Source organism: Stegastes partitus, unplaced genomic scaffold, assembly GCF_000690725.1.
Source record: "Stegastes partitus isolate 25-593 unplaced genomic scaffold, Stegastes_partitus-1.0.2 Scaffold137, whole genome shotgun sequence".
In the NCBI taxonomy this organism is placed as follows: Eukaryota; Metazoa; Chordata; class Actinopteri; family Pomacentridae; genus Stegastes; species Stegastes partitus.
Genome location: NW_007577868.1, coordinates 19,910 through 91,998, shown reverse-complemented (window position 1 = coordinate 91,998; position 72,089 = coordinate 19,910). Strand labels below are relative to the sequence as shown.

The 72,089-nt window shown below is 41.2% G+C and overlaps 3 protein-coding genes across 4 annotated transcripts in view; all 3 read left to right on the top strand.

Annotated features, from left to right (window-relative positions):
• Window positions 1-10,445, top strand: part of sypl1 (synaptophysin-like 1) — a 13,606-nt gene extending 3,161 nt beyond the window's left edge. The window contains exons 3-6 of the mRNA XM_008278891.1: window positions 4,803-4,921; window positions 5,002-5,206; window positions 6,254-6,445; window positions 8,374-10,445. Of these exons, the coding sequence (XP_008277113.1) occupies window positions 4,803-4,921; window positions 5,002-5,206; window positions 6,254-6,445; window positions 8,374-8,505 (648 nt within the window). The 3' untranslated portion in view covers window positions 8,506-10,445. The remainder of the gene's footprint in view (window positions 1-4,802; window positions 4,922-5,001; window positions 5,207-6,253; window positions 6,446-8,373) is intronic.
• Window positions 10,446-13,951: 3,506 nt separating this feature from the next.
• On the top strand, window positions 13,952-43,292 carry atxn7l1 (ataxin 7-like 1). 2 transcript variants are annotated; one of them, XM_008278889.1, is made up of 12 exons: window positions 13,952-14,109; window positions 14,585-14,653; window positions 22,548-22,652; window positions 29,971-30,169; window positions 30,321-30,736; window positions 34,170-34,252; window positions 36,463-36,731; window positions 37,477-37,684; window positions 39,279-39,400; window positions 40,047-40,577; window positions 40,957-41,209; window positions 42,996-43,292. In XM_008278889.1, exons 1-12 carry the CDS (start codon window positions 14,013-14,015, stop codon window positions 43,011-43,013), a joined length of 2,370 nt encoding a protein of 789 aa, XP_008277111.1. In that variant the 5' UTR covers window positions 13,952-14,012; the 3' UTR covers window positions 43,014-43,292. The 2 variants fall into 2 exon arrangements, with proteins under 2 accessions (XP_008277111.1, XP_008277112.1); XM_008278890.1 differs by lacking the exons at window positions 13,952-14,109; window positions 14,585-14,653; window positions 22,548-22,652 and adding an exon at window positions 29,231-29,336.
• Window positions 43,293-70,841: 27,549 nt separating this feature from the next.
• LOC103355189 (zinc finger protein 800-like) overlaps window positions 70,842-72,089 on the top strand; it is a 20,897-nt gene continuing 19,649 nt past the window's right edge. Inside the window, exon 1 of the mRNA XM_008278888.1 lies at window positions 70,842-71,552. Within this exon, the coding sequence (XP_008277110.1) occupies window positions 71,496-71,552 (57 nt within the window). The 5' untranslated portion in view covers window positions 70,842-71,495. The remainder of the gene's footprint in view (window positions 71,553-72,089) is intronic.

Here is a 72,089-nt window from a genome sequence, read left to right as displayed (position 1 = left end):
AATGTCACCACATGTGAGTAAATATATTAGTCAGTTATTTATTTAGCTACCAGCAAGAACTTATCTGTAAGAAGTTTGTGAATGATGTTGTCTTTAGTGTCATTTGTCAAACAAAACTACTGATCGTTCGCTTGTTTTCGCCTGTTGGCTGTCAAGATTTACTGATTTTCTTTGTTCTCTGTTGGTGTAAAAAATGTCTTTGGGTTTTAGACAGTTGTGTGGAATAAATGAGAAATTTAAAGATCTTCCACTTGACTTTTTAGAGGTGTAACAGGTGTTTTATTGTTATTATTATTCAGATTTGTTGTATAAACCCAAACGATTAATGTATAAATCCAGGAATTTCTGGCGAGCTAGTTTGTTATGGTAGTCGCAGCCCTACTCACGCTACTGCACTTCTACAGTATAACCTGTCCCGAAAAGAGGTTTTGAACATTAAGCCGATGCTCAGCGAAGCATTCCACTAATAAACATGCAATTTTTCAAGTAATGCATGTTTGTATATAGATGGTATCGTGCTTCCTGGAAGCAGAAGTGTGTTTTTGAGAAATTTAACACAGCGCCTGGAAAAAAAACCAGCAAATGAATGAAAGAGCTCCTGAATTCTGACAAATGATTTATCACCGCCGCTGATGAAGTTTAAAGTCTCTGTGTGAAATGCAGCAGCGCTTTTGTTCCAACTCTCATCTACCTTGTAGCGTGTTGAGTATTTTAAATGAAAAAGCAGCTCTCTTGGCACATAAGCGGCACGGCACGGCCCGACGCTCATACCTCCCCCGATATTATCGTCAGTACAGTAGTAAACAGGAAGGAGGGTTTAGTGTACCAACCGCTACATTTACACAACATGTTGTGTAACGATATAACAACATTATCTCTCTTTTTGGACTCGTGGCGGTGCCACATTTAAAGACGCAGAGGCTTTGTAGTCAGACTGACCTGAACTCAGTGATTTTAGTGGAAGAACTAAAGCAAACAGTTCTGATTATTCTGTTTCCTGATCTGACTTCCAAGATTAACGATGAAATGAAATGACAGATTCCCAGTGGAAGCAGCCGCTCCCTACCGAATAACTCGAGAGTGTTTGCGCCGCATACGTAAATGTGTAACTCCTACTGCGTATTATGAGTAGCTGCTGTGTCGCCCAGTCTGTCTCGCAGCTTGATTATGAGTTTGGAATGTCCATAAATTGGTACGGAGTTGTTTGCAGATGTCTGGAATACCAGCAAAAAGAAGCCTAAGGACTGTTAAGGCAATGCTATGTGATCGCAGGCTTTGGCAGCCGTTGTGTTTGGAGAAGGTGCCACCAGTAGCCTTAATGAAGACTAAATAGTAATATTGGAAGCATGACAGAATATTCAGCTGTCCTGGCAAGCGTTTGTGCAGCTCGGTGTTTGTGCTTTGGCTACGTGAGCGTAAATCAAACAATAAAAATGTGTGTGCGTGTCGGGTCAGCGCTGCCCCGTGACCTCGTGGTCGGAGAGTGACAAAGTCGGCGAAACAAGAATGCGAGAGAAGTAGCTTATCGTGGTGTGTGTAGCCAGAAAAACAGGAAGTGGCAGCCAGTGACATCTGGAGAAACATCTGGAGAAAGGCCTCGAGGTGTGTGTGTGTGTGTGTGTGCGCACATGTGTGTCCTGCGGTGTGAAGCGAAGTCCTGTTGTAAGGACTTTTTGCAGCGCGAGCATGTGCGATGCAGTTGCGTGCTGACGGAACAGAATTTAAGAGGTCACTTCAAAGTGTCTCTTGTAAACGTTGGTGTGCGCTGCTAGATGAACAGACCGCGGCGCATGTCATTGCCTCACGCCGCGAATCAAAGGCCGCGTTCTTTTCATGATGTCATCCGCTTCCTGCTCGCTGCGTGTCGTCCGCTACAGTAGAAAAGCCTCGAAACCTTTTCAGTCGTTGATTTATTGAGACATAATTCACTGTCTTGGATTCTTTGTTTGACTTTTGGGTTCTCAGTTGTTTCTTTAATGTATTCTGGGGCTACATTTCTCAGCCTGTAAACTTCCAGGACAAAGGGGAACAGTGGATCCCTTCAGCCCCATGAAGCATCTTAGTGTCTTTCAGCTCGTTGCTTTGTTTTATGGCCGCTCTCATCAGTGTCACGTCCAAGCCGAAGCAGCAGCTGTTTGCAGCAAGAAACCGCTGAAAAAACCCTCTGTGCACCACTTGCTCTGGACCAAATGGGTTGCATTTATTGATTGATTGATTGATTGATTAAAAAAATAATAATAATAATAATAATCTGCCAGTTATCTTTTTGATTGACCAACTGATTGTTTGATCTGTGGTCTTGTCCAAAACCAAAGGATTTAAGGAAATACTATTTTTTTTTTTTTTTTTTTTAAATGTAAAAAAAAATCTTATGAGAATGTTTAAAAGTCTTGCTTAAAAGTGATTAATCAATTATTATATTCTAATAATAGTTGCCAATTTATTGATTAATCAATTAATGTTGTGTTTTAGGGATTTCTTTTTTATTTCTTTTTGGCATTTGTCCTTTATTTCAGCAGGTGACAGTGGTGAGAACAGAGAAAAAATATGCTGCAAATGCTCCCCAGCCGTGGATGTTGCATTTCTGATGAATTATTTAGTCTCCAGACACCCCCGACTAATTAATTAATTGACTACTTGTTGCAGCTTTACAGCACAGAGACCAGGTTACAGACTAGCTGGTGAGCAGATTTAGCAGCTCAGGAGTTAAAGTAAAGATAACTCTCGTGTTTGTTGCGTGGCCAGAACTACAACAAAATTGCATTTGGATAATCAAAAAAAATTTTAATTTTTTGTCTTCTCCTAAACACTTTACCTTACTTTCGATGTGCAAACGTCATGAGCTTAAGTTAAAATAAGAATTAGAACTCATGAGGACATATAAAAAGACAAGAGAATGCACTTAGACAAGGCTACGTAATCATGACACAGCAGATGTTGGTGATGTTCTCCTGCTGTGGATGGTGCAGCATCTTGACTGCTGCTGCCTCAAGGAATCTCCTTTTGCTTTGTAAAACATAGACCAAGTGTCTCCTCTGCTGAAGGAGATAGGAAAGGAAGGACCTCTTCCTTGCATTTAAAGCATGCAGCTAGCTTATCCCATAGCTGCCACTTCTATACTTCCAGGTCATTTCTCTCAAGTTAGGAACCTCCTGAAGCAAAAGTGATTCTTTGACTTCAAACCGTCTTCTTTATATCAACTTCTTAGTGTTGTACAGCTTGTTCAGCTAACAAAATGGTAAAAAAAAAAAAAAGAAAAAGAAAATAAAAACAAATACAGGTTTAACTCTCTGAGCCCCAAGCAGTTTTAGGCATTCTCTGCTTCTGTCATTTTTACTCACTGTGGGTTAATTTTTTACTGCAATATAACATCCTGCACCTTTATTTAAAAAGTACAACCATGGCTAGAAGTACACAGGACTCAAAAATATATTTTGTGCAGCATAACAGAGTGATATTGTTGTAAATCATAAGAAAAGAAAAGAAAAAAATATTGAATTTCTTTGATTATTTACTTTACAAAAAAAATGAAATCAACATGTACAATTGTGCCCTCAGGTGTAACTACTACCAATAGAGTTCTTAATTAGTATTTATTCATATGTCTCCACTCTGCTCTGTGTAAACACAGCCTGCAGCCGAAAGCCCTCTGAAGTTTTGTCACATGATTGTTGGTCACAGCCGAGTCACTGATGGCTTTGAGGTTTTCCCAAGGAGCAAAGATTTTTTTAGTTTTTTACAGAATCTAGTTAAAGCAAATGGTATATGTTGATTTTAATGAAGTAAACTTTCTGACATTGCAGCATGTCACAGATATTAAGTTAAAGGATGGTTTAAAGTCTGGCAGTTCTTCATGTTTTCAGTTTTGGGCTCTGGTCAGTGGGGTTAATGTGCCTTTTCAAACCTGTCAGTAGGTTTTGAGGGTTAAAATGTACTCCGTTTTGACTGTATAACTCCATTTCTGTTGTTTCCAATATTCCTATCGTAAATCTGTAAGTTTGTTGATGTCAATTTCTATATTATACACCTACATGACACACTTTTGTTGAGCTAAACGTCTGTTTGCTTCTATAGCTGCTGCTTTTCTGTCTTCATCGCCATGTTGAGACGTTAAATCTCAGACTTGTCCTGTAGCACAGCTGTGGAAGCCTCCGTCAGCCTGTTGTGGACCTTTGCAAGTCATAAATCCAGCAGTATATTGTGATTTATAGTCCATATTTTCACGCTGGATCATCTCTACCAGTGATGCTGTAAAGTGAGATTGAGCGAGTGTGTATAAGCTTAATACCCAGTGAATTATGTGATCATTGTTTCGCCCTCAGCAGTCGGAGAGTTGAGCTCGACGGCAGCCACCCCGACTGAAAGAATTTAGTTTGTGTTGGTTTTAAGGAGAGCATTAGTGTCACATGGTCGACACGCTGAATCAGATGCTTTTCTGCAAGAAAGAATTCGAGGGCTGAATGGCAGCTTTAGTGCAGCCTCATAAGCCACATTTTGAAGAGAGCAGTCATCGTTTCAGATTGTGTAAGTTAAGAGATAATGTTTTGAAAAGGAATCCACTTAATTAGCGTAATCAAGGTTTAGCTTGTATCTTTAACACAGTAGGAAAACTGACTAACTGGTCCACTCATTGAGTTTAGAGCTGTAGTTGATGCTTCTAAATACCTCCACCTCATTGTGTTTATTGGCAGCTTTGTTCTGTGTGTGACAGTTTGTCTCTAAAGTCGCTTTGATTTGTTATTTTTATCCATTATCTTAACAGGGTCTGAACCGTCTCTCTCTCTCTCTGTCTTTCCATGCAGCTCACAGCCATATTTGCTTTCGGAAGCTGTGGCGGATTCTCTGGGAGGAACATCATATCTCTCTTCTGTGGAGACGGCAAGAATGAAACTCTCAACGCCAACTTTAACTACCCGTTCAGGTGAGGTTTTCAATGCGTTTTTTTGTTATTTTCAGTGTCAGCGATGACGACGTTAACCTTCTCTCTCGTATCGTCGGCAGGTTGAGCGAGGTCCCGCTCATTGATGGGAACACCACGCTTTGTAACCGCTCCGTCTCCACCACACACATGGTGGGAGACTCGGCCTCCTCAGCCGAGTTCTTTGTGGGCGTCGGCATCGTCTGCTTCCTGTACAGCATGGCGGCTCTGCTGGTCTATTTAGGCTACATGCACGTCTACAAGGACTCTGATTTTGGACCCATTTTAGTAAGCATCGACTTCACCTCTAGTAGATATTAGAGCAAACTGTTTCTCTCTTGATTATTTTAAATAACTGTTTCACCCTTATGATGAATTATCCAGTCAATTTCATTTAAGTTCATTTTAACTTGATTAACTGTATGTCATTGTGTAATGCAACACTACACAATTAAAAAAAAAACAACATATTAAAGTGTAAAACAGTCATTAAACCGGCAGCTTCAATGTGATACAATTAATTTTAGAAAACCAAAGTACCAAAGCTAGGTCTGTATATTAAAGTGCAACATGGACATGGCGGATATTTTACAAGCAAATCATCATTTTTGTGTAATTGCTGTCTGACTTTGATATTAGCTTTAAATTCTATTTAAAAAATTCTGCCAAATTCACAGGACAGCTGTCATCTTTAACTTGTGGATGATGAGTTTGTTAGATGAAATTTGGGTTATAGAATCAGGGGTATGAGCTGCATTTTAGTCACTAATTTATACTCATGCTGTAGTTGGACAACAGAATAGTAAATGTGAACATTATGGCTGCATTTAAATACAGTAAAGTGAGCACAGAGAGCAGGAGAGAAGCAAACAGATGCCTCTGGGTTTCCCTTCTGGTGCTCATGTATAATGTTGTTCTGCTGTGGTCTATGTAGTATCCAAACTACCTTTCTGTTGCGGGATCCTTTCCTGAGCTCTAATACATTTGGATCTGTGGAAACTTTTACACCGACCTGAGTTGAGCTGTCACCATTTGCTAAAACTGTAGCGCTGACTGCAGCTGACCAGTTACTGGAGCCGAAAAAGACTGACGTCATATTGCAAGAATTACACAGTGATACTAAAGATATACAAATAACAAAATAGAAAAATAAATTGATGTTGACGCGTGCAGCAATAAAATCATCAACTAATTGCAGCAGTTCTAGTAGACAAAAGACAAACTTGAAGCGAAGTCTTAAATTGACAAAATCTCAGATAAGGTTTTGTGCATTTTCAGAGATGAGAGGCTTGTAGCGTCTGTTCGAAGAGCTGATGGGTTTGCTCTCTCCTCCAGGACTTTGTGATCACAGCCTTCCTGGTCTTCCTGTGGCTGGTGTGTTCGTCCGCCTGGGCAAAGGGGTTGCAGAACGTGAAGGACGCCACGGACACTGACGGCATCAGCGGCACGCTGGCGCTCTGTAAGGGCACCAACGTCACCTGCGAGGTGACGGAGTACGCCAGCATGCGGGCCCTCAACATCTCTGTGGTGAGAAAAAATACAGAGCAGACGCACAGAACATTGTGGTTCACTCTCGTCTCACTCACCTCAGCATTCATTCACTTCTATTGAAAAACAATGATGTAAACGCTGAATTTATTTCCAACCTGAGAATCTACACAGTTGATCTTATTTAATAGAATAATAATGTAATAATGCACTAACAACTGCAGTCATGAGACACTGAGCAGTAACACTTTAATTTCACTCAGACGCTGTAGCTGCGCTCTGCTCAATATGCGTCACATCCTATTAAACTTCAAAGTCCAAATCAGATTTGGTCTTCTTTAGCCACACTCGCGTCATGGCTGTAGAGAGGCCAGTTTCAGTTGGTGTCCGTCAGTCGTCCTGCCACGCTGGTCTGGATGGAAATATCGACGTCATGTGGTCGACTGAAATGTCTTGACGATTGTAATGACATTTGCTACAATCAAATTGACTGTATATTCTCCTGAGAATGAATTATAGCACTCTCATGATCTGTTAACTCTTCATTTACACGTTCATCATTACGTCATCATCTTTTAGTTTAAGTTGAGTTTGTTTTCGGTAAACTAAGATGTGAAATATCTGCAAACTAGCACCACAAACAACTACAGTATGATGGTCCCTCATTGAGTTTGGATTTTGCCTTTCAAACCTGACGACACCTTTAACAACTTTAACAACTTTAGAAATGATTCCACTCTAAATGTTACATTAATTTACAAACTAAACATCATGCTGTATTGAAGGAGATTCAACATTAGCAAGACCATGAACTTATTTGTCAGATGTGAACTGAGTTAGCAAATCAGGTGAGATTTGGACTCATTTTATAGTTGACTTTGATGCAATTTGACTTGTTTTTGCAACCAATGGAGTCGCCCCCTGCTGGTTGTTAGAAAGAACGCAGTTTGAAGTCACTTTTACATTGAGTTTCCTTTTCAGACCAATTGAGCTCGAAGCACAGCCTCAGTTGTGGCCTAAGAAAATTGAATCATACAGCAAGTTGAGGGTTCAGCTTCGTACCAACCACCCTGAAAGAATGAAATTTGTGTTGGGTCCAAGTGAAGCACCGAATCAAACACTTTTATACCTCTGAAAGAAAGAACTGAAGAGCTGAATGGCATCGGTAGTGGAGCCATATTTCATGTAAAGCCATCATTCTTTTCAGATCATGCATGTAAAATATTGACACAAAATAATGGATTTGATTAAAGAAATGAGGAAACTTTAACTTAGTACAGATGTTGATTAGTTGATCTACTTATTTCAGTTCTGAAAAATGTTACTCTTTTATGAACAAGGGCCTGTTGTTAGTGTTTGAATGTGTCATCAGCAGTGATGAAAGGGAAGTAAGTACTTTACTTTTACTCAATCATGGCAGCTAAGTACAATTTTGAGGTAAGTATTTAGATTTTATGATACTTTATGCTTCCATTTAACCCAATTTCTAAAGGAAATATTGAACTTAGTATTCCTCTACATTTATTAGACAACTTTGGTTACTTTAAAGATGAATATTTTACACAATGAATAACATAACAAGCTTTTGAAATACAGCACATTGTTAAAGATTATAGCAGGGATTTCCAAACTTTTTAGCTTTAAATACAAAACCTTGTGCATTCAGGGTCACATTTTTTTTCGATTTTTTTCCTCTAGACTTCACAGATTTTTTTTTATTTCAATAAATGATCCAATATCAACATTGCTGCTCATACCACTATGTGCTTTTTGTAATGTGCTTTTATTTAAATAGCACGACTTTCTTCCTCTATTGGAGTATGTTTACATGGCTGTATTAGTACTTTTACTGAGTTATCAGACCTGAACACTTCTTCCACCACTGATCATCCCCTAAATTTTATAGTGTGTTACAAGAAAGCATTTGCTATTATTATTAATGTGTTGTTTTTTTTTTGGTCTTCCAGGTGTTTGGCTACCTCAACATGTTTGTGTGGGCGGGCAATGCCTGGTTTGTGTACAAGGAGACTCGTTGGCACTCCCAGAAATCCTCCTCCCACCCTGGACCTGGAAGGCAACAGGTCCCTGCACCGATCTAACGAACACGCAGCGAGACAGTCGTATAAAAACAAACCGTAACGCGCACACACCGCGCATGCAACAACACACTTACGGTACACAGTCGAGTATAAATGCATGCATGCAAAATTCATGCGTAGACAAATGTGCATAAAAACATTTTTAGCACACACAAAAAAAAGTGAAGAGGATGAAGACAGATTAAATGAAGGACAGACTGATAGGTCATCTGTAGGTATTTGGACCTTATTGTTACAGCAGCTGCTGTTTAATTGGCATTTTGTAGCTTAGAATGACTTTATGTTACATCATTCTTTGCACATTTCTGAAAGAAATATACATAAAAGCAAAAATATTCCCCTAAGCAGCCCAGGAGCAGTTGGCCAGGTGGGCAGAAGATGCCGTCACACGTAAGGTTTGATGTGCCTTTATGTTTTTAACCTGCTCCACATACTATAGCAACACCAATACAGTTAGGATGCCAAATACTTCTTATGCTTTAGCAAGCACACACATTCACAGACAACCAAACGTTCAGACCAAATTTAAGCTTTATAGCAGCATCGTGCCTTGTTTTTAGGAATTATACACTTCTCTAATTCCATTTTCTGCTTGAGTTTATTACACTTAATCACATGCAGATGAGTGTGAGGTACTTTAAACCTGCTCTCGAAGATATCAAACTAAGCATATGGAGCAAAAATTACATTTTTTTGTGAGGAAAAATGTGAGTTTTTCAGGGTAACACAGAGGGGAGAACTTTTCACTGTGAGGCATCGTGTTATTTAAGAAAACCCCTTTAAGATTTTGCATTCATTGGAAGATAAATTGGTAAGTGTAGACACCTGTTTTCCCACTGTTCAATTATGTTTTTGCACATTTTATATCGTTTTAAACTTTTCCTTCCCTTTTAATTCATTGGCTCTCTCACAGTTAAACCATTTACCCTCTAGTGGCAGAAATCAGAAGCTGCAAATTTAAGCGATTAATGACCAAACTAGAGAGTTTATCATGATATGCATCTATAAAAGCTTGTATTCTTGCAGGTTTAAAGGTCAATCTACGCATGAAAGCAAATTTAGTTTTTTTTTTTAAGCTTTCAGATACTCAAGCAAAGAGGCCTCCTACTCAAATATTAGGAATGTAGTTTGTCTATTGTTGTTTTGTCGTTGTTCACACATGGTGCTTAATGTGATTCTAAAATGTCCTTCAAAGCACTGCGAGTTTCACTCCAAGAAGAACACATGAGAGTTTGCTTCTTTCTTAGCCCAGGAAATAACCTTCTACCAAGGTACCAGTTAAAAGAGGAGTCCTGTGCCTTCCTTTAGTCATCATGTTGAATGTATCAGCAACATCACATTTACTATTTAATTGTAATTTTCATCATTTTCTTTTTTCAAAAAAATATTCCACCGAATCTTCTTTTCCTTCTGCTTGTTTCATATCTCCATGTGATGTTAAATCAATTATTTTGTTGTTGTTGTTCCGTCCAGAACATCTTGTTCTCCGCCGTCTGCCTTATTATAATCCATCACAAGACACCGAACGACGAGCTGGTTTTGTGTTTTCTATGAACTGTGTCACTTTTTTTTTTTTTTTAACTGTTTTTCACTTTCAGTATATGCAAATTGTTAGGTTGAGTCGTGTGATTCTGTCTTTTTTTTTCTTGTTCGTCTGTTGTGTTTTCACATAGTAAAAAAATGTACAATGATGTAAATTCCTTTAACTTTACCCAAAGACGAAGTTAAATGAAACATCTAGTGTGTGTGTTGTTGGGTGTACTGGTTATACCTTCTGCACTCCTGCAATCATTATCCGTTTTAACTATAGCTTTTTAATGATTTGTATGCATTTAACCTGCCAAACTGTCTTATCCAAGAGAGCTATGCACTCCATGACATGCACAATTCCAGTGTACTTTTTGTTTTCCCAATAAAAATGAATGATTTTTTTTCATTGATCTCTTTAGTGAGTGTCTTTTTGATCCACACTTTCAAACACCCATAAGAAAACCAAACAAAATGTCCACTCTGCTCCACATTTTTCATTGTTTTCTCGAGTAAATGTGACAATTTGTGCGTTTGTGTGTGTAGTCGAGCCTCCGTATGGAAACAATTTCACAAAACCTAGTAGTTTCGGTACAAATGCAAGATTTCCTGATGCTGTGCAGGTGAAAACTTTACACAACACATATGAAATTCTTGCACTGTTTCGCCTCTCCTCATCGTTTTGTATAAAATCTGTTTAGTTTTACAGTAAAAGACATAAACTGCTGCATTTGAAATCATAAATCCAGCATTAGAGAGTGACAAATCATACTATTGTGTTTCCTAGTTGGGTCCGTTGAACTTGTGATTGGTCCCATGACCTCCGTGATCACTGCGTGTGGTGAAACTGCAATTGAGTCATCCCTTCTGAATATGTGTGTGCATACAAAAGACAGGAAAGATTGCATTCAGCGGCGGATTATCATATAAAGTGCGCGGAGAGACTCCGTGTGGATGTGACCTGATTGACACATCATCATAAACTAATCAGCGTCATTTCCATGTCCTCGTTTAAGGCTGTCATTTCCGTTTAACCTCCACCCTTCTCTGGGTTTTTTTCTCCCCTCACTACGCTCTCTTGATTCAGCTAAAAAAGATGAGCGTAGGTCATGTCGTGTGTGATTTAAATCCAATTGTTTGCAGCTTTCATCGCAGGAGGCAATAATCGGTTTGTAATAAAGTGGGTGAGGAAGACTTCTTGGAATCCCTAATAATTCATTGTTAACACGACAGGGAGAGTCGCACGCACCGTGACAGTGCTTTATGATCTTGTTTGATGACAGCGGGACTGGATTTGGTTGTTAAATGCATCAGCGGGGACTATTTTAGAGAGATGTTATTTAGTTCTTTAAATCAATTTTGTGCATTTTTAATCCATTTATCTTCATTTAAATGTTTTTTATTTGCTTGGCGCTTGACGTGCAGGCTCTGTTTCTGGCCACAAGAGGTCAGTGTTGTGCCATGACATTTCAGTTTTTTATTAAAATAGCTGTCTGGGAGAAGTGGAGGATTTAATTTCTCTTTTTGGTTAGAAATGTGAACTACAGATAAAATATACAGTTTTATGTGGCTCTACCTTTCTGTTTGCATCACTGCTTCAGCATCCTGTTGCTCAGTGTCAGAAAAATTGGCCTTTTTTCTCAAAAAGACAGACCAAAACTAACGGAAACTGTGCATGTTGACTCTCTGTCACACTGTCATATCTTACTGGGACATTTTAAAAGAACAGAAGTCATCATTGGTGCTATTTGTCCAATTTAAAATGTAATAAGGAACTGACAGTGTGTCATAGAGGCTCCCAAGTTGTCCTCGAAAGATCTGAAGATTTTTCTTATTACTGTATCTAAATCAAACTATAATTTTCCTGTGAACCTCTTCAAAGACCTCCAGTCGTCTCCAGTCCCCATTCTGGCCTCTACGACTCGTGCCAGGTGTCTTTATTTTGTGCCTGTGCATTCAAAGCTCACCATCATTAAGTGAAGCCGACCTCACGACGAACGCATTACCGTTCAAACAATAAAACCATTTAAATTAATCTTTTCGCCGCTACCACCTTAAAGCATCACCGGAGCCATTAACACGGTGACATTACACGCTAAATGGGGTTTTACTGGTTCTCGTAGTTCTGACCTCGCCTCTCCGACATCCATTACTTCTTTGCAACTTCCTGGCAAGCCCTTTTCAGCTCGGTCGTTTATTTTAACGGAAGGAAGATTTAACTCTGGCACTTGTGTGCTTTTAGGCCTCCAGCCTCAACTCCTGGAATACAGGAGTGAAGGAGCACGACGGTGTGGAGATCCATCACATCCAGGTTTAATGTTATACACTAGTTTTTATATTTACAACAAGTGCCATTAGATTTCAGCACAGATCGTTTCTTCATTCGGTTGGTTTGTCTGTTGTCATTAATACTAATGGCAGATTAATTGAGTCTACCAGTACAGACACTGAAAGCTTGAATAGATATATAATAAATGCATCTTAAACAGTTCACATTCAGCAGTATTGATTGGATATTGTAAGATAATTATCACTACAAACAGAGCTTGAAATCTCTGGCAAAGATTTATTGAATGAAAAATCTATACTAAATAAATATATGCAGCATGTCATATTTTATTAAATTCTAACCATCCCTTTATTACACAGGGGAATAAGTATTTGATGTTCTAATACACAGACTCTTTATGATAAAATGGACAACATGAAAGAGCCAAATACACTAAAAACAATGCTTGGGGTCACCAAAAACAAAAATTTCTAAAGTTTGCATCAATCTTATGACAACTTTTGGTGCATTTTTTTTTCAACCAAAAAACTGCATTCTGTTAAGCTAATTACTTTTTTTCTTGGAATAGAATAGAATAGAATAGAATAGAATTAAAATAGAATTTCCTTAGAATAGAATGCTTGTGTATGATGACAATAAAGCATTCTATTCTATTCTATTTAAAGGTATTTTTAATTACCCCTTATTTAATGATTGTTAGCATAAGCACAAGATTTTAAATTTATTACTCAAAAAAATGAAATTATTGTTGATGATTTTTTTTTTTTAAAGTAGTTCGTCCAATTAATTTTTCTTCTGTAGTTTTTAGTTTTTCAGTTTTGTTCTTTTTTCAACAAAATCCACTTTTTTGGTAAAATAAAATAAAATAAAATTTTGTAAAAAATTATGCACCTTCCATTTTTTTAAATTTTGCGAACAAAAACATACACTCAATATCAAGGTGATGCAAGAATATTATGACAACCCAACTCATCAGCCTTTTATAGTAACTGGTCAAAGCAGTGTGTCTGTACTGGTCATACTATCTGGTTATTGTCTCAGGGTGTGAATCTGTCACCAGTTGAACAGCTCAAAAACGTTTTGCTTCACAACTGACTAAATTTAACCCAGTAGAAATGTGATTTTTTACTTTTCCCTCAGCTGTGTTTAATTTTTACTCCGTGTATGTTGAGTTCCACCATTAGGATATATTCAGTTATTGTCAGCAGTCATTTATTTGTCTTTATAAGCAAATGGAATCCGAATCATTAAGGTTTTGTTGCCAAGTAGGTTTTTACATACAAGGAATCTGAGTTGATGTTTTAGTGCATAACAGTAAAAATACTGAAGGAAAAGATGAGTTTTCATTCATTGTATATATTTTTTTAATTGAATTTGACGACTTGTATTGCTAATAAATGTCCTATGCTTGGCTTTTAAAAAAAACACATTAATTTCTAGTTATTTATAATGCAACCTAAAGTGGTAATTTTGGTGTGTGGAGCCTTATAATATTCCCTCTGAACTTTTGAACTCCCCAGCAGCTCCCTATCTGTGGGCTCAACCTCTCAACCCTCCGGAAATAGCCGAGCGGAGCCGAAGCGCGCCGACGGCGACGTCAGCGTATCTCGTTCTTTCGTTTTTTCGGCTGCTGCGTGCGAAGGAGAGAGAGGAAAAACGGCTCTCAGCAAAGCAACAAGAACGAAGAGCAATGGCGACACTGGATCGCCAAATACCAAGTCCGGATACGTTCCTGTGCGAGCCTTGGTCTTCCTTCGTCAGTGCGGCTAAATTACGTTTTGTTGACAGTAAGTTCGCACGTCGGTAGCGGCTGTTGTTTTTGCGGGCAAACTGTCGGGAAGTGCGTGGTCCAACTGTCTGTGATTGAGTTGAGTAAAGCTCCTCCACCATGCAGGGTCTGTCAAAGCGCAGCAAAGTAACTGTCAGAAATATTACTACGAAATGCAATATTCATGGCTTTTCAGTGACAGCCGTGCACACGCCGGCGAGCGAGGCTAACCGCCGCCGTGCCGAGTTGTATTTTTTGCGAGTGCCGTCGAGGCGGCCAGTAGCCGAATACCCTCAACTGTCCAGCTGTAAGTTTGTTAGCTTTGACAGCTCCACTTGATTTAGGAAGCCAGCTCGGGCGCCGCTAGCAAGCTAATGCTAACGTGGTAGTAGCCAGCGCTGTGGCGGAGCGGCGGGGGGCTCCACGCATGGCCCCCCAAAGTTTGTTGTCGGTGTCTCTGCGTGTTTCTGAGTGGCTCCTTGTGCTCGTTTCAGACACGTCCGTGGATAACAGCGACGGGGAGCTCTGCTGCCTCGGTGAAGCCGTGAAGCTCAGCAAACAAGGTGAGGAAGTTACTCTGCTGTGTAGTTACTTAACGCTGCTGGTTTGTTATGGTTTTGTAATACGTGCTGTGCAGCATGAACGGCCACCATTCCCTTCATTTTTTCTCAGGAATCACATTTATTGGACATTTATTTCAAAGTATTAAAAAAAATGAAATTAGCAAATGAACATCTGCTTTTTAATTTAAATTGAAAAATAATGGGGTGCATCTGTGGCTGCAGCTAATTACGTTTATCCCCTTTAATCAGTTGGTCATTTGTAAATTAAAAGTCAGGAAATTGTGATTAATCATTTTAAAGGAGATGTTGCCTTAGCTGACCAAATTATCTTTAATCAAATATATATACTGTTTCCTAAATCCTAATTAATACATTAGTTGCCCCATTGGTTATATTAATATTGCTACATATGTTGTCCAAAATGAGCACATATACTATTTGTTTATGTATTTGTTGCTTAACATAATATAGAAAAAGATACTTGGGATAATCAAGAAATCGTGTCATTGCATAGTTTATCCAGCTCCAAATCCATTATTTGCATTCCTGTGTGCAGCACATGCAGCAGAGCATGCATCCTAGCTGAGCACGCAGTGGTGCGGAGTCAAGTGGTGTCTTCACAGGAAGTCCCTGTGAAATGCATTGCTGCAAAGTTAGTAAACAATGTTTCCCTAATTGTCTCCTCTCAACAATAACTCTAGCATACTATATATACCAGCCAGAATATCGATATCTGAATCTTTAAATCCTAAAAAACAGACATTACTATCGGCTACAGAAATCCAATATCATTCAGGTTCTACTGTTTGCTTTCGTAGATGACAAAATATAGCGTCAAATCTTCAAATTTGAGAAGCTAGAAAGATATTTTTTTTACTTTGAAAATGACAAGAATTATTTATTTGTAGTATTTTTAGCTGCCAGTTAATATCCTACACTGTTCTGGATCTTTTGATTTTTGACACCCATGTCTAGACAGTCCTTCAATTCAAACAGCTGTGTTTGCACAACTTGGTGACACTGTGAATAGAAAACCAGTTTTTCAATACTGCTGCATGAGTGAAAAAGAGGAGTCAGTGTCAAGTGGTATCTGGGGCTTTCGATTTTTGACACCCATGCCTAGACAAAATACAAAAAAAAAAGACAATCCTTCATTCACACAGCTGCGTTTGTACAACTTTGTGACAATGAATAGAAAACAGGTTTATAATATTGCTACGGGAGTGAAAAAGAAGAGTGGGTGTCAAGTGGTATAAATGTTAAAGTGTATATAAATATAATTTTGGGAATCGGAAATGAATGAGCAAACTGGGAAGCAGAGGTTCTCAATAGGGTTTGACTAATCATTGGCCTGGCACAATATCAGATCTCATATTCACCGTTTTTCTGAAGACGAAAAAAAATGATGTCAGATATAATGAATTAATTAAAAAATGTGCTGCAGTGACTCTGATGCAGCTGCCTCTCTGTATCTGTAATCACCACTTTCTGGTCTTGAGTAACGTCCCACCTACTACACTGTCTGATTGGTTACACATTGTGAGTAATAGCCTGAAGGATACATGTTGAGATGTTCTCTTTTAATTAGACACATGGAACACATACATAAACAAAGGTTAAGCCTTCTGTTGGAGCTTGTGTTCTAAATTTTGACACCCAAGATTACGTTTTTTTACTGCAAATGGGTTCCACATGTTCGATATTGGTCTGTTTGGTTACTAATAAGTGATATCGGCCCTTAAAAGCACATATAGGCGATCTGTAGTTCTTAAATTAGCTGTATTACCTGTAATCCAATTACTTTTTCAATGAGCAGCAGTCAGCTTTAAGTGCTGACATTGGATTGTGTTTAGCTTTGTTAGTATGTACGATCTATAATGTAAGTTTGATCATTTCAGCCTGTAATCTGTTCTAAATGGGCTCAGCTTACATAGGACTGTGTGTAGGGAGTAGTGGGGGTGCCCCTGAGAAGCTAATTCCACTTCCCAGCCTCCCCCCCCACCACCGCACCCCTCTTGGGACAGACCCAGAGGAGTTCCTGCACACCTCACCATGTATAAATACTCCACAGGGGCATGCACTGCACGCACACATACACTTGAGTCATCCCTGAAAGTTTGCCGCAGCCCTCGTAGGAACACACGCTGACGCACGCACAGAGCCGGGGAAACTCTTCTCACCATCACCGGTCAAATACCAAAAAGCCCCCTCCCACTCAACACACTCACTCACATGCCTCATCTTCCTCTTGTGAGAGCCAGACCGGAGCGGCGTTTCCAGAACCGCTGATCTGTTGGCAACACGACACCGAAGGCCCGCTGAGAGCGACGCGCACGGACACTCGCAAATTCGCAGGGAGCGTGTCGTAAATGCCTCCTTTGTGAATTTGTGTTTAGATAAAAAAAAAAAAAAGTGATTCATGCGTTACAGGTTTACTGACTTAAATCTTTATCAGCGCACACACACACACGTTTTTTGTAGGCAACAGTTGATGTGCGGCTTGGGTCATGATTGGTATCTATGTCAGCTTCTCACACATACACACAGTGGAGATGATGACAACCAACAGCAACTTGGTCTGACTAGACTGGCAGCCACTTTCATCATCGCTCTAGAAATAGGCAGTGCGGTAATGCGTTTACTACTCTCTTTCGTACAGACTTTACATGATACTTTAGTGTATATATTTGTATTTTTAGAGTGTGTTCAACATTATGAAAAGCTGTTGATTAACCATCTGAACCCCAAGTAGTTGCAAGGAGTTGTTGGCTCCTGTTATGATTTTACTCACAGTGGGCTCTCTTTTTTTTGCAATATAGAGAGCCCTGCGCCTCTATGGAAACAACATAGCTGTGGCTAAAAAAAAGATATAATAATCTGCAATCAACATGTACAAAAAGTGTTACCAATGCTTGAAAAAAAAAAAAAAGGCTCTACATGCCACGGATATTTAACTACTTAGATTTTTAATTTGTGTCTATATTTGTCTCCTGTCTCCTCTGAGTAAACACAGGATGGAGTTCCGCCAACAACAAAAAAATCCCAGAATTTTTGTCACGTGATTGTTGGTCGCAGCTGAGTCTGTAATTGTTTTCCTGTTTCGCCCAGAAGCACAGAATTTTTTGGATTTTTTTCATGTAATCTGGTTCATTTATTTTTGCTGATTTCTTTTTTTTTTTTTAATGAGAATACCAGTAATTCTAATTAAATATCATAATTTTCCAGTTTGGTTAAGTTGTCTGATGCAACCAAAATGTCACAGATAACTGATAAGAAGCTGACATCTGACTAGTTTGTTGACTTTTACAGTTTCTTGCTCTGATAAATGGTGTAATTTTGGCATTTTTTAAAAAAGATAACATGCATTTTAACCTGCAAGCAAATAAATGGGGTTCAGAGGGCTTAAATGTATGAACACAAGCGAGCGTACCACATTGTACAGGCGAAAGCACAGCACTGTTGGCAGCGTGTCTGTTGTTTCCTCTGATGTTCGACACCTTTCAGTTGAGGATTTGGAAAGTTATCTGATAGAGTCCTAATTAGTCATTAGGTAGATGGAGTACTGTTGTTTGTATTTCAGTGATGTGAGCTTGAAATTAGTCATACTATCCTGTCAATCCTGGAACACACAGTTTAAGATGTTATATGCATAAAGTTCTTCTTGCAATTGCTATGAAGTGTAATGGATTCAAGATGCATGACACATAGCCTGATCAAAATTCAAAAGTCTACCTCAAAAAACCCCAGGAGCTGCAACTTTCAGACAAAAATGTACTTGGCAACTATTCAGACGAATTGTTTGAGTCATTTCTAAAGCCAAACGTTTTCGATTTGTCTTCATCTTATGTCACCGTTAACTTGATATACTTTAGGCAACAAAAGCAATGTTAAGTACGCTGGATATTAATTTAGATTTTAAAATGCAGCTATAGTTTCCCTGTCTGTGATCTATGAGTAATGCTATTTTTATGGCAGGAGTCGGCTTTTTCAACCTGGTTTTTTTATTAAGCTGAAATCGCTGGCTAAAGATGCAATGATTCTGACCTTGAAAATATTGTAAGAAAAATTCTGAAACCATATATCGTAGTTAGCTTTTGTCCTTGGCTGGCATTTGTATTGAAAAAGCAGGTTTTAAAAGTTTTAAAATGATGACGATATGACCATTCCACAGCACATTTGTTACACTCTGCGCGACATTATGTCTTTACAGCTTCATTGTTGGTGCCAATCGAAAGTCTATTTCTCATTATGAAACATTCTGACTCAGGACAAGACCCTCAAACCAAGATTTGTGACTGAGACAGTTTATTAAAATGAAATTAGAGTGTACTAGCAGTTGTGTGTCTAGACTCGGTTCTGCACCGTTAGTTTCCTGCCAGCCACAAGTCAGCTTGTTTACTCTATGAGACATTTTGGTGCTGTACCAATAATTATCTGGTGTGTCCTTGCCCTTCTCTGGAACTGTAATGCCACGAATTATTGAAAAGCTTCCAGAGGTTTCCCCCTAAGTTGATAGATTTGAGATGATTTACCCCTTGCTGCATTTTTGTTGCATTATTACTTTGGTGTTAGTCAACCGAAACTTAGTTTTCCAGAGCAACAGTCACTGCTTTCAAACCATTTCATTAACAGCATGTTCTATTAAACCGCTTTCCAAACACTAATGCACCAATGGGAATTTGGTTTACTTATTCTAAATACAATCCGTGTCCAACGATGGATTGTTGTAGTAGCTTCAAACATGCTTATTCACCGATGACTTGATTGTTTTTGTAGTTCATTTTCTGGCCTGTCAGTCATTTGGCAGACTGTGTCAGTTGGCTTGAGACACACACACACAATTCAGGCAGCAGAAACACTCACTTCGTTTGCATTTGACTTGGCAGACACTGAGGAAATTGCCCTTTTTGCTTTTTTTTCAGTACTAATGTCCTGTTATGTTGCTGTACACCTTGGAATTTGCCATTTGCTTGAAAATCTCATTTTATATGTGTGTATACGTGTTTTGGCAGCACCTTGGTGATCGTTTCTTAACAAGAAAATGTGCTAACTTCTTGTGAAAACGATCAACTGTGGTGATGCTAATCAGATTTTTGAACAGAAGCCACTTGCCAGGCTGAGCTAAACCTGCCAGCACTGTTTCCAGTCTCCCTGTGTAACTGCTGACATTACAAAGTTATTAATTCTTACCACTTAACAACCTGCTGACAGCAATCAGAATATCTAAAAGCTGTTTTTCACACTCAGCCACAGGTTTCCATTTAAGTCTGCATTATCATACAGGAGCACTGACCTGGCCGCTTTCAGCTGAGTCAGAAAACAAACACTACAGTTTTTTTTAGTGAAGGCAAAAAAAAAATGTTATCGTTCAGCAAACATTAGAAGGTTTGAATTGTGACTTAAATCTAAATGTGAGTGTGAAATATTGTTCTTTTGTAGATGAAGTGCTCACTGCTTTAATGAATCTGCTTGTTTGCTGATATAAAGGCCTTTTCCTTTGCAGTATTCATCAGGTTCAATTGGTATTGTTTGGAATTTGCGCTAAAGTCGTAAAATATTCCTAATAGTGGTTTACTGATAAGGGAGTTTCAGTGGCTGCTGCTAATTATTTAGAGAGCTGGGCAGCTGATATACAGTTGAAACCAGAAGTTTACGTTCACTGAAAGTAAAAAAAAAAAATTCTTGGTAATCCTAACTGACCTAAAACAGGAAAAGTTTAGTCTGATTTAATGCTAGTGAGGGGAAAAGAAGGTTATATGTCTTTTTAAACAGTGTATGTAAACTTCTGGTTTAATGCCGATATGTTGCTGTAGGTATGTAACGGTTCAGCCACATAGCAATGGATGCACAGTCATGGTAATAGGAAACACTTACGCTGTCAGTCGGGATGCAAATTTAAGCACTTGTCATAACCAACAGTCGGCCATGTTAGCAAGCAATAATCAGTTTAGAGTTTTTCCGTGTGGTAATATAGCTATAAACTTACTATTTGCGACAACATCAGCTCACTTACAGTAGAATTTCAAGTAACAAAATAAGTTAACAGTAGGAAAAGTTCGAGCAACCGCCTCCTCGGGTCGCTAAAGTATTAAACACAGCGAACAAGTTGCAGTCTTCTGTCTCATAAGCAGGAGGGTCCACCTAGTGGTGCAACTAGGTACTACAGCTAATATGCAATACATTTTGTGATATACATGTCTCTCATTTTCGGCCTCATCGCTGATATTTTCCTAATTGTTTGAATTAAAAACAGCAATGAAGTCATTAATAATTCCATTAACATCCCTAGCTGTCGGGTATTATACTAATAAGAGACGAAATCCCAATATAAAGTTTTATCTTATCTAAGGCTAATAAATATAGCTTGTTGTCCCGCAACGATTGGAAATGACAAATCCTATAAATGTATTAAAACTACAGCTCCTTGGGAGTGTTAGTCGACATTGGGTATGGCCACACTATAGGTTTGTGTTTTTTTTTTTTTTTTTTTCAGGCCTGTGAGCTAGTTTTGCGAGTCGAAGGCTGTCACAGATACCTAATAGTAATCATGACAGCCTCAGAATGTGTATGTTCCTTGAAAACTTCCTGTATGAGTCAGATAAACTGTACACTTACAGTATGCTACATGGTATACTTGGACCTTGCGTTACCCGAACATATCCTTCCCCCCTCCTCTATGCATGCACACATTCTGACGGCCACTAAGCATAACTGTCCGTCTCTCCGGCTGTCTACATGACAGCAAACTCGCCAGCAATGCAAGGTCATGACGACATATACTGTCAGACACCCACGCATTCTCTGATTTTTTTAAAATTATTTTCCTCCTTTCTCTTTGCAAGCTTACACAAACACACACATCCATACACATCCCACCTCCCCTCAGTGAATCTGGCTTAAGCCCTGTGCTAATAATTGCTGTGATTTCTGTCAGCAGAGCTTGTTTAGGTTCAGGAAGATTAGGTTCTCAAAGCTTAGCCAGAAGAGATATTAGCTGTTTTCCAATGGACGTATTTGTTTTTCTCAATATTTCATTTAATCTTCTATTTTTTTTTTTCCTGAGTGGGTGGGGTTGTCTCTTGTAACTTCAGGCACAATGCAGCTATGTTAATGCTAGCACACTGTACGCTAGCTGGTGTGTGCTTGAGAGGATTGTCTGTCAGCTGTCTGTTTCTTTCTCAATGTCACGCAGTAATCATCCATGTGACATAGGTGATTAGCATCTGGTGAGAAGTGACATATTTTAAAGCCTGATACAGCTCCAAAGCTTACTGATAGCATTAAGTGCAGTGACGCAAAGCCTGGCAGTATTTTGTGTATATTAAATACAGAGAATATTATAATGTTTGATAGCTTAAATAACTGTTATGCAGGTGATAGTCAATCTACAGAGTACATCTGCGTCATTTTGATGATCAAAGTAGTACTTAAAGCGAAAGAAATCCCAGAGTTTTTCAAGCTCCAGTATCTAAAATGTGAAGATTTGCCACTTTTTAATTAGATACTTGCGATGACTCACCTCTATTAAGTCAGTGATCTTGAACTGTCTGAACTAAGGATGTGAATATACTGAGAATTCAGAGACTTAAACACTTAAAGTGGATAACCCATGATTGCTCGTCTAAAATGGTTCAAAAATGTGTCTGGCAGTACAAGCTACTTTGAATACCCAATTTGTCCATATTTAATATATTTATTGTCCAGTATGTAAAATGATTCTGCAAGGTTGCACCGGTACTTCTAAGTGTGCATCTTAACCTTACCAAAAATGTGCTGTATTTGCCTCTGATTAGGATTCTTCTGTCTTTGTATGTGCGTTCTATAGAGTAATGTTTCCTCTCGCCCGATTTGCCTTTCTGTTAAATGTGACATCTGCTCTTCGTGCCTCTTTCAGAGATGCTTGTCTACAGCCAGTTTCCTGCACTGGAGGATTTTTGTCTTGTTGTCTGCCATGTCTGCAGTAAGGTGGTCACTCCTCGGGGCATCCTCACACACTATGGTAAGGCACACACACCCCCTCAGGGCGCCGTCGTACACTTCACTGTGGCACACAAATGTGGGTATCACCAGTTGTCACACAGAGCCACAAAACAAACATGTTCATATCTATGTGCACACACAGGCGGCCATTCAGATCAATACAATAATTGCTATGTATCCCTGCAGGGTACTTTTAAACATAACCTCCCTGCAACTCTATACAAACAAACACCACACAGTTATGCCCTCCTATACTCAGCAGGCTGATGAAAGCTGATAAACACTAAATAATTTACAGATGTAGCATTGTGCACATGCATTTCTACCAAATAAGTCCTCAGACGAAGCCATTTACGAACATTTCTGCTCACGGAACAATGCTTTGAAAACGGTCTGGTGTTTTGTTTTTCTGAGGAAAAGCAGATGAACTGATGTGTTGAATTAGAAATTGAGGTGAACATTTGTATCTTAACAGCACCATTCTCCTGATTTTAAAGTTTCTTTTTTTTATTTACATGCAATTGGAAAGTAGTAGAAAAGTGTTTAAAAATGGCACAATGACTTAGCCAGTACATACATATACATGCTCTACTGCTATGCTTTGCCCACATAAGCTTACCATCATTTAAAAAATGGTGATTGTGGTTGCTATGGAGACTGTAACCTTAATGGTATAGCTTTAGTGATCCACTAACACAATCAGCTGTCGTCCTATACACTATGGTGGATAACAAATCTAAGTTCAAATTTCCGAAAGGCTGAAATTTTAAAAGGGAATCCGTAGAAAGTAAGCAGTGTCTGTGCATCTGAAGGGGTATTTGTTGTTGAAATGGCAGCACCGTTCAGCCCAGCTCTCATTGGCCTCACGCCCCGTCCGTCCACCTCTTGTTTGTTTTTGATTGTGGCTCCACTGAGCGCGCTCGCATCTGCCCGCGAGCTGCTGCTTCCTTCTGTTTGGCGGCTCGTGCACCAGCCTGAGCCGTCTGTTTGAGCAAAAGGGGGAGACACACGGTCACGCTTAATGAGCACACACACACACACACACACACACACACACACACACACTCACTTTCTCCCTTTTGAGGAGAGAGGCCAGCGGAGTTTTGCGTGCACACACACATTCTCACTTTCTGTTTCTCAGCAGAAAGAGGTCTGTGGTATTGTGAGACACACATATTCAGAGACTCCTGGCAGCCACTGTTGTTTTGTCCCTGCTCCTGCCCCCTGCAGGCCTTTCTCCCCACCGCCACCACCCTCCCCTTTTTTGGCAGCGTTTCTGCCTGCTGACACGCACACAGTCGGGTGACAACAGGTCTGAAGCACACTCGTGCACACGCACACAGCCAGGAGTGGGAATCTCCTGAGAGTAACACAAAGTGAACCTCGGGGCCACATTGTGATAACTACCAGACACTGTAGTGGACCAGCAGGCCATGCTGTGCAGATGAAATCGACTGTTTAAACCATTTACCATAGATTTCATCATATATTTTTACGCTCGTAACACTTTAACTGTGCTGCAGTGACCTAGAAGTCATGCTGTCCAGGTTGATTCAGTTAGCGCATTGTTAAATTTGAAGCATTACGTGTCTAGCTGCTCTGTGTCACGGCATGAAAAATACTCCTCCTGACCTCTGCTGAGTGGATCGCCTCTAGGAACTCACCCTGTCAAGATATTCTTATGATGTTTTATGCATTTCCTCCCATTGTTGCACGTTCCCATCATGTCGCTGTAGTATCCTCACAAGAACAGTGCCATTGTTCCCTGCTGGGGTTTCTACTTTAAATATTATGTGACCCTGAATAGTGCTTTTTTATTTTTTTTATTCGTTGCAGCGGCCTTGTATTTGTTTGTGTGCGTATCCATCATGGGATTAGCTGTCATGCTTGACCTGTACATCAAAACAGCCCTGAGACTTTACATATACAGAAATGCACACATGCATGCACACAGAAGAGGGGGATGGCTGCCTCTAGGGTCAATGGCTCCTAGTTATACATGCCTAGTTAGCTGCTCATTTTTGCAGTGTTTCAAGACGAGAGTGCTCATAACTTAAAGCTAGACGCCAGCTCCAAAGGAGTTCAGACATACTATATTTTGTACATCAGAGACATTCTCCATTTAGTGGATTTGTTTATTTAAATCTCCTTAGAGTACGGCAAAGCATGTATATTCTTAGCATAAGTGGCCCAGTGGGATATCAACTAAATCCCTCACGCTGGCAGTGTTGGTACCACGCTCGCTCCAGTGAGCTTGTAAAGTGAAAATGTGCAAAGAAATAGTTTTAAATGCTTGTGAGTAGTAAACCCTCAAAGCTTATTATGACCCGACGAGGGTGTTAAAGTGATATTTTCCCATTGCAGAAGTGTGATTTCATTTCTCATTTAAGCCGTCTGTAAAAAATTGATTCTGAGCAGCATCCCATGTGCACTTCTTGCGCTGTGAGCATCGTCAGAAACTGGCGAGCGCAAGAGTCACAACAGATTTTTATTTTATTTTTTTTATACGTGTGTAAATTCCCCTTTTGAAGCAGTATCTGTAAATAAATCAGGTCTCCACAGTCTCTTCAGATATTTCAGCGCATCCACTGTAATTTCCTCGCTGCACTCTTCGTTGTGTGTCTCTGCTAACCCCTCTTCTGCTCGTGGCCTGCTGTGTGTGAGTAAGTCGAGCGCACGTTAAAAGGGTCATGTTGTTGCTGTTGGTAGAACCGTCTGTCTCTCTTTACTCGCCGTCCAACTTTTTCTCTTTAGCGGCGGATTAATTGAGCTGCGAGGCAGATCAAAACAATCCGGGCTTTCCGTTCGGTTTTCATTTCGTTGCGAACTTAACAAGTGCTTGGGCTGCTCCTGCGTTTGAGTTTTGTTGTTGCTTTAATTGTGTTTGTGTGGGCTTTGGCTGTGGTGCGGTTGTTCGTTTCTTGTGTTATTTGGCTGTTGTTGGAAGGTTGTGCCCTTAACCACAGAGGTTCGTCTTAGTTTCGTTTGCTGCTGGCGATGCTCACTCCACCGTTGGGTTATTGTTGTTGTGGCTTGGCTGTATGAGAACCATTAGCAGAGGTATGGCCCAATTAAAATGCCAGCTGCTGCTGCTGTTCATAACAGGTAGTTTCTCTACTGGTTTTTTTTTGCACTTAGGTTTTCGTGGTCTTTAGACGTGCAAAGTGCATTGATGTTTTTCTTCATCTCTGGGCCAAGAGTTTTGCAGCAGCCGTAATCTTTTTTTTAAATATATATATACATGCAGGGGAAGATAGACATACAGGTAGGAGCTGGAAGTCCTATTACTGAGGTAGGAACTAGACTGTTAATTCATATTAGTTCATACTTGTTTCCTAGTTAATTCTGGTATAATATCAACACATTCAAACATGTGCATTATGAATATTTTCTGCATTTAAAACCTGTGCAATATCAGTTTTTCTACATACAATAATCTGTACAGTATGAGTATTTTTGTCTACTTATGGACAAATCTTTGCAATAAATCTGTCCAATATTATCCATCAGTGTTTCTACTCATGAACGAATCTATGCTATACCATTGATATGTGCAACACTGTTATTTCCACATCCATTTGGACAATACAATCTGAAATAGTACCACAGCAGGCTGATTTTTAGCTCTTCTCTACAGCTTATGTTCAGTTATCTGAGACCGTGCTGTAGGTTAACGGCAGCATTTCTGTAAGATCTGCTCACAGTGACAAATCCCTCCATCACTTGCTGTGAAGTCCTTATTTCTTATTGCTGTATTTCCTAGAAAAAACTATAATAAATGACGACCCACGAATGTATCTGGTCTTAGATGTGGCATAAATGCATATTTCAAAGTTTTACAAGCTGTAATTTTATTATTTCATTGTGTTCATGTTACTGGTAATTGCTCTGATTGTGATGTGCTTGAAAACAGACCAGAACTATGTAATTAGTGTAAATGTCAGCTTGATTTTTGTTTGATAAAATATCCAGTTAAAAAAAAAAAAAAAGGAAGAAAATAAAGGTTTCTGCTCCCTGATTGTGTCCTTAAGTCACCCCTGGGAGCCACACGGCAAAGTATTTTCAATAATGAGACACACTCTCTTTATATGGATTTCCTTTATGTATGCTACCAGAATGCCTCTGCTTTCAATTTATTCTTTACCCAATACAAGCTGCTATTTTTAAAAGCAGCAAGTCTACCTCCCTTTGACTCAACTCTGAGTCACCTAAATGATGGAGACTCTTCAGAGATGTTTCTCCTTATTTTCTCATGTCAATCTCTCTCTCTCTCTCTCTTCCTCTGCTCCTCTCTCAATGTAAACAAACCCAGCTGAGCTCTGAGAGCCTCAGCTTCCTCATCATCCGTAGGCTCCGCCCACAGGATGAGTCAGAAGCCAATCAGCGGCCCGCTAGGCTCTCAGCATTGCCATAACAACAGGGCAGGCAGGAGAGTGTAGTAGGGAGGGTGCCCTTGTGGTCGAGTGGCTTAGTGACCTTGCCTGGGCAGTCGTCCATGTATTGTAAATCAGTATGTTTAGCTCCCAACTGGCTCCTTATTTCGTAGAAACATAATATAGCTGAGTCTTCTCTGGGGGGGGGAAATAAGTTCATCATTCATTACATCTTAACTGTACATACGGATAGTGTAACTGTCAAAAGGTTGAGTAAATTATGTTTGTTGGCTGTCATAATGATGTTTTAATTTTTACTGTTATTCTATGTTAATATTTTACAGTTACTACATTAATTGGCTTTTATTTTGGGCTTTTTTCAGGATGACTTTTCCCTCAAATTGGAACATGCAGCCTTATTCTACGAAATAATTGTGATTTTATGGAATAAATATTAACAGAAATCCAAACACAATAAAGAAAGCAAAGGATGCCATGAAGCTCAAATAGCAGGTCCACCACAAAACAGTGGGTGTATCTGGCTTAGGCTTGGCCAAATAACCACAAGATATCCGATATTTCTTCAGATTTATTGTTTATCTTATTCCTGCCTGGGAAAATAGTAAAATTCTAAAATCAAGAGAATAACAATGGTACAGATACACGTGTTCTCCCCGGTCCATTTCTGCAGGGCAGCTTCGTTGAACCGTACAGTGGAATCGACTAAAAAATGCGTGATGCGTCTAATGTGCGAAACTGTGTGAAGTAATGTGTGATTTAATGTGTGAAATTTTCGCCGTCGTAGCTGCATACCTGTGAATGTGACTCTGGACTTTGATCCCGCTACTCTGAATACAGCTGCCTCCCCGGTCGTCTGCTTCCACTATTTACACACCTGCCACACACACACACACACACACACACACACACACGTGCAAATTAGTCTCTCACAAAGTACACTTACATACATATATATATATACTACTGTGCATCCGATTCATATCTCCAACGTAAACACACATATACTTAAACTATATGAGTTTTCATGCCGTGGTCCTGTGTCAACGTTCATTTGTTTATGACCACGCACTGACACACATTGTGCACACTCTCACCGGGTCACCTGCACCACACTTTCACATACACACTCTGAACAAACACAGTCTGTCTGCTCAGCCCTGTTGATCTGCCGCGCTGCAGTTAGTGGCCTATTACTACACTTATTAAATGGTTGTACGGCGTTGTGACACACACTTGTGCGCGGCGATTACTGGGTAAAAACATGGCACCAGTGCTGTCTGCGCTGTAAATATGAGGCTACAGCTAAGAGGTTGTTAGCTTAGCTTGGCATTAAGATAACAGCTGACTGAAGGTAGCAGAAACTACCAATCAACACTTCTAAAGCACATTAAATAACATTTATGTTGTTTAATAAGACAACAAGTGTATAAACAGCTGTTTGATAAAAGGTTATGTGCAGATCTTTTTCGATTCTGCTTCAGAATGTCTTCTCATCTAACTCTTGAAGGAAAGTAAACAAGCTAAAATGTTTGATTGAGTTAAAATGTTACCCCTCCTATCAAATTGACCTAAATTGAAACTGTAAGAAGCTCCCTGGTCAGAGCGATTGTGCTGGAGGTGCTTCATGTTTGTCAGTCTGCCTGCATGTGTGAGAAAGTGTGAGTGTGGTTACTGTTTTTTTTTTTATTGTCACCTCAGCTTGCACATGTCACACTTTTGGTCAAGTGAGCAGAGCTTGAGAAGAGATGTTTGTTGATGCTTGACTTCCGAATGTTTGATAGTAGTCTCTGTAGTTGTGGGAGTGTGTTTGTACTTATATGCAGATGTGTGCATGGGTAGCGTTGTTGTTGATATATTGATGCTCATTTTTAAAGATGAATGATTAATTCGACCTGAGCTGCTCTCTTTAGATTTAGTTCTTTTAGATTCTTGGCAGCAGTTTGCGTCAAAGTTATCTAAAAATTAACAGCTGCTTTTTCGCCTGCTTATCGCTCAGCTCGATCTTGCTCGAGCTTGCAGATGTTGGCTATTTACTTCAGAAGCAGCTTGTAGAAGAGACGAGCTAGAGAGAGCTACATCCTTTTGTTTTCAAGTGTGATATTATCAGCGATCAGTTCTGCTGTGTGTTCAGTGTGTTTCCCCCCCGCCTCGTTTCTCAGTGTTTACGACGTGTTCACCCCTCTTGTTTTCATTCAGGTAGCTGGGGTATAGTTTCCCTGTGAGACAGACACAGAAAGAGACAGTCCTGGACCACACACCCCCACCCTCCCACCCACCCTGCTCCCACAAAGACATGCATAGCAAAAACCGTAAGTGTAAGCTCCTCTCCTCTCCTATGTGTTGTTTTTTTTCCCTCCCGCCACCCTACAGCCTTTTGTGATTTACTCCCTTCTGTGTTTCCTTGTGTGTCTCAGCATCTTTTTTCACTTGTGTATTCTGATCAGATCTGGGTCAAAAGGTATTCATAACTGTTGGCTCTTATTCAAAAACGTCACATAGTAAGAATATGGTAGCGGTTTGTCACACAAGGACACTTCAGATGGTGTCAAGCATGTTGCTAATTAGAGAAACGTACATTGAATTGATTTGTAAGGACTTATTTCTTTTTGTGGAGAGGTTCTGGCACAGATTTGCCTTCTCTTGTGTTACAACACAGCCATCTGGCTCCAAAGAAGGGTAAAAAAAAAAAAAAAAAGTATTAAGTTGGTCTCAAAAGCACACAATGCTACATTTAGTAGTAGACACAGGTGCTAACTGAAACCACATCCCAAAAAAAGTACCCAGATCCAAAATGTACCCACAAGAAATGCAGAATGTTGTTGATAGGAATCTGTCATGATCTTCTGAGATTTTTTTTTTCTTTTGTGTGTGTGTTTGTGTTTTGCATCTGTTCGACCTTACACATCAGATCTTTGTCTCTGTTTTTGTCTTGACCTGTTCTAGAGAAGCGACACAGCTCCCCAGTCCCCTCCAGGAGCCCCTTGGTTCCCATGAAGCCCAAAGCTCCTGCAGTGGCCCCTGCTGTGGCTCCCAGTCCTGGGGACACGCTGGCATTCAGAGTCCCTAAAGATTATCCACACTCCCGCTTCAGCAAGGCACCACTTGCTGTTTACCCACCGAAGGGTGCACGGAACAAGACATGGTGTGTGCTCGCTTCACCTTTTAATATGATTACATTCTTACTCGCAACCCCAGAACATTTTAAGAGCTGCCAAAGTCCGATAAAACTCTCTGTGCTGGTTTTGCTACTCCCAAAATATTTGTTTTCATACTTTCTTCCCGCTTTTCTCCAGCGTGTCGCTACCAGTCGTGAGTCTGGAGAAGATGCCCTGCCTCAGCCGGCCCGACTCTGCGTCGCACGTCCGCCTCGCCTCCTCCTCCACTTCCCCACTCAAATCCCTCACTCCCCCGGCCTCCCAACGTTCGGGCGAGAAACTCACCAACGGTCGCGGCACAAGCGGGCCGTCCACGCCGCGCTCCACCACGTCTCCGTCTTCTCTGGACAGGCGACCCAGTCCGGCGCGCTCTCCACTGGACAGACGGGCGGCATCGACACCATCTCCCTCCCCGTTGGATCGGAAGCCCTCCCTGTCGCCTTCACCTTCTCACCGATCTGTCACTCTGCCGTCGTTGTCGTCATTATCACCGTTGGACAAGAAGCAGCAGAATGGGACTAAGACTCCCTCCAGGTCGCATAAAAGACTCTCAGGTGAGAAACTGAGTCCACTTTTCTGCTCTCACTAGGAATTTATTTGTGTTCTTGCCTGCAGATCACAATCATATGTTTTAGGCTCTTCAAACTCCTGTGCTGGAAGAGTTAAATAATTCTGCCTGTACTCCTTAAATTCCTTTTCCTAAGCTTTACATTAATGCATGCATGCATACACCCTCACAAGCTCACACATTATTTCTTATCTCAATATTCTTTGGAGAGCTTCCAGCCTGAATGTTTGGCTGCAGACAGGACAGTGGTGGAGAGAGACCTTTAATGGCTTTCTCTCTTTCTTGTTTTCTCCATCCCATCACTATTCTCTTGATATATTCCTTCTTAATCACGCTCTCCTCGACTGTCTGTCACAACTTTCTTTTCTCATTCTAACCTCCAAATTAAACGAGCACACAAGTTATCTCCAAAGTAATAGAGGTGAAATCGTGTGTCAGAATAAAATTAAAAAGGTTCGCGACGAATACTTCAAGTTGTGCCTTTGTGTCACGTCTCTCTCTATCCAGCTTTTCCCCTTCTCATTTCTGTCTTCTTCCTCTCGGTTTGTGCTGCGTATTGCCGTGCTCTGAGCCTCTGATTTACACCCTCTAATTCACGAGCTCCCACTGCCAAAAAGCAGCTTGTCTTCTTGAGAGATTTTCCCCACCTCCTGTGTCTCTACTTTTTTTTTTTTTTTTCACCCTCTCACTCTCCACCTCCTGCCTCGACCTCCTCGTTTCTCTCTCTCACACGCTCTGTCCTCATTTTTTTTTTCCTACTCCTGTCTTCTCCTCTCTCTCTTTGGCTTTCCCTCTCTGTGCATCTTTGTCTTGTTTTTCATCTCGTCCTTCTGCTCTCTGTGTTGTTTGGCTTCCCTTTCTCATGAGCGCCTCTCCTCGATCTGCGGTCACGCTGTTCATCTTCCTCTCGCTCTCGACTTCCTTTTTCAAGTTTGTGTGAACCGAGAAAGCGAGCATGTGAGTTTGTTTATGTCTAAGAGCATGTTTGTTGCTCATGCAGCATGCATTGGACCTGTTGTCTCATACTGCAAACACAGAAAGATTACAGGGATTATAGGACAGGCCAGCACAAGATTACAGCCCTCTGACAGTAACTGTTTAAGATAACCAGCTGACTGGAGGTTGTTGCTGGCCAGATAGTTTGTGTGGAGGAACAAAGGTCTGTCTCTCTGTGTTTGTGCTCAGTTTTTGGGTTTTTTTTTTTTTTTGCCAGCGTAGGAAACTCACAGAAGTTCACATTTGAAGGCATTTATGATAGATTTGACATTTACCCAAGATGTACAATGACTTGCAAGTACTGTACAAACTGACATTCAAGAGGAAAGTTCTTTCTGTTTTGCAACTCGGTTTTTATTTGTGTATGTATGAGCATTAGTCCCGTTGCACAGACAATAACAATTTATTCACTAACTTAAGTGCTACGTTTAAATGACTCATCGACTAAACACAGCTGTATAGTAGATTCTCTTAGTGCAAGGAAGACAAATAATAATACAAGCCTAAACTCAGAGTTAATGATATGCTTTTATCTGAGCCTACACGGTGCAGGTTATTAGTGATCAAGAACACTGACAACTGATATATGTTTGTAATAAAAAATTTCAATCTTGTTGTCAGAATTTACCCCTCTGAACCTCAAGCTGTTTCTGGGTTTTGCCCACTGTGGGCTCATTTTTCACTGCAATATTAAGTCCTGCTCCTCTATGGAAACAGCTTAACCATGGCTGCAAGCATCGAGAACTCAAATAGCTCTTTGGTGCACAATAACAAAGTTATAATGCCATAAATCATAAAAAATGAAAGTATTTGTTTTACAAAATTTGATCAAACCTGGAATCGGCACGTACAACATTTTTCCAAGCACACACAGGTTTTACCAGCACTGGACAGAACTGGTTCTACATACTATAGATATCTTACTGGATACATTTTAAATTTGTTTGCATGCTTGTCTTCTATCTAGTCTGTAAGAACAGCCTGCAGTTCAGCCGAAAACTCAGAGAATGTTTGTCACAAGACTTTTGGTCTCAACTGAGTCTGTATTGGCTTCATTGTTGCACCCAGGGGTACAAAATGTATTTTTTTTTGTTTTACAGTATTTCATTAGAGGAAAGCGTTCCTTTTTATCGAACAGATTTCAGTTAAATATCCATTTTTTTCACTTAGAATTTGCTGTTTGTCCCGACGCAACTGAAAGTCCCACATGATTACTTCAAGCACTGTTGGAAAGCTGAAAGTCCACCAATTTCTTTTGGGTTTTTACAGTTTCTTGAAGTAGTTTTTGAAAAAAAAAATTTAATTACAAAGCTTGACCTGACACCTGTAAATATAAAATTTGGCAGAGCTACTTCCTGGGTCATCTTTTGCCAATAGTGTGTCCCACAGTGCACACAGTTTACAGTTCAGTTCAAAACCTGAGCCCTCATTATCTATGCTGTTGGCCACCTAATGACTGTAAATCCAACCTGCCCTGACTTTTAGCTCTGATTTAGTTTCAACAGACCTGGATTATTTGCTGCTATATGCCTAACCAGCTATCTGTCATTTTCTAGCTGCTAATTTTATCTGTCTCCTGGTTGGTCCTGCCCAGGTAGTGCGTTTTTTTTAAGAGCTTTGTGACACTAATTCAATCAAAACACTAAAATTGTGGACCAGAAAAATTAAAAAAAGGCTAAAACTCTCCACAGAGCCAAGAGGAACTGCAGAGTTAAATCTTAATGGCTTTACTGAAATCAATGGATGTGTTTCATCCAGGGCTACCATTAAAATATTGATTATAACAGCTTTTATAGCATGTGGTGGAAACTCTTGTTTTAAGGATCTTCGCTGTTCGTCGTTGCTGCTTCTCTTGCTCGAGGTGCTTCGTCATATAAAATAGATGTTGGCATAAGAAAGAGTCTTTTTTTACAATAAGCATCAGAGACTCTGACTGCAAATTGACACAACCTTAAAAGTTAAGGGGTTACATTTCAACATCAAGTGCATGTTCCCTGCAGATTCCATTCATTAAGGCAGGAGGGAGTTTAGTGGGCTGCCAGTCGCTGGCGACTCTTGTCGGGCTGCCAGTATGTCTTGTCAAGGGTGATTTGTCACAGTATGAAGAATCCAAACAGTTTTGGTGTTTCATATTGGAAACATCGCTAATAATGCCACACAGAGTCTTGCTATTAGGGTAGCCTTAGGCCACAGCTGAATGATCATAAAGGAATATCTGAAGAGATAAATGTGTGTGAGACTATGACTGAACTGCTGCTGTCTTAAAAGAAGCAAATTAATTCACTCATGGCACTGCAGTGCTCCCACTCTCATCAAATGTGATTTGATACTTGAGGGAAGGAAGGAAGAAATTACCCAATGATGGTCTCTCAGTCTAATGTGTGTTTGTGTGTGTTTGTGTGTGTGCATATGATATTTTTCAGGGAGGGTGTTTGATCCAAACAAGCACTGCGGTGTGCAGGACCCCGAAACTAAAAGGCCCTGCACGAGGTCTCTCACCTGCAAGGTAACGCAAATAAACACACAAACAGTCCGTCGCTCGCGCCTCTCCACCGCTGTGTAATTTGTGTGGAGACAATAATGGCTTCTGACCCTTCCTCCCGTTTCCTGTCTGAGGGTGTCTGACCAGAAAAGCAGCTTTGTTTGTTTAGGAGAGTAATATTATTGAAGGGCGTGCTGACATCACCGCCGAACCACAGCTATGATCCTATCTGCCGCTCTGTCTGCCTCGCTCACACGCTCCCAGTTTCTCTGTTAATGCCGAGTAGCAGTGCTGAAGCATTACAGGGCCTACACTTCCCTTGATGAGGTAATTATAGATGTTGGATGAGGCTACAGCATCTTTTAGCAGTAATACTCTATTTTACTGCCCTTTAATTACCTCCACCGAGCGTTACTAATCACTTGAAACTGGTTATTAAGTAATTAAAGATGCATCAGGCGAGTGTGCTGATGTTTTTTTTTGTTTTGTTTTGGTTTTTTTTGTCTGGTTTTTAGCTGTTTTTGGAGTGGTCGGTCAAAACAGTCATGTCTACATTCTCTACCATCCCAAACATCTCAGGAAATGTAGCATATCTTTATAAGCTGGAGGCCACATTGTCAAAATGTCAAAATATTGCACGAATCATGTCAAACAAAAAGCACAATTCAGAGACGGAGGTAGTCTCAGTGCTCTCAGGGTCTGCTGTGGGTATCAGAGTCTCTGTTTATCAAGTAGAAGATCAGTCCTACCTTGTCAGAACTTTACAGAATGATGGCTTTTCTTTTAAGCGCTTAAAATGTAAAAACACTTTCGCAACTTTCTTTGCTTTGGAAACTATGCTTATTTTGGCCAATATTACAGAGAGCCCCAGAAGTGTCTTAACTAGTTTGAAAATGCAAGAAGTTGATGATACTCCGGCCAAAAACTGAGTTGATTTTTGTGACTGACATTCTGCTGGTGCAGAGGAGAGGACGTGTTGTCCCTACAGAAACCTTGTGTTTTTTACAAACAGGAAAAATGCAGCAGTGATGATTCAGTCTGAACCAAGAGTTTCAGCGATAATAATCAAACTTTAAACGCTCTTACACGGTTATTCTGCACAATTCAGGGGTCCTCAGTGACAATGGGCTTATATTTGTGTTCCTGTCAACTTATTCACAACAGATATAATTCAGTATTGCTTAATCTTGTGTATTTATTATTAATATATTTGAAATTGTTGCAGAGCTCTTATGTAGCATTGATGAGATATGTACAAGTTGTTTCCCAACAATGGGCCCCGTTACAGTGATAAAACGTTCCGACAGAAAATAAAAGATTTGAGGAGTTTTCAGCATCCTTTTTGTGTGCAGTGCCATTATAGATATGTTAAAACAATCTGGTTAGATTATACTTAGCTGAGTTAAACTGCCAGTTTTAATCTACACACAATCATTTTTTAAATTAAAAGCCTTGGAAAGCTTTTAATTGATTTTTGTATACATGTGATTTTAGTAGCTTGGTTTAGTTTTTTGCCTATACATGCAGAAAAATGCCTTTTTTTTTTTTTTAACCAACACTCCAAACTCCAAATGTCAGAAAACCGTAATTCCTACCTTGCTGCTGTCTTCAAACAGCGTGCCACACACTCTCCTCTTCCTTCACATTGCTGAAATGAGTGTAGTTGAACAAGAAATACTAGCGTAGCCTCTTGTTTGTGCTTAAACTTGAAATTGTTGACTTGCCACCCTGTTATTCAGCAGTCGGGATGGCTGGTATGATGCTACGTGAACCCTCCAGGCCTCGTGTTTGAAGAGGCCCGAACGAGTACAGGGAGCGTTTTTCTCTCTCCACATGCCGTGCTACCTGTTTAAACCAGTAACTCTGAAGCCTCTCTAAACACATTCTGTAAACAGCTATTGGAAAACCAAATGTTTGATGGCTGGTTACCTTCCAAAGTGCCTGAAAGGGTTTACAAGCTGGCCAGGCACAGGTAATGTTTACCCATGTTAGTGTGGTGTGACTTGGGCAGCAGTGATTGTCATGAACCCAGAAAGCCAACCCTCTGTGAGTGCAGCATTCAGGCCTGTTGAAGTATGTGTGCGTCACACTCAATTCTTCTCAGATCAATATTTTCATTAACAAAGCCTCCCTGGAAATAACCTAATATTTCCTAACTCTTACTAGCTTGCAGGAGGAGAAGTGTGAAATTGCCGTGAAAGCTTTTTTTTTGTGCGTTTGTTTTAACGCCACAGACTCACTCCTTAACCCACCGGCGAGCCGTGCCCGGCCGAAGGAAACATTTCGACATCCTCCTGGCCGAGCACAAGGGGCGGGCGAAGGAGAAGGAGGGACCCAAGGAGAAGGAGAAGGACAAGGACAAGGACGGAGCGCAGGGAGGGAAGGAAAGCGCCAACCAGAGTATCGCATCACAGGAGGCCGCATGTCCCGGCAAGTCTCACTGCCCGAACGGACGACCGCTCTCCACGCTGAAGCTGCGCCTGGCGAACGCACACATACCGAGGTAGGAAAATGTAAAACTAGTACACATGTAACTCAAGCTTTAGTAGTGATTTTCCAATTGCTTCTGCAGCTTTCTCTTTCCTTGTGGATGCCAGGTTTTATTAGTTTAGTCTGTACATGTAGGGAAAAGCAATAACTCCAAACAAAAGCTTATTCGATAAGTTTTTACGTTTACCAATTTTTTTTTAAAATGCTTTGGCGTACAGTAAAACTATTAAGACTTACTTCTGGGTAATGAATCACTTTCACTAACCATTTTTCAGTAGTATCCTTTTCGTATTTTTCCACCAGGGGATGCTGTAAACACAGATAGCCAGAGGAGCAACAGGAAAAGTCTGCCCTTGTCGAAGTGTTATGAGAAACTCATTTCCCGTTTCCATTCAGAAGATGATCCTCTGTTTGAAAAAGGAAGTTATTTGGGATTTTGCCACTTGAGCAAACATTTAGAATGACACTGATTGCAGTGTTAGGGCAGATATGACATGAGGTTTTGTTTAGCTACAAAGAGATTTTCTTTCTCATGCTTTCTTTCTTCCGTCTCCGCTTTTCTATTACTCCAATTTTCTCATTTTTTTGCTTTACTGTTCCTTTTTTTTCCCTCCCCCTCCCCCCATCTGTATTTGTTTTCTTTCATTTCCTACCTTGCTTGTTCTTTTTTATTCTATGCAATTTCACTTCTGTACCCCTTTACCGACCTCGCCTCCTGATTTATTCATCCCGACGTCTTTGTAATATTTCCACTCCAGGGTTCCAGGCGGCTCCTCCACCTCCGCTCCTCTGCTCCCGGCAGCTCCTCCCGCCACGGCCCCGAACCCAGAGCCGTCTCCCCACAGCTGGGTGACGACAGTGGGAGACGGCAGTCGCCTTTCCAGTGACGAGGGAGACGCAGAGACTCCAGAGGACGCCGACAGACCTGCCTTTCACTGCTCCAGTCATCACCCACAGCCTTTAGGGGTAAATACTCTCGACTACTAACTCTGCACTTTTTCATAGTCCATAACCTCGGGGCACTCGGTACCCATTTGCACAAGTTTTAGGCAACAACTCCACTTTTTTTTTTTTTTATCCCCGCAGGGTCTGCTTTTATATGTCATTTAGAGGAATTATTTTGGTTGGCATTGAGCCTCAGGTGTAGCTCTTATCCAGTGTTTTTAGAGGAAAAACAAAGTCAAGTTTGTGTGTAAGTGTGATTTTAGAATCAGTGCAGTTAAAGGAGTAGTTAGAAAAACTGGGGAAATACTCGAAGAAAAGAAGACAGATCTAATGTCTGTGTTGCATATCAAGCTAAACTTGTGGCACAGCGTAAAGACGACAACCAGGCTGTCTGTCTCCGTCCAAAGTAAAATGAAGATTTACCTCGCAGCACTTTTGAAGCCCACAGATCCACAGAAATGATGCTGTTTGTTTAATTTGCGCAAAAACTGAGGTGTTAAAATGGCAAGTTGTTATATGGATATGAAGGACAAGTACAAGGGTTGACCAGAAAGTTGAGAGACTGTTGTGGGCTTGCATGGAGCATGTCATTGTGCACATTCAACAGCATATTGGCAAAAGCTGTCATTACTCAGGTTGTTATGAGATAACGCATTATTGATAGCGGGACCTGTGCTGCACAAGTTTCTGTGACCACTAGCAGGTGCACTTTTGAGATTTTTCCGTGGTGCACATACTTAAACAGAGAAGAAAACAGCAGCCGGATCATTCAAGCTTCATGTCAAGGGGGTCTGCAGCTACCACCAAGAGAAGAAAAAGCAGCTTTCACAGTGCAAGAGCCTGTAGTTTTCAAAACCAGATGTTCAGGTGCACACCAGGAGGATGGTCAATGTTTTCTTTAACGTTCATATGATCGTGCATCTGAAATTAACTGGAGGAATTACTTGGACTGTAAAGGCAGAGTTGTGCTGTATCATCCTGAGGTCTCTGAGGGAAGCATTCGGCGCAAACTACCTGAACTGTGACCCGACAGCCTGTGAGCTTTTGGCCACAGCAACACAGTTATGACTGTCAACCCGCCTGACTCACCAGACTTCCCTCTCTGTGACTTTATCTGTTTCCCCAAAATGAAATTAAAATTGAAGTGTTGCTGTTTTGACGCAATTTAGGAGATTGAGCGCTCATCACAGATGGTGCTTGAACATGTTATTGAGACTTGCAGGGAGCGTTACAAGCATTGCAGAAGTGCTGGGAGCACTTTAGCGCTGTGCATGCATACTACTTTGATGGAAGTGCCACATTTATATCAGTGCAGTTTTTGATTTTTATTGCCACAGTGTGGTAACTTCTTGATTATCCCTAGTAGAGTTTTTTTTTCTTTCTTAAGTTCCAAAGAAAGTTTTAGCATCACTTGTTGTAGGTCATCTCTCATATCAGTTTTAACAAGTTTCCTCTCTTCAGCATCTGTTCTTCATCTGTTTCTCACATCTCACTTCCTCTGCTCTTACTCCTCTTGGTCGCCTCCTTTTTCTCATCAACCTCTTTCTCCACGCCTTTCTTTATTGCCCTCTTACTGCCATTAAACTCTCCTCCACTCCCTCTTTTCTCTCTGCAGTTTTGCGTATTCAGCAGCAGACTCATGGGACGGGGCCACTATGTGTTCGACAGGCGATGGGACAGGATGAGGCTGGCGCTGCAGAACATGGTGGAGAAACACCTTAACGCACAGATGTGGAGGCGAGTGTCCATAAACTTACACAATATTTCGCTTTCTTTGACTGTTATGTGTGTAAAAGCACCAATCAATGATATATCTCCAATCTCCAAATGCTGGAGGAATTCTGTTTGGCTCTGTCTGGGAGATATTTAGAAATCAACAGGTGATAAATATGAAGGAAAACTTGGTTTATTGGAAGCATGAGTAGGTGTATATGTGAGGGGAAGTGTTGTGCATGGTGACCTGTTTCAATAGGGAAACAACTCAGTTGATTTGAGGGGTGGGGAGTGCTTTTGCACCTGGATTTTTCGTGTCAGGAGGACATTTAATTTCACTCGAAGCCTACAAATTTTAAATTAAAGGCAGACACAACAACACAAATACTGAAAGACAAAACAAGGTAGACCCTAAGGAGTAAAGAATCATAAAAAAAGTTCAAAACAGTTGGAGAAGAAATGGTTTTTGAGTGGTCATCGTATTGATAAAATTGTGAAAGGAACAGAAATAGTAGCTGACACTTTTGCTAAGATGAGGAGAATTACAATACTTCTCAAATTATATCAAGAAATAACAGTTTTTTAGTAAAATACAGTGTGTTGGTTGATGCTTAAGGCACGGTCTGTGTTGATACACTTCTTCTTTGAAAGATCCCGTTCTGTGTTTCAGGAAGGTGCCTCTGGCTGCTGAGAGCCTTCCCTCCCTCTCCCCGTCTGGTTCCTCCTCCTCCTCCATCACTTCACAGCAGACTCCCTCTCCCACCTCCGTCAACTCCTCCCTCCTCGCCTCCGCCTCTAACTCCCTCTCCTACACCGCCACGTTCCCTCAGTCTGCGTCCACGGCCGGCATGTTCAGCATCAGAGACTCCACACAGGTTTTCTCACCGGGAAAAGCCCGTAACGGCTCGCATAAAGCCAGTCGCCCATCCAAAGACACGGAGGACCCCGCAGTGGGACCTAAAAAGAGAAAAAACTCTTCCTACTCTTCGTCCTCCTTTTCGTCTACTTCCTTGTTTCCGACCGTGGATAACCACAAAAGGAACGGCAGCAGCTTTCATTCAACGTTACAAGGCTCGGCGGGGGCAACTGCCTCCCCAGCCAGGAAAAAGGGACTCAGCCGCGGGGATGGTGGGCTTTGGAGCGGCTCGGAGGACTGGCTGTCCAGAGCCGATGGGTCTCAGAGTCACAACTCACAAAACAGGTGCGCTGTTTAGAAAGAGATCGGAAACTTCTTAAAACTGTGATTTTGTTCTTTGTATTCCGGGTGTTTTCTCTTACCTACTTGCTACGCTATTAAATTCATATTATCTTTTGTGACACAGACAATGGAGGTTGAGCTCAACAGTATGCAGTCAAAACACATAAGAGTGTGAGTCATTAACAGTAGAGCAGCGTGTAAACACCCAGCGCAAAGGCTGCGATGACAGGTGTTTGGCCTTCATCAAAATTATGCAGCACTGTAAGATCTGCTGCAGCGAATGACGAATCAACCCAAATATATCATACTGAAAAGTCAGAAGTGAACTAGAGTTTAATGTACATTTTTAATGCAATCTATCTCCTCTTCTGCTTCTCTTTAGTCGCGAACTAGCCACCACCAGTATACCCTACTCACCCAGCAGGGAAGTGGCCTCAGCGCCCCATCAGCCAATGGCTCCCCCCTCAGGACCCTTAGCTTATGGCGGAGGAGCAGAGGGGAGGAAGAGGAGGAGTCCCAGCTCTTACAGAGGGAAGGCCAGTAAGCTGAGCAGGCCAGGAAGGTTAGAGAGCCTTTTCGGGAAAGGAAATGACAGCGGAGGGATACTGGCTTCGGGACCTGAGTCCCCAAGACAGGTAGGTGTTACAAAAGAGGCTCTCATTATTATTTCCTACTTGGAATATCCCTGAATACATTTTGGTGTGATTGACACTGGAGTTTCAAGCTAATGTTCTATTCAGCTGGGTGTATGTGTATGTGCACAGGAATGAAGCTGCAAATATCGATCCATGACCGACAGAAGTATCTAAGTTTTCAGTCAGACGAAAAAACTAACTTTTCACCCATTTTCTGGCCGTTTTTGAGATTTTTACCAGAATCTAATGATGATGCAACTTCTATATTTCTTTTGGAGATGGTTTGATTTTGATTATGTGACCAAAGTATAAGAACTTTAGCAGCTAATTAACAGGTGGTCCTTAAACAGAGACAGATTACAGTGACGAAAAACTAGTGGTTAAAGACTCTGAAAAAAGCATTTTTTTGTTTTCCAGGTTCAAAGATGACGATTCATTCTAGGTGTTTCATTGGTTTGTAAGGATAAACATCAAGAACTGAACATTCTTTTTAACCTCGGCTCTTTAGATGGCAACGTCAGTCAGTCCACCCCTTTTAACCTGAAACTATCTGATGCATTGTTTTGACATTTGGTTCAGACATTCATGCTCCTTAGAAGATGAATCCAATTGCTTTCCCTGACTACGCCTCTACTGCCACCATCAGGTCAAACATGCAAACTGTTCAATATTTAGATTTATCAGTTAAAACTAATGGCACTCCCATTATCTTCTGTTGTACGTTGGGTTGAGCACAAATTAACAGATTTTAGCGTAGTAGCACACCAGCTTGTGGGGGTGAGCTTAGAGAAGATTGTATGTGACAGTAATCATGAGCATATTAGTTTTTAGATTGTTCACTATTTGAGCTAATGATAGCACACAGGTACAAAATCTTGAATGTCCCATATAAAAATATGGATTCAAAATACCTAAAATCAATTTTAATTTTGTTCTGTATGGCTTAAAAGCTTGGAGGTGTAAAATCAAAGCTGTGAGAATATTAAGACGCTTACTTGTGTCGTTCTGGGTGTTGTGGCGAATTCGCTCCAGTCGTATGCCCACAGGTCAGAGCTCTTTGGAACCTTTAAAGGATAGTCAGAGATGGTGGAAACTTCAAGACTGATTTGAAACCAGATAAGAAGGACTGTATGGGTCGGTGTGTTTTTGTTGCCTTTAGGGCTTCGGTGCAACTTCAACCATCTGTTCTTTACATCCGTTGTCTTCTCTCCTGCTCTCTGTGCTCACATATTCTGCATTTTAGTTCAATTTACAAAAAACCTGTTTACATTTGCGTATTTTTCTGTTTCTATTGTTAAACAACGGAAATGGTGATTTAAAAGTAGCCCATGAAGCCTACATGGTAACCAGGCAGTCACTTTTAACCTCCAGCTGTGCGACGCTAAACTGCTGATTTTATAACTGCAGCGTTGTCCGACAAACTCACCACAAACGTAAAATAAACACAATAGCAGTGCTGTAATTTTGGTGATATTTACATGTCACGAAGAAAAGTTAGAGGCGATAAAAAGTTCTGCTCTCGTGCACTTATTCATGTCTGTGCAACAAGTTTTGCTCTGTGCTGTCAATCACAGAAGCAGAGAGCGTCTTTTAACTGAAGGGGGTGTGGACAGCTGTATTTAAAGCTACAAACACTGCAACAGCTTGCGTAGAACGAGGTTAAAACTCGGACCGTTTAAGCATCAAGCAAGTAAACAAAGTACTGCTCAATGCTGAGACTCCTGTGTCTGCTGTGAAACTGTTGGAAATTGCCTTACATGATCGAATCTGTGTTCTCTCTCCACAGGCCAAGTTGCATCACTGACAGAAACCTGTTCCACGGACAGAATGTTGGGCAGCTGTGCAGGCCACCACCGCATGTGACCTTCGACCTCACCACTCTTCCAACGACGGCGCCAATCTGACTCCTTCATCTCGCCCTCGTTTATCCGATGACAGTTCAGTTCACCGGCTGTGACGTCAGCAGGGGGGTGGGGGTCTCTGAAGTCTTTGCACCCGGCAGTAACTTCCCTGTCCCTCGTTATGGATCGTTTTGTTGGAAAGCTGCTCTGCATCACTGTGGTCTTTATGGAACAACATTTTAGAAACAACCTCTCCTCTGAAAAGGGAATTTGCCTCACGTTCTCAAGGCATTGTTAATAACACCACCACTGTCGAATCTCTTCGGGGCAGGGGGGGATAACCAGAGTAGATTTCCAGTCAGCTGACGAGGAAAGACGTCTGTGATTGTTTTGGGGGGAGTTTGATGGTTAAAGGACCTACTGACACGACTACTGTAGGACTCAGACTTCAGCTACACCACCTCAATGCCCCCCGTTTTTTCTGTCTATCTGTTGATTTTAGCTTTTCCTCTTACTCAAAGAGAGAGGAGATAACAGCAGGTTTGGCTGGGTTTTATCCAGCTTTCTCTCTTTAAGCCTCTTTCCTCGTTTCTTTGTCTACCAAACAATTTCCTCCGTTTCTCTATTTACCATCTCCCTCCCTCGTCGTCCATCCTAGCATGCCTGTGTTCAAAGTGCACTTACTTCCCTTCAGCTCCCCTCTCCCACATCCTTCACAGACTCCAGATCGGTCTCCAGCAGAGCCACGCTCGGACCTGTTCGCACGAGGGAAGGAGAAGCATCTGCGTTACCAACGGCGCCGCGTCAATGCATCGTACTGACACATAGGAAGAAGTCTGATTGTTTTGTTACTTTCTTCGTTCTGGTTTTTCAATGTTGCAAGAAACTCCTGGACTTGCATTCAAAATGGAATTATTACTACGGTGTTGGATGGCTTTTCTTTTTTCTTTTTTTTTTTTGTATAATAATTTATCATTCTTAAATAATGTTTGTTATCTTACTGACCATTTGAAGTTTGAGCTACAGAGACCTTTTCAGCAAATTTCTATGGCATTTTGAAGAAATGGTGAAACTATTATTATATAGTTCATATTGATGAAAATGTGTACATATCTGTTATTATTTTTGTATTTATTAATAATTGTCCCCTTTTACTAAATATGAGGTAAAGAGGGAAGTATTTCGCCCTCCTGCTTTGGTCTGTGTTGAATAAGAATGATGAGCTTGGGCCTGGTTTCTCAAAACTTTCAAGACTTTGTTCGTTAACAAATCAATGCTCGAAAAATACTCGCACAACCAAATATTTAACTTTGGCAATGGCTGCTGTTTGTCATTTCCATATAGTTACATTATATGATTATATTTTTTTAAGAATTTGCCAATATTCAGTTCTCTTCCAATGACTTAAGCTTATTGTGAACAATTTTATTATTATTTGAGAAAAGTCTTAATTCAAAGTGGAGTTCCGTTGCTTTTTCTGGAGCTTTTTAACCCATTTTTACACGATGTGTCCCACTTCCTTACTACATAATATGCTATTACAGTATACACGGTGGGCTGCAAGGTGGTGCAGTTGGTAGCACTGTTGCCTCGCAGCAAGACGGGCATCAGGATCTTTCTGTGTGGAGTTTGCATGTTCTCCCCGTGTAGCGTTATCCGGGTTCTCCGGCTTCTTCCCACAGTCCAAAAACATGTTGAGGTTAATTGGTGATTCTAAATTGTCCGTAGGTGTGAATGTGAGTGAGCTTGGTTGTCTGTCTCTAAGTGTAGCCCTGTGATAGACTGGTGACCTGTCCAGGGTGTCCCCCGCCTTCACCCTGAGTCAGCTGGGATAGACTCCAGCCCCCCATGACCCTAGTGAGGATTAGGCGGTGTATAGATAGTGGATGGATGGATGGATGGAGTACACATGGTACATACAGTATTTTGCAAACATTTGAGCCACTGAAGGCTGACGTCTGGCCGTCTTCACCATATTCTCAAGAAAACCCTTTATCAGGATATTATCACTTTCAGATTTGGCCTTTGGGCCACGACAGCACCAATATCTCAGTATTTTTTTCCTGACGCTAAACACTGTGTATCTGTTGTTTGCTGAACTACAAAGCTTGATTTATTTTGTGAAACCAGGCCCTGTTTGTATTTTCATATGAAGGGCCCCACATTCCTGTTTGCCTGTGGTTCCACCCTTTTTTTTCTTTTTTTTCATACTTCTTCCAGCGTTCAAAACTGATAGCTATATTTTTTAACCGTCGTTATCTTCCAAGGCCGACCGGTCGGGCGTCGGTGCGATTGTGCTGGGTCGCTTTGTTGTGTCATGTTAGGACTGGGTCAAAAATACGTTCACTTACTCCTCAAATGCCCCCATTAAGCTAGGTACCATTTCTTCTTCGGTAGCTCGGCAGCATGGCCATTCCTTTGAGCCTTTAATTTAAATATCCACTAAACCGCATACACAAGGCATCGGTTGAACAAAACAAGCGGTGATCGAAACACTTAAAGGGAGGATACGTGATTAAGGCACCAGCGTTTTGCATTTATTTCCTATAGCGGCTCATTAGCGCAGCTGCAAACATTGTTAAACTGAACCGAGCGTAAAAGTCGATCTGGAGATTGTCTGAATTATGAAAAAGCGGTGTAATGGATGTCATAATAGCAAATAGCAACGACCTCCAAAACGTCTGAGGGGTTCCCCCGTCCGTTCTCATGGCGTTGTTGATGGAGCTAAAGTAACTGAAAGCATTTTGATTTGCTTTATCACAGCGGGAAGCTCTTAGCAACGCCTCTCACCTGGTACTCGCCAGCTGCCGCGGCGGAAAACCAACTTCTAGGACTCGTTTGTTTCCTGTTCAAGCACTAACGATGAATGAATTGTACATAATCAGTCGTATCTGTGTTTCTCCAAGTGCTTCCCGTGATGACACTTTATTCATCAGCGATCACCTAACAGCTTAGATCAGTTTAGTAACGCCTGCCTGGCTTTGTTTTACTGTAGATACACAAGGTTTATCTGGGTACTCGCTGTGTACAGTTAACCGGCTGACATGCCTGCAAGATGTTTTCTCACAGTTTTTCTCTTGTCACCTGCTGTGCTTTTACATGTCGACACAAAAAAGATCAAACCTAGAACAATGATGGTTTATATTGACTAAAAGTCTTGGTTTGGGGCTTCGATCTTCTCACCTTTTCTCACATGTATCTACAGATCTAACATGGCGATCTAAGTGTTTTTGGAAAGAACCATCCCTGACTTATTGTTTATAGTTGTAGAAATGGGAAGTTACAGTTTTGTTGCAGCTAAAATCAAGTTAAGGCTCATGGATGCAGAGGAGTTGGTATTTTGTCTTTGCTGTTCAATTTTATGGAGGTATTAACAGTTTTGTTGTTTTTTTTTAACCCTCCTTGTTCCTTTTTTTTTTGCACTTTGTCATATTGCCCAGAACTTTAATCAACTTCTATTTATATAAATATTTGAGATATTGAAAAATCTATATAAATATATATATTTGTAAAAGTGTTTCCGGCAACTACAGTGAAAGAAGATGAAGAGTATATTCTTTGGTCAGTCGGCCCCAGAACCAGCACACTGTTATTATCCGATCCAAACTGTGGTGAATTTTGAATGTCGGAAAAATGCCTTGATAGAATTTGGGGGGTTTATTCAGTCTTACTGCAGTCGGATTAGAAGATAAGTTTGCCATCAAAACAACTTAACACACGCTGTATTGAAAAAGAAAATAAGGTCTTATATCCAAGCTTTTATTAATGATTGAAAGCGGTTTCGTGGGGTTGTTTGTAAATCAAAGATGCAGCTTTTGAATAGTGAGGAAAAGTCCCACTGCTGATGAATGTTTGTTTTGTATATTTTACTTGTCATTTCTGCAAGTATCTGTTGAATGTTTTCTGTCCAAGCAACTCACGATCGCTGGTGTCTGACGTGATATTTTTTGTACTGCTGGAGAAGAGCAAATGACCTCTTCTGTGGTCTGTCAGTGTTTCACCGGGGATGCTTCAATTATATATTTTGTAAAGTATGAAAAGACACATTTTAATGCTTCAAATTTTACCAGATGCATCTGTAATTACCATGTTCATCAGTGAAAATATAAAACTGAAACGACTCCTGTCTGCTTCCAGTCTTAGAATAGCTGCGACATTTAACTTGTGTTGTTATGATTGTGTGTGTGTTTTTTTCTTCTTCTTCTTCCTAGCAGCCCTCACTCCAGTGATGTCCATCCTACGCTTTGGTCCAGAGAGAAATATCTCAACTGATGAAGAGGATCCATCTTACTCACTGCGGTGATCTCCTGACCTTTCCTCTTAGTCCCATTAGCAGGCTGACATTTTTGGCTTTTTGTGAGATATTGTTGGATATATCGCAGAGAAATTTGATATAGATATCCACGGTGAGCAGAGGATGAATCCCAATAACTTTGGTGGTCGCCTGATTTTCATATCATCTGGCCAAAAGTTCAATTTTCCATTTATCTGCTTTAAAACTGGCATTGCAATCAGACTCGGTAACAAATGGATCATTTCGCCTCAATTCACCAAATGCCCCATGCCTGAAAATTTGAGAGATTTTTTGGGTGGAATAGTGGTTGAATTGACCATGTGTGAAATCTGGCATCATCGGTAACATTAGCTTTTAGCTAAAAATTCTTAAATGGGGGTGTGGTCCTGTCAACTTTTGCGCTGTTTTCTTCCCGCCAATCTGTGGAGTAATGTTCAAACTGCCGCAACTTGAGAAATAATGTAGCTAGAGTCCTGAAATTTTGCAGGCTCATTGATAAGTACGTATGGTCTTGAATGGTACAAGCCGGCTTTGATAGAATAAGAAAAAACAATTATATGATGGGGTAAAATTTGGTTTCTGTCTCCTCATTTTCACCCTAAAAGGCTGATTTGTATTATTAAGTTTTTTCATGTGATTGGCACCCATTGGAGCGTTAAAAATGTAGAGTATGGTGCCAGTCAGAGCCATACTTATGAGGAAAAAATAGTGAAATTCATTGTTTTTTTTTTTACCAATATATGTGTCTTTGAGCGTTCGTAAAATATTGTTATTAGTCATTGAGCAGGTGTGATGGGTGGAGCAGTTCTAGAATATTGTTACTGGGCTAAAAGAAAATTCGTGGTCTTCCAACTCATAGCGCGTCAAATCATTTTTACATCACCCCACCCCTGTTTAAGAACTTCAAACTCTGTGTTAGCTGTGACTCCAGATTTTTACAGATGTTTTACTTAATAACATAATAAGAATATGAAATGATCAGGTGTGAACTTTAGTTTGAACTGCAGTGGAATGATCCAAATATGACAATGTGTCGCCATGCTGCATCGTTTAGCTCCTCAAACCGACCTGTTGCCTTTTCAAAGCCACGACTATAGAAGCCGACATTTAGGCTTTTCTCTTTTTTTTTCCCTTTAAGAATAAAACAATGATCACAAAGTCAAAGCGCTTGCAGCACCATTCAACCCCTGTCAAAGCTTTGCACTTCTACTATTCAATGTCAGACTTCTGATTAGTAACATCGACACTATATTCCATTGGGTGTATTCTAACCACATCCTCCTGAATCAACTGCAAAGCGCTCCACTGAACTTTGATAGAGGATCTCGGCTTGTGACTCAGAAGCTGCTTCTCCTCCGTCGGATGTCTTATCAGGTCAAGGTCCAACTCTAAAAGCTGATAACACAACACCAGCATTTTTTACTTTTGGCAACTGTAGCGCTGCAAATACAACAAAAGCACAAATTTTGTGAGGAGCAGGATTTAGAGCGCATCAAATGGTCTTTTTGAGAGCTTCCCTCGATGCTTTTTTGTTTATTCCGTTTCTTATCATCGGCATCTCTGAGGCGGAATCCAATTTCCAGTAGCGACGAAGCCAACCTCTGACCTCAAAAATCAGCTTTTCTCATAATGATCCGACGTTTTTGTTCAGATGAAACGGGAGCCCCGCGATAGAACATCGAGTGAGATCGGTCTGTGGTGTCATTTCACTGCCTCCCCTCTTCTCTCTGTACCGCTGATTTTATGTTATTATTGTTTCGAGTGAAAAAAAGGGGCCACTGTGGCTGTCATTTCACAAAATCCTCACTCTGCGTGAGAAAGGACATCGCAGGCAATAATTAGACATTTGCCCAGCACTGAGCGTTCACTGTCTCGTGTGTCTGATGGAAAGCAGTCGAGGAAACGCTTCAAAAAAAAAAATAAAGAATGATCCTAATAGTGACTGCCTTGTCCAAACTTTTAGCAACACATTCCTCGTGTTCATCGTCATTTACAGGCCGTGCCGAAGCGACGTGATGAATCGGTGAGTGCGCTTTCTTTTTGCCAGAGCACACAGTGAAATTTACTGCATCTGGTTTTTAGATTTTTTAAAAAACCAGACCATATGAGCTTTATGGTAGAAGTCACAGATCATTCATAACTCACAGATAAAAGGGGAATCTTTAAAATGAGCATTGATCATTTTACTGATTTTTGCCAGCGTGTCTCAGTAATGACTGAGAATTGTCTCCAGTTGAGCCCTTGCAAGTGCTTCTTCACACTCTTGGAGAAAACAGCTAATTGGTCCTCGAGACTGAGTCAGCTGTGACTGTTGACCCGCAGAGAGTGATGACTGGAGACTGAACACACAAAAGTACATATAAAAATATGAGGAGGGGAAAAAAAAGCCTGACAAAACTGCAGTTTAACAGGAAAGGATGGGTGAATACTGTTTTCTTAATTGAAGCACTATTAAATTAAGTAATAAGCTTTAAAGGACCCATACTGTTAAATTAATGAAAGTCTCACATGTGCCAAAATATTTGTCACCAAGTTTTTTTTCAATGTTTCATCTCAGAACACTATGAAGATGTTCATTTTACCATAACTTTATAACCCCTGGCTTTAGCTTTAATCTAAACAGGATGCTTCAGTGTCTGCAGCTTTAAATGTAGCTGAGCTGCTGCTGTCTACGCCCCCTTTCAGGAAGAAGACTCTCTCCATACCCGCTTCCAAACAGAGCTGGTTCCGGTGGTAGTTCGGAGCCAGAGCCTGACTTAGCACCAGTTCTTTGTGTTTCCACCGCCCAAGCACCGGCTCCAGGTTCTCAAAACTGGTGCTTAGCAACTCTTTGCTGGGCCAGAACTAAGCACCGAGTACGTCAGGGGCTGGGGGCGGGGTTATCATGACCACCAAGACCGATGGAAACACAGAATGGGACACACAAGTGGTAATTTATCGTTTTATCGTATTTGTCGTTTTTCGCCAGGAGGTCCGATCGCAGATGTATTGGAATGAGTCCCAGGGCACACTGAACTTTTGCACAAACTGTTGTGCGCTGAAATCCGGTACAATTGTGTCCCACCAGTAGCACCACGGTGGTGGAAAACAGTACTTTTATATCTTTGGTGTACTGCGGTATTTAGGCTTAGAAATGCAGTCTTTTTGAAGTCATTTTTGGTGGCACAACTTCTAACACCACAGCCACCAAGCAGCCGCTACCGCAGCCTGCAATGTGAGGCGTTCAGGGAACATCAGTAAATTGTAGAGTCTATCGATAAGAAAATGTTCAGCAAGTCATATGTTTTGCCTGTGACAAGGTGGGAGGTGCAACCCAATGAGAACGTTAGTCTGGAGTCCTGTGTGGACTTCCAAATGGCATGAGTGTTGTTCGGTAAACAGCTACATACAGTGACGTGGGTGGCTCTAACTTTGCTCCTGACCGATGGAAAGGCTAACAGGTTCTTAGGAGGTGCGACATTTGAACCAACAAAGCACCAGCAACGAACTAGCATCTGGTTCTTCTTGGTGGAAAAGGGGTATCTGTGTAGGTGATTAACAGCCCAGAGCAAAACAGTTGATCACACGGCACCCCACAGAGACATGAATGAGTGTAAGACCAGTGAGTTCTGTCACTTTTAACAGCTTTATTCCGAATTCAACTGTATTTAAATGTGTGAGCACAGAGAGCAGGAGAGAAGCAAACTGATGTAAACACCAGCTGAGTTTACGTTGCATTAAACTCGCTTAGCCGGCTGCACCTCACAGTCAGTTCTCCTATAGAGGAAGAAGCACTATGGTTTCTTTGTATTACTTTAAAACCAACTACAGTAGTCTTGGGCAGGGCTAACTGAAGGATATAGCTTCTGTTCTCTCAACATGGTAACAGGTGGAATTTTTGTGGTGGAACATTTGCATGAAGGATGGAGAACACTGTGATGAACATGGATAATCCACTAAAAAAAAAAAAATAGCAGAGCTGCTTTACTGTACAATCCACCTACTCGGCAAAACTTTAAATTTGCAATGTCGTAGGTTTTTAGGCCGAGGTTGTTGCAGTTTCGCAAAGCAAAGTGGATTTTGAAAACCGCAGATACTGGAAGATGCCTAAAATTAGCAGCAGAGGGAAACTAAGGTAGCACTGAAGCAAGAACAAAGTAACCCATCCGGTCCTTGTTTATTGGTTTCACATCGCTCTTGTTCAGTTCCTCAGATGCAGGTGGTGCATGAAGACTCTTGCGTTCACTCTTGCAGCCAATAGTTGTCTGGGGCAGGGATGAGCGAAGGATGCAGCCTCGGTGAAACAAAACAGCAGAACATTTGGTCTGATTTGCTTCTAGCTGAGACATTTTGGAGTTAGCAGCTCTAGAAAGTAAAAAAGGATTGCAAAATTGTAAGGGAAACTATCTAGCTGTGGGGAGGTTAGAGGAATGGCACGAGTGAGTGTCTGCTTATTCTCACAGCTTTTGTTTTACACCTTCAAACAAAATGTCACGAAAATGGATGAATGGCATCCACTGTCCCTGAAGGTGACTTTTTTTTTTAGGAGGATGTAGAGGAGTAAAGACACAGATAACATCAATTAAACGATATTGATCTATTGTTGTTAGCAACCATAAACTAGTAGTCATACTAAACCAAACAGGAGTGTTGCATCAAAACTTGCACGTGTTGCTTCTTCCTTTCATACTCTCATTTTGAAACTACTAAAAAGTCTATATGTCCTTCTAAAAATGTGATTTTGTAAACATGTAGGTAGGTGTTGTGAAATGCTCCTGAGTCAGACGTCCCGATTCAAAAGATCAGATTAGTCTAATCTTGATTTAATCACCAGTTTAGTCCATTTAACTCCGCTGGAGTGACTGTAAGTCACTGTTTTATCTGCAGCAAAGATTAGCCTGATCCCAGCCTGGTGTTCACTGTGGAAACTCTACAACCGCTATAGTAGACATTCGTTCATTTGGGGGCTTTTAGCTGCAGCCTTGATTAATGGCACCAACCTGCTGGGAGCCGTTTTCATAAAGCAGCTCTAGTTATTGGGGTAACTTTACCGAGAAGCAAACAGGTCTGCTTCTCAATGAAGCTGTCTCATAACCCGTCTGAAGCTTATGATGAGGAAAGCCTCTGACTCAGCATCAGTTGTTTGATACGGCTCTCTGCGTGAGTTAAGGCTGCATATATATGAAGTGGAAAAAACGCCCAAAGAAGGCTGTAAAGTGTAGTCGGTTGAATTGTCTCATATCGTGCTGTAATTTCAGTTTTATTTTATTTTTTTTCTCATCTGAGAAAATGAAATGGCATGTGACAAGAGTGAGAAAAGTTAAATTACACATGGGAACGTTAAAGCCGTCTCGATGCGCAGCCCCACAGATTGCGTCTGAGGTTTGGTCTTTATGAGAGTTTCTCCACTGAAAAAAAAAAAGGGGGAGCCGCTGCATTATTTTTTCATGATTACCGTTCAGCACGACGCACCACGAAGCCCGCTCAGACGCGCACCACATCTCCAAACATCATTTTTCTTTTAAAGCCTTAAAAAACACACTGTGTGTTTTGCGTCCAGGCAGTTTTAAGGCAGTTTGGAAGAGGTCGACTCATGACTACTACCAAAATAAATGAAGATATTTTCAACCAAATACAATGCAGACACCTAATTATGATTAAGAAGTGAAGAGAGAGAGAGAAAGAGAGTCCTCAGGCTGGAAGTTAAGTTTGAAATTAGAGGCCTGTGTGTGTAAACTGCTGCAAATCACCGCCGTGGCAAATATTAAACAGCACCGAAGCCGCGGCTGTAGCTACAAGTACAGATGGCTCCACTGCCATCTATTACCGCGCTCCAGACAAATCGCCACATGCAATTAGATTTATTTGAGCATGACATCCAGCAGGCATTTCCACCCGCCGCTCTCTTCGCTGCTTTTATTTATTTCTCTTATTATTTTTTTATTTACATTAATGGAGCAAAATGACACACAAGCAAGAACACATTCTCGACAACATTGACACCTTGTGGTCACTTTTACCTCCAACACGACCCCCAAAATCAGCCCAGATCAAAAAGAATGATTCAGAACAAAGGATGTTCGCCTCAAAGTAAGGAACTGCTCTTATTTAGGCCTCGTTTATTCAGTCGCTCCCGCTGAGATGAACAATTACCGAACGGGTCGTCTTCTGAATTCATAATTACCGAAGATGTCAGATACTCGCAACATCTGAGGAGGCGGTTTGGCAACATTGGTGAGTGAAAGGAATTAAAACGCTTCATGAAAAGGCGATTAAAATGCAAGAAAGTTAAAGATACAACTGGGAAAAAATAACATTTACTCCATTTTAAAAGCCTGTTAAAGGAGATAGATTTTATCGGCCTAATCTGCTCGTCTAGTTTGTCTTTGAGTCCCTGTGGAATCAAGTTGTTCTTGTGTCTCCAACTCCCTGAGGAAAAGAAGAAAAAAAAAAAGCCCCACTTGTAGCCCCATCCTATAATTATAAACAGTCCATTTAAATTACCAGCATAAACAAATTATTTGTCATGCACAGAAAGTGTCCAAACATGTCACTAGGTGGTGTGATAAATGCAGCCTGCATGTAATTGAGAAGATAAAAGCTCTCGGCTCCATTCGGCCACGTTCATGAATGCCGAGGAGTTTCTCCCCCCATTGCAAACAGCATTCTTATGATAATGGAATAATGCTGGTGCTTTAGTTAATTGTGTATAGGCGATAGTGGTGGGCACCTTTTGTTGCCGGCTCTCATGAGCCTTAAAGGAAAGAGCTGCCGGGGATTATAACTCTTATGGAACTCCTCGATTTCACCCCCCCCTCCCTCCAAACACCATACTTTATTCCCACTTTGCATTCAGTGCGTTGAGTGTTTTTCTTTATTGGATTTGGTTTAAGAGTTTGTAGGGTGTATTCAGGATGGGATTATTTGCTTTTTTTTCCACATATGCTGCCTAACCTGGGGGCAAAATAAAAAAAAAAAAGTATATTTATAGGTGGTTCAAGGTGACGGCAGAGTAGTGACGGGGTTCGTTACAACAGGTGTTTGTTCACGATGTGTCCAAATGTTCATTTCATCCTGCTCTGGGTAAAGTAGGGCAGCAGCTCCGCTTAAGTGGGACACGGTTTCCAAAACTATACCTACATGTGTGAAGTTAGGCTTCAAAGGTAGGGTTTTAGTCGCAGTTTATTGAGGATCTTTGCTGTGTTTTATGTTGGATTTCAATGCACTTTGCGGATAAACTACTATTGGCAAGTTTGATAGGATCCTACTCTAGCTGTGGACACACTGCGATAACACTGCCCCCCATATCCGTAAATAGAAAATACAACAACACTTAAGCAATGAAAGACACCATAAGGTTTGGAAAAGTCACCAAACACTTAGTTTACTGTAGGCACTCAGGTTTTTGTGAAGAAGTGATAAATGGAAACAACAGCTATGCAATAAAATGCGGGATTACTACGAAATTAGCATTTTTGTTGTGCTTCTGTAGGAATAATACTAGAAGTAATATATGGATGCAGCTAATATTTTGTTAAATTCTACTCATTTTTGTAAGCATAGGGGAATGAATGGAACAGAATGGAAGTCAAACAACCAAACACTATATTACTAATGATCATTTTTAGATCGAGGGTGGAATCACAAACCAGATGCTAACGAGGTTGTCGATGCTGCTTGTAGGTCACAGTGTTCCTGAAGGGCTCGGTGAAGTTGATGGACATTTTCAGGGACTGGATCACGCTGTTGGACACGTCAATCCAGTGCATCATGTTGCAGATTGTCTGTCATACCACAAAAAATATTTCTTCCATGATAAACGGTGCAGTTGGGGGACTTCAAAGTGCCACACTACGGCCCTAATTAACTTGTCAACATCCACGCTTTCTCTTGTCATCTGTGGCATCGTGTCATTTGAATAAAACTGGCATTGAAATGTGGCCTTTTACAGTCTCTGGCCACCATCTAATCTTTGTCCCGTAACCTGATGGCGATGTGGATTAACTCAGTGATTTGGTCACCAGTTGAACAGCTCAAGAACTTTTTCGTGCACAACTGGCGAAATTGAACCTTTTTCTAATGCTTGCAACAGAAATGAGACTTTTAACTTTTTCTCTCAGTCCAAAAAGATAATTTGAATGACGCATTTATGTTTTTATTGAATTTTAGATTTAACTAAAACGCCAAACTTTACATAAATATGGAGAAATATACGGTTATAGTATTCCAGAAGTTTTTTCACCAGCGTGTAAACTATATTAGGCCACCATATGTTTTCAAACTGGACTATAAGCACCATTGTTTTTGTTTTACGACTGTGAAGTAGTTCTGTAGCGTTTTAACATTTGCTTTAATCTGCTTTTAACACTACTAACGCACCACATTAAGGTTTTATGAGCTACAGTATTTGACCGATAGACTTTTATCTGCTCCCTTCTTGCTTGCAAAACTTTTATCCACTTTCTACAACCCCCGTTTCTCCGTGATTATTCCAATCAATCGCACAAAATACGTACCTCAAAACCTCTCATTCCGTCTCTTTCTGTGTCAAACATATCAATCTCACCTGCTCCATCACACACACACACACACACACACACACACACACACACACGGTTATTACATATAATGTAAAGCCTGAGCCAGCTGGTGCCAATTAGCCAAACTACTCTTTCTTTTCTGTGCTTTCTCATTAACATGAATAGTACATGAGCTAGCTAGCAATAATCAGCCTAAAAGTGTTGGTTTGTAGTTGTAGAGTCAATTTAATACAGATCCTTTATTAATATGTGGCCAAAAAGGGCTTATTTATGTGACATGACATAAGTTTTAATCTGCTGGTAAGTGATGGCCTGAGCTAACAGGTTTGTTTTCTACAGTTTGGAAACAAGGTAAGGATTGTTCTTTCTTAGCATTTTGACAGTTGCTTTAGTTTTATTAATTATTGTTCTTTTTTGTTTAGCTTTTCTTTAATATCTGAACTGTTGTAACACCTCTTAAAAACTAGCGCTAGCTGTATTAGCTGGGCTAACGTCTGTGGCTAAGCTAACTAGCTTGGGGATGCTAGTTGAAGTTAGCACAGCAACAGTGTCATATTTATGAAGTTATGATATCACAAAAACTATTTATGGTTTAATATAAGCAGGTTAATTTGGGGGAAGTTATTGTGGGGGGAAAATAAGTGAAGCTAAGAACTTATTTGGCATAAATTGCTTAGCTAGCACTGCGGTTGCTACCGCTAAATTGAGTTAGCTGCTGTAGATGTTAGCAAAATGGCTAACTGGTAAATAAGACTGTTTATGTTAAAAATATTCACATTTATCGCTTAATTTCTGGGCCAAACAGTCAAAAACACTAAAATATGCCATTTTATAGTTGACTGCTGTCACATTTTGAATTTTAATACCATTTAACCAAAGAAAAGAGTCAACAGTTGGCCAAAATAAACTTGTTTTTATCGTTTTTTTTGAGAAAATTAGTGAGAAATACTGGGCTTCAATGCTTATAGAGTTTTAAAATTAAACTAAAAATCACTGCAGCTGTGAGATAAATTATAAACTCATGAGCACAGATGAGGAAAGTGATGCTCAAGAGTTAAATATTATAATTCTGTTACATTAATATCCGAAACAAGGAGATTAAACTTCTCAGATTTGGATTTTATGTGAACATTTTAAGTGCCTTTTGTGATATTTGTAAATCCTTCTTTATATGGAAGGAAACTGTGAAGTTATGATGCAAAAAAATGCACAAACTCATGCAGCAAATGTCATCTTATTTAGGCCACAGGATCCTGGATGTTACTTTTAGTGCAGTTTTCTCAACGTTAATCTGGTCATATTTCGTTAAATTGTGGGTATAAAGTGTTGAACGTGTTGCCTGAACTTCTGGGAGGGTGTAACCATCCCTGCTGGACTTGGCGTTTGCGTCGCGGACTGGCGTGGAGAGCACCGTGTCCTCAAAAGGTTGCGCGTTTTGGTGGATAAATCCGCACCACAACCGCCACTGTGCTTCAAAGCTGGTGGATTATTCAACTTTTCCTATTTGCCAGAGGTCAAATCCTCCCTTTTTTTTCGCCATGTCGCCCTAAAGTGCCGGCATTTCCAGCTGAAATTGGACGTAGAGGGTGCACCTTTGCGCAGAGACTGGTTTAATGCTGAGAGGCTCCTCTGGGTGCACAAAGACAGCGGCTCGCAGAGGAACTTGTTCAGAGTGAACCGGGGACGCTGGGAGGCGAAATAAACAATCTCCGGACTCGAAGTAGCACCGGCCGCGCGGTTTTTCCTCCCCCGAAAGACAATATACCGCCAGCCATCCAAGAAATACAAGGTAAGGACTTGTTTTCGATGCGTTTCTGCGGGACTGGAGGGCTGCGGAGCGGGTTAAACCTTCCTTCGCTCTGGCTTCCCGAGCATGGTTGTTTTTGCAGAAAATGGCGTCATCGCCCTCTTGTTTCTGCCTGGCCGCGGCGGGGAGAGGAATAGTTTCAGAGACTTGTGTGAGCCTCCACACGCAGCGTTTACTTCCTCGAAGGCGAAACCACCTACCGGGATGTGTTTTATTCAACACCGGGCGGTCAAAAGACGAGATAGTTCACGGTTTCGCTCGGTAGAAGGACGCGCAAAGATGGAAGGGTCACCGGTCCTGTGCGCCAAGCTGCTTCTTGGAAAAGGTGGCACGGAGCCGCAAAACGCAGCGTTTTACATTCATAATGATAGCATTGTGAGCGGCTCCAGGCCGATCCAAATGACCGAGGAAGGGTCGTTGTTGTTCCCATAAACGTGATGGATGGATCGGTGGCGGCGATGCACCTTGTCTTTGTGTGTGTTTTATTCGGGTTAGCTCGTTTTTACGCCGCACTCCCCTGCCATGCTGCAATCGTTATGAGGGGCCTCTCTTCTACGGCTTGAAAGGTGCATTTTATACTTGGCTTTTCCTTTGATCAAGTTAAGCTGGCCCTTTTGTTGCTCAAAATAGTGGCGTTTTTTATGCTGACAATATAACCGTGTAAAAAGAGATTTTCGGGGGATAATGGGGGCGATGCAAATCGTGCCATGAGAACGAGCGACTGCCCTGCGCTCTGGTTCGCTGGCTTGCCAGACGAGGACAGGGCTGAATGAGATACAAATAAAAAAAAAAGAGAGAGAGAGAGAGAGAAAGAAAAAGTCCTTTTGGACGAATCGCACAGTTTGCACAAAACTGGGGAAGTCCGGCGCTGCGCAATGATTGTTGCTGTTGCTTTGCGCAGAGAGCAGTGGCAGCTGCTGTAACCGCCGCCACCATTTCGCCGCGATATTTTTGTGTGTGTGTGTTGGCCAACCTTTTGTAAATAGTTGGGGACTCTTGGATAAAAGAGCAACAATAGTATTCATGCGGGGCCCTTTATGGCCTGTGAATGTGGTTCCTAAGTCCCGCTCCGGCTGTCCTGTCTTTCCCCCCCGTCAGCTACGTGCATGCGTCCTAGCACTGGCCACCACACATCCACCATAGCGAGGCCACTGGGTTCCCTGTGTATATACGCTCTGCTTGGTTCCTCCTGTGGCCAAAAAAGTCGATGACTGATCGTGCGCGGAGTGTTTGTAGCGCAGGCCATCGGGATCAAATCGAAACAAACCACAAAAACACCAGCCACGGAGACTTGCACATCGCTCGCTCCGTGCACATTTTTATTAAGTTTCCTGAGTTATGCAACCGCATCCCCGTAGAGCGAACTGCTCATCCGCCTTTATTTACTCGTCACCCACCATCGGATGGATATTTCTGCGTGCGATATCTGCTTGAATTTGGACCAGTCCCCGCGGCGACGACACCGAATTAGGAAGATATGTCATTTGCAAATCACCCAGTGCCATTTGCGTCACAGCCCGCGGCCTCGCACGCCCATGGGGGGCGATGGAGTTGCAAATGGAGACTGTGTGTGTGTGTGTATGTGTGTGTGTGTGTGCTGACGCTGCCCCAGCTGAAAGGGAACCAATAGACACGGACTCGGGCGGCAACAATCGCCGTGCGCTTCCACTCTCCAGCAGTGCACCGACTTGGGATTCCGTATCAACACGGAAGATCGGCGCAGTTTATTCGGGATGGTTGGCTTTCCATCGCTCTGCCTGGGATGCGTAAGTGGATGCGTACACACGCTGGCGAAACCTGCTTGAGGGATCGACAGGCCAGCCGGAGAGGAGCACATCCGTCCGGTCCTCCCCTCATGGTGCTCGGTGCATGTGGCTATTGTGGACTCGCTTCACGTGTGGGGATGAATGTCTTTTCCGCTGGATCGCGACGTTATGGCCGTAAAGCCTTTACTAACAGCGCAAGGGGGATACGGCTGGATTTACGATTCGGACACCGGAGAGGCACTCGCTCGTTTTTATTTTTCCGTGTTACATCCACGGCGCGCCACGCGTTTCTGGTTTGGAGATGAGCAGGGCGTTCATATCCAGGAACGTTTTATTTGTTGCCGTTGCGCTTTTTGGGCACTGCGCATGGTTTCATCCGGCGGAGAAGTAAGGCAGAGAAAGTCCTGAAATTCTCAAGAGCACATTCTGTCGGGATGGAAATCACTTATGGGAAAAGTGATTTATATTTTATCAGCAGCCTTGTCGGTGGAACCACAAGAGCTCCTGTACATATATGATCTGATGTAGCCTGCAGCGTTCATATATACCAGCAAGTTGTGGGTTATTCTTATTTTTTTTGCATCATGATCTAACCGAAAAAGATTTTGATTTGTGCAGTTTAATTATTCATAGTGTCTAATTTATATATTTTTTATTTTGATGACAGTTTCTACTTTTTGTCCTTTTGTTTAAAAAAGGCTTGGCACTGTGTCAGACATAGTTTACAGATTGGTACCTGCAAGACATGCCTCTGTTTTTTTCTTCTATAGCTGGAGGTTGCCAAATTATTGCACAGCTTTGTACAACTTTGAACCTGCACATGTTTTAGTTCCTGATTGTTTGACTCATTTTGTAAAGCATGCTGGCTGATAACCTGGTGCCACTGTTCATTTGCCTAAATAAGCTGTTGGGTTGTGCGCCATTACCACCTCTTAAAGCTACAACAACTTTGACACCGTGGAGATGGTCAGTCCAACCTTCAGGATGAATGTGAATGGGTAACTAGGACGTGGGTGTAGATAACAAAGTGGGTTGTACGGAACTTTTAAAAAAAATGTGGGAAAATGGCTTGAAGTTGACAGAATTGTTGTGCTTAATTCAAATAATTTATACTTGCTGTTACACCTATTACATATAGCTTCATATATGCAGTATTATTTACATTTAAGGCTTTTGGAAGCTTTTTAACACGCTCAGCTGACTTATAATAAAACAGGTGTCACTGTTTTTTTTATTTTTTTTACCTGAGTGGATGCTGACTGCAACAGTTTACTGATGTCACCGTATGATTCAGTCGGTTTAATGATGTAGTGTGGCGTTAAGGCTCTGAGTCAGCCCGTCAAACCAGCGTAAAAGTTGGGTCAGTCAACAAATCTATTAACCCGCCAGTAAGATAAATACACATCCACCGAGCCATGCTGCTAGAAAGTCAGTGTCAACTTAGTTATCAGGCTGTTATTCATCCTGCAAGCAGCCATGAAGCTGCGATGGGTCGAGTTAGCCATCACACCTGCCTAACCTAAACACATATCTCGTCAGTGGTGAAGGTGAACGCACAGCCTGACCCGGCCCTACTTTCAGCCGGACGTGATAGAAACGTTTGTTTAGGTCATATCTCTCGTCACAGTATAGATCTGCGGTGATCTGCTTTCACAGGACTCGCCGCTTCTCCTTTTAACATCACCATCCACAGCACTTGTAGTTAATTATACATTTACACGGGTTTTTAGAGACTTGGGTTTCCAAGAGCGTAAGCCGTGCATCCACACCTGGCCTGAAAATGCCCATTATGCATCTCCCATGGCTATATTTATTTAAATCCGTGCCCGTGTTCCTTTTTCCACGCTCTGCTGCCGCATCTCTTTACATCGCTCTAATGTGCTTGCTGTGGATCAAGACTGCACAATGTACTATGCAGAATTCTTTATTATAAAGAGTCGTGATTGGTGATCTGGTTCGAAACTGTTGTGCGTCCACTCCTCTGCTGCTATTGATTGGGTGATGAAAGTTATCACAGAGAAATTGTAGCTCATAGACCAGTAAATGGCATTCATTTAGGACCAGCAAACTTTTTTGTGAGCATGAAATCTAGAAGCTGAAATTTAGTGTTTGGAAGTGTCTCTCAGGTGTTTGCAAATAAATCATCGCAGAGTCAGATTTGATCCAGCAGTGATTATAGTTTGGGAGCGTCCTGGTACAGTAGCATGATATTTCTGAACACAAGACTAACTGGTGTTTATATGTGAGATCCCACGTGTGATCGCAGGCAGCTTTCTCTGTCACATAGGATGTTGTTATCTTAGCAGTAAAATCTGATCATCAGATTTCAGAGTTACCGTTGTGTTATGTGTATTTTCAGCCTCTGATGACTTCCCTTACATCAACTTCAGTCCTGTTGAACATACATACTATAGATGTGCAGAAAGTCTTGTCAGAGAATTGGAAAACATGTGACATCCAATTGATTGGATACGAGTTTTCAAACGTCAGCTCTCGGAAACAACTGGTCTTTCTGTTTTCTTGCTGGGCTTGTAAAAGCTGTGATGTAATTTTATTAGCGTGCTCTATGCGCCTCCTGTATTTCTCTTAGATGAGCTTGATAAGGGTTCATCTTGCTCTCCATGTGTTTGGGATTTTTGAGTTGAACGCTGCAGTTTTTTTATATGCCGTATTTACACTCCAGTGCCTAAACGCCTGTGTGTGCATACAGCGAGGCATTTATATGCGACAACAAGGCAATTCGCTTATTTCCTAGATTGCCAACATTAGGAGAAGTACAGCGGGTAGAAGGTCACAACCACAGAAAACAAACGTGCCATTCAGCGATGCAGTGTGCAGAAAGCTTATACTTTGGAGCAGCGAGAACTCTGTCAGTAGGCCACATCACTGTTTCCACACTCTCCTGCGGTCAGGTGGTATCGCCGGTGCGTCTGCCAGCAGTCAGCATCATCTCAGAGCGTGGAGTCCCGCCATTAGGAGAAAGTCCTGTCAGGCTGCCTCCGCACAGCCTCGGGAAACAAGTGTGAGGAGACAGTGACCGCTGCCACACAGCTGTTGGCTGTAGAACCACACCAACACAGATTCCTGCATGTACTGTGCACACTTAAAGGTTCAAATATTGCCCAAATGTCTTTATTTGCGATGCAGCAGAGAAGCTGAGGCCCTCTCTCACTGTGGCACAAAGTTCCTCTGTTCCGGTGTGGATTTACCTCATCTGTTGCCTCCGAAAGGCCAAATGAGGATTTGTGTGCTAAAACAAGAGACGATCCCAAATGGGAAACGCGTTGGCAAATTGATTCTGGGCTGGCATAAGTAGAATTCACTATGGATTCCCAGTGGGAGTGAAACTTAAACATATCTGCTTACCATCGGGTGTGTTTGGATGTCAGGTGGCTCGTTGTGCTGGAAATGCTAAAATGTAAAAATAACCTTAAATATGTGAACACGGCACAACTTTAACAGCTGGAAATGGCAGATTTTAGTGAAATGGCTACTCAGGCGGTGAGTCATGACGTGGTGTTACCAGGCAGTGGGTGATTTGTTCAGCTGTTTTAGTGTATAGGAGAGGAGACGATAATGACTTATTTGCTGAATATTAGCCACATATAATTAGTTCTTACAATTGCCAGGCTTAAGATTTTATTTTCTAAAGCCTCGGGCGTTTCAGTCACATCTCACCCATTCACTACGAACACAGCCTCATATTATTCATCTTTTTCTGCAGTAATAGCCATTGTTCCAGTGTTACCCTCATCATCAGCAGTTGTGTACTGTTCTCAGGAGAAAGGGAGGAAATACCATTTTCAAACCTATTTTTTTTTCTTTCATTGATCTTTTGAAATTGGTCTTTCGGCTTGTGTACAGCAGCAAATCATTTTCTTTCTGAAAGACATTTCCAGAGCATCGTGGGACATCCGGGACGATGTAATTTTTTTGGACGTGTTGCTTCTCGTAACCAAAAGGTTAAGGCATCAATAACCACTGCTGTCAAAATATTAACCCTTGAACATCACTAAGTGAGTAAGTCTGCAGCGAAATCTCAAAAAGGCGTCGCCATGTTTAGCCATCTAGTTTATCGAAAACAAAAATTTGCACAGAAATCGAACAAAACTTTGCGATCCGTGAGCTTCGCAGGCGCCTAGTAGTCAGGTGTAAGTGGAGTGTAGTTTGGGAAGTTGGACCAGGGATGCAAACCATCCTCAAAGCGTCAGTTTGAACCCAGGACACCTTCACTCTCGTTACCTGAGTCATAACAGGAATCACTGCTACATAACTACGTCCGTCTGTTGCCATGGAAATGGGAGAGTCCCCTGTGTTGGCGTGCGAGTGTATTATTGGCGCGCGTGTGGCTAAATGTGTTTGTTTTAAACCTTTGTAGTACATCATGCCTCTTTGAAAGCGATTTAAGACGGCGGGGCGTGCGCGCTGTTCAGATGGTCGTCCACACTGGGGGTTTTTAAGCCCGGCACATCTCCTGCAGACTGCTACTGCTGCTGCTGCTGCCTGTCAGCTTTTTATGAAACACTTCTCAAGTAAGTAATTAGCTGCTGTTGCTGTTGGCCTGGGATTTGCAGCCTTCTTGATACCACGTTACATTCAAATGAGTGTCAGGATCCCAACAAAAAGAAAACCCTGACTCCCACGTGAAACTGATGCTGAAGATGTGAGTGAAGACAGCAATGCCAGATTTTGGTTTTGACTTTCGCAGAAGCTCATTTGTTCCGAGATACCCCCAGTGTAGGGATTTGTTGTCGTTGTTGTTGTTTTGCGCTAAGATGGACAGTTTGACCGAAGTCGCTGATCCATATAAATTTTCTGTAACATTTTTTTCCACATCGGGAGGACAGATTGCTGGATCCCAGCATGCATCAGGTGAAACACCTTTAACAGGACATCAGGGGCCACAGAGCCAATAGATTAAAGTCTCATATTGGGGGTTTTCATTGCGTTTTGTGGTTGTTAAAACTTGAAGGTGTGAAGTCACAGCTGTTCAGATATGAAGAGGTTTACTTCTTCTATTCTTCAAGCCCCCACCCCACTACTAGATAGTCTCCCATCTTTACAAGCCAGTAAGAATTTTACTGCCAAGTTCCAACTGAGGAAACAAGAGTGGTTTAAACTCAAACCTTGCATAATCCTGCTGCCTCGCTGCCTGCTGTTTTCAGGTGAGCCATTCAGTAAGAGCAGCTGCCTCACAGTCCACCAGGTTTGTTTAAGCTACTTCTGCTAACTCGAAAAATGTCTCAGCCACGAAACAAAGCAAATGTTCTGCTGTCGGGTGAAGGAGTGAACGTGAGAGTCTTCATGCACTCCCAGCAACTGAATCCTCAGATGGCCCTTTATTTTTGATGGCACTGTCACCACAGTCGGAAATGTGGCTTTTATTGCCATTAGCTTTGATAGCGTGCGATGGAGAAATTGTAATTTCCACTGAGGGACATTTAGAGTCGGTGGAAGCTTTAAGACCGATTTGAAACCAGTAAACGAGGACTGGGCGGGTTACTTTTTTCCCATTTTGCTGCAGTGAAGCCTAAACTCAGTCAGTGTTTGCATCTGTTTGCTTCTCTCCTGCTTTCTGTGCTCACATATAGTGGATTTTAATACAGCTGGAACTGTTCTGATGAAACTGTTCTGATTTGCATATTTGTATGTTTCCATTGTCAGACAACAGAAGGAGTAGGAAAAAGAGACTAAAACGCAGCCTGTGAAGACTACACATTCAGCAGCAGTCACTTCAAAGCTATTTTCAAGCTGTGCATCTGTTGCTGACAGACTGATTTTAAACCACAACATTGTCTGACAATCTCACCAAATACATGAGCTAAAAAAATTGCTGTGCTGTAAATTCAGTAATATGTAAAATTATTGCTTAGTTGGAAAGTTAGAAGTCATAGAAAGTCTCACCCTCTCATTCCTGTTTCTGTCTGCTTTAATGCGATTAACTGTTTTGCTCCAATCACAGACGCAGAGAGAGTCTTCTTCCTGAAGGTGTTGTGGACAGCAGCAGCTCAAGTGCATTTAAAGCTAGAGACATTAAAACAAGCCGTTCCTAAATCAGGAGTTATACAGTCATGGTGAATCTTTGTGATGTTTTGAGCTGAACAGTTAAAAGACACATTCTGGGGATCTGTGATTGGATTAATTTCCTCATAAAGAGCACAATGTGGGACCTTTTACACATGGTTGCGGGTCAGTTTTTCTCGAGTTTACACACACAACAAAAAGACTAATATAGAGTCTTCACCAGAGCCACATGTTTTTACACTGTGGAGGGAACATCACACCAGCATTTTGAGGAGTAAGGCTGAGGGCCTTTCTGCTGTGAGGAGTGAAGGATAACAGAGGAGTCCTCATGAGACGGCAATCCATCACCACCTAAAGTATTATCCCAACTAAAATTAACTGTATTTTTTTTTAAATAAATGAGTAGAAGTTTTAAATGAGGTTGTTTCCTGACTTCAGTAGTCAGTAGGGTAGACAGACTTTCCGGTCAAAGTCCTAATTTCCCATTATAGTTAATGGCTGGTGTTAATCTCCCTCCCTGATATAAATAGAACCTGGGTAGGTGCATAATGTATTAATAAGTCTGCTCTTAATTTTTGCTAGAATATAAATTATTTTAATCTAAAAGTTTGATGTTAATTGTGTCTTTATTACAGTTAAATCCCAACAAGGCCAGCCTGCGCTCAGAGCTGCTTCAGGAGTCACATTTGACCCGTAGCATCTGTCTGTCATCACTTTTTTACAAAGATTTTGATGTTCGGCTGCAGCTGTGACTTTGTCGGATGCAAGCTACCGGATTCGTGTAATACAACGCTAGCTAACAGCAACTGTCACTTGCTTTGGACTGATGCTGCTTTCCAATTGTGACAGACTGACATTTCCTTGTCTACTCTTCAGCTGAGGCTCCACTTCAGTTGTGCTCATCCTTTTAAGTAGCAGCTCCATCACTGCAAGTAGCCGCCGCCGCTGCTGCTGTGTCGCTGCCGAGTGCTTAACCGATTCATAATCAGTGCTAAAAGTAGGAATTCAGAAATGTCTCCAGCCTGAACTCGGAAAAAAGAAAGGGCTCGCTAGGGTTGTGTCAGAACCCTGAAAATCTACAAAGGGTTTCAAATGATATAAAATCAGGAGCAAACTATGCAATTTAACATCTCAATGCAACACTGATTTGGTATTTAATATATAATATTTCATCTCCATGCTCATTTTAAGTCAGAGAATGTATGCTGTGTTGCTTGTGTAAAGTCCTTCAAGAGACGTTGCCATGAAATGCAGATGCAAGAGCCGTTTTTGTGTTTAATTCGCCGCAAAACCGCTTTGTAATTGTAGTTTATCACACCTATCATAATTTACACAGCTGTTGCTAGGCAAAGTATTACATTTAATTTCCTGTCATATCCTTGACAAGAGCAGTCTGACCTTTGTCCCCTACCTCTTGTTTTCGTGCACATATTTCGGTTAAGGGGAGTGTTTTTGTTGTTAAATTTAACCATCACACCTGCAGGCTGGACATTATTTTTGCACATACCTGAGGGGATGAGTATGAACCAAACACCCTTTGCGTGAAGATATGTTTTGTGTCGTTGCAACCCCACCGTGGCCTCTTGTGCGTGTCGCTTTGTGGTCCATGTCTCCTCTTTTGGAGACATCACTGGACTATAAAACTTTTCAACTAGAAAAAAAAAACATTTAAGTGCATGCTTTGTCTCCCTCTGCTGGAGTTTTACCAAAACTACAAATCTTCCCAAGCAGGGATGTGCCTGTGCATTAGAGATATCTTAGAATGTACCACACTTAGCGACACAATTGCAGTTAATTTTCCTGAACTATGAGCTGTGAAGAAATTATGTTTCTGTTCCTAATAAGATTTGTGATTGCATTGAATCTCCAGTTTCCTCATCGTTGTACCTCACAATCCTTATTTCTTGCTATTAATGTATTTATTCGCAATTTTATACTAATTTGCAATAAAACCACAAAATACAAATGAATGCACGTTGGCCTCAGGCTCCGAAGAAATAATAACTTCAGTCAGAGATCAGTGCTTTCTCGTTCTCACTCTGCTCAATTGTGTGTTGTTTTTTTTTTCTTGCTGTCTGCTAGTTCCACATTTCCATAAGTTTGGGACACCCAAATGATGTCGTAGCCAAACTGCATTAAGCAACTGTCACTCGCAGCACATTTAATTAGTCCAACATTCGACTCTCGGGGCATTTCACACTCATACGCTGGAGAAAGAAAGAAAAAGTGTCAATTTACTAACCGTGGTGGCAGCTAATGCTGGAGATAGCAAATTAGGAAAGAATGAGGCTGTTCAGCATAACTTACTGCATCTAAATCATGTTCTATTGGAACCAGTGCAGGCAAGAACTCATGTAGTGTCAGGCACATGCGGAGTTGGATCAAACTGTTTTAACGTAAACGACCACTAGAGGGCAGCAGCACACGTTGTTTCACCTCAAATGCTGTAACGCAAATTTTATGAGCGCAAACCACCTCTTTTTTTTTTTTTTTACCAGCAATCCAATCCAATGCAAGCTTCTTAAAACTTATTGGCACCTACTGTCGCAGTCAAAACAGACAATATTCATCAGAGATGCGCTTTAAAGGCTCTTCCAGCAGAAATTAAGACAGCAACAAATGAAAGCATCCTCACATCATCCTCAGCAACAAGTCCAGCAGGTTCAACAGTCATAACTGACTCATTCAGGAACATTGGCTCCACATTCCCATTAGTAGAATTATTACACTTTGAGACAAAAAAACTGTAAGAAGAGCATTTAATTTCTGTTCTCACCAACCCAAAACACCAGCTGTTATAAGTGTTACCCTCTGGGAGTTGCTGAAACACCAGTAAATTGTAACTCCACTGCCAGTCTATATGTCACTTAATATTTGTATACTGTGCTGTATTTGATGTATGTGTGGCGGCATTTATGCCTTATTATTTTATTTGAAGCGCTTGCCAGTACTTATTTAGAGACTCTTATTTACTAATTTTCTTACAGAGAGTTTGTCCAAGGCACCATATTTCTACAACTTAGCAAAAACTATTCAAAATACTATTTCTAACACATTTTCTAATATATTCGCCATCTGTCTCTCTCTTTCTGTCTTTTTTCCAGAAAAATATACACAAGTCTGGCCATTTCTGTGAATAGCTAAGTGAGTAAAGATGACCTAAGTTTCAAAAGGCGAAAAGATAAAGCGACACATTTCTTAGATGTTTCAGGAAAGAAAAGCTTTTTATTTCCATCTTTTAGAGTTTAACAAAAAAAAACAAAAAGAGCCTAAAGCAAAAGTTTGGACAGACTGTACGGTCAGTACTTAGTTACACTGCCTTTGGCAATTATCACAGCTTGCAAAAAGCTTTTTTGTAGCCAGCTAAGAGTCTCAGTTCTTGTTTGGGGGATTTTCATCCATTGTTCCTGCAAAATGATCCTAGTTCTGTGAGCCATCCTCTTTTCATCTTGGGCTTTTTTAGAGACTCTGATGTTTGCTTCCACATTTTTCTGGTGTTTAATTGAATCCATTCTTCCCTCCACTAGTGTAACGTTCCCTGTGCAACACGAGCCTAAAGCGTAATCGATTCACACTCCACCAGTTGGAAGCATGTTCTTTTAATGAAATTCAGCACACTTTTTTTTCCCCCGCCAAGCATACCTTCACTCGCTGCAGCCAAAAAGTTCTTTCAGCTTCATCAGTCCACAAGATTTGTTCCACAATGCGTCCGGCTTGTTTTGATAAACTTCTGACGGAGAACTTTGCACTGAAAATACAGGAAGGCTTTTCTCTCATGGCTCTTCCACGAAGGTCGTATTTGTGAGTAGAACAGCTCGGCTCCCCTCCACAGTCTGTTGCTTCTTCCTGAAGGTCTTGTGGCAAACAGGGGATTTGCTTTGCCGTTCTCGCTAGAGTTTTCTTGGTCTTTCAAAACTCAACTTGACCTCCACCAGTCCTGTTAACTGCTGTTTCTTGATTGCATTGAGAACTGAGGAAACCTGAAAAGAATCTGTTGTCTTCTTATGTGGCTGTCACTTATTTGAACTTTCAAAGTGCCAGGCAGCTGCGTAGAGGAGCCTGATTGTTGGGACAAAGATTGAGGAGTCGGAGTATTTCTAAAGCTTTGGAACGACAAGCTAATTAAGGGTCAAGACCTTTGTAAATGTTACGAGAGGTTAAATCTCTTGGGGAGCAAAAAACGTTTGCATGTCGCTCCTTTTAATTTTTTTTTCAACTCGTAAATTGTCCATTCATCCATCCATCTGTTATCTATACACCGCTTAATACTCTTAAATTGTACAAAACTCCTGTTTAAAATATGGAAACGAATATCTCATCTTTAACTTTACGCCTTTTGGAGTTCAGTTCATCTTCTACTCACTCAGCTATTTACTGTCACAGACATTTTTCTCAATCTTTTGCATTCCATCCTAGTTTGTATGTCCAAAGCAGGTGGAGATGACCTTTTTACATCTGTTTGTAAGTTGGCTGCACCAGTACTTATTTAGATAGATGTTGCAATTTATGTTTCATGCAGATTGAACCGGTATATCTGCAGCTATAGCATGTACACCCACTGTAAGGTTGCTCTGGGAAAACCATATATATCCATTAGCATAAGCCATGTTCAGGAGGCAGCGTGCTCAATATTTAATGCTCACTGAGATGATGCGCCTCATGTAGCATATTAATGCAGGTAACATGGGTCTAATTGTCCTGGCAGCAACACGCAGCTGAATTAGTATTGTGACAAATCACCATTACTGGGATCTTAAACCGCTGTCGTTTCTAAGCACACAGCCGCCAGTAAACACTCGGCTCTGTGTTTTCTAATGCACGTTTTCACAAGAAATACTGGCGTAGAAATGTGTTGTGGATGCACATTCTGGCAACAGGAAGGTTTTTGTTGTTGGTTCCAGTCTATCCCTCCACTAGTATAGTTTGCCAGTTCTTTGTACGTTAATTAATAGGATGTCTTCAAATAAATGTAAAGAAAAAAACGTGCACAAATAAAACATACACACTGTGAGCGTTACAGTTTCAGTGCAAGAATATAATTATATACTTACCAACTTCCCTCTCATTTTCAAGATTTTTTCTTTTAATGTTGAATTTGATCTTGCAAAACCTCACATCTGTCAGCTTATAAAAGTTTTAGCACTTTCATTGGGCATTGCTCCATTGCCAGTAATTGCATTATTACACTTTCCCCAAACCAGCCTGTTTCTAGCATCTGTCATTTATATGTCTGTTCACACTTGTTATGATCATCCTTAATTCTGTTTTTTCCCCCCCTTGTGTTTTTGTCTGTTTCGCTGTAATATACATGTTTGTCAGGGAGTTTTTTTTTTTTCTGCACAGAGGATGTTTTTGGAATCCAAAGAGAGTGTAGCCTGAATCAGAGGAAATTCATCAATCAATTAATCACCAAAACCAAAATGATGTGATTTAAGAAAAAAAAGAAGCAGTTTTGCTGTTTGGAATTTCATTCTGTCAAGCACAATGGACATTTTTGTGCACAGAGATGATGCACTTCATGTAGGTAACATGGGTTTAATTGTTCTAGTTTCTGAATTTACACTGTGGAAACCCAACATTATATTAGACAGAATAGACATTTCTGTTGAGCAAATGGTTAGAAATAACAGGGAAGTGCACAGACTTCTTTGCCTTTACTGTATGTGGACTGATCATGTTTACTGTCATGTATATTCATTTCCCAAAGGCCCATTTAGAGCAGGACAGTACAAATTCTCACCTTTGGGATTTCAAAAACAAACAATGAAACTTGTCTTCAATGCAGCTGATATGTGCAGCTACATACACACAGATGAGACAGGACAAACTGGTGTCAATTCTTAACTTTTTTTTTTTTTCTGTTTTGAAAAACGGAGCTTAGGTGCACACATACACAAGCATTTAATATTTTAGAAGCACATCCAGCACACGGTGTGTTTCCTCCAGTCCAGTGTTTGGCTCATGTGGAGTGTTGTTGCAGGTTACAGGTGTATGCTGGTAGTGAACGTGTGGTGCAGCAGGCCAGTCTTGGCAGCATGGTGAAGGTCCAGAAGTCAGCTGGGAGGAAGAGCTCTCACTGTCTCCGCAGACAGGTACTGCAAAAAAAAAAAAAAAAACTAAACAAAAAAAACCCCCTCAACAATACCTGGATGTTATTGTCCAGTCTTTTTCCCTCCACAGTCAGATTGTGAAAAACACACTTCCTTTTTTGTTAGAACCCAAATCTTACTCCACCCATGCAACCTGGCATGTACACCACATCATGTGATTTGTTTTATTCCATGAGTGTTAGTGGAGGAAAAGCTTCATTCTGTGATCAGATGTCCCACTTTAAACACATCAATCCCTGTCTTGTATGTGTCTGTCTTCATGTGTAGCTCTGTTTTTGTCAATACAATGAAAGTCTTTGTGTTGTGATAAATCCACACGCTAACACATTAAAGTGCAGAGTCAATACATGAATATAGATAGAACTGTGTGGGAGATACAGACCTTTAACACATACAACCAACATTCAAGGGTTTAAACTTACTTTGACAGACACATATAAAGTCAATCGTCTCTGTGCCTGTTGTGGGGTTTTTCAGTCTGTGGAATGCACCTCAGGCAAATTGAGATCAGGTGATTGA

Excerpts from the sequence above, each read along its gene's own strand:
- atxn7l1 (XM_008278889.1), top strand. The coding sequence starts at position 14,013 with ATGGCGACACTGGATCGCCAAATACCAAGTCCGGATACGTTCCTGTGC. Across the intron at positions 34,253-36,462 it reads CGAGGTCTCTCACCTGCAAG|ACTCACTCCTTAACCCACCG; the intron begins GTAACGCAAATA and ends TTAACGCCACAG. Across the intron at positions 37,685-39,278 it reads ATCACCCACAGCCTTTAGGG|TTTTGCGTATTCAGCAGCAG; the intron begins GTAAATACTCTC and ends TTCTCTCTGCAG.